The sequence below is a fragment of the Patella vulgata genome, chromosome 8, assembly GCF_932274485.2.
Source record: "Patella vulgata chromosome 8, xgPatVulg1.2, whole genome shotgun sequence".
Classification (NCBI taxonomy): domain Eukaryota; kingdom Metazoa; phylum Mollusca; class Gastropoda; family Patellidae; genus Patella; species Patella vulgata.
Genome location: NC_065886.2, coordinates 44,605,890 through 44,672,823, shown reverse-complemented (window position 1 = coordinate 44,672,823; position 66,934 = coordinate 44,605,890). Strand labels below are relative to the sequence as shown.

The window sequence follows — 66,934 nt, the reverse complement described above, 5'->3', positions numbered from 1 at the left end:
AAAAAGGATTTCGATTTTATGCCTCACATGTGTATTATTTGAAGATATAAGATATAATGTCGTTCACTCTGTGATATTTAACTAGAATATTATTACAATTCCATATTTTCTACTTGGTAAATTTCAGGAAAAAAACCGATTCCGGTTAACAAAGTGAAGAAGTCGAGCAATCCCTAGGAAAAATTGGACTTGTTTTTAATGCAAATATGAAGATTTTAAGATCAATAATATACTGTTTTTTCTTGTCGGGATAAGACAAAGGGGAATACTTCACACTGTACTCGGATACGTTTACAATTCTACCAGACGGTAGATCATTATTTAAATTTCATTTCAGTAGTTTTATATATATACTTGATAATGAAATACAACAAAACAATGCTATCCTAAGAAGTTCGGATTGATCTCTCCCAGCGAGATTGTAATCTTTTGTTCAGAATACCGTGCGTATAGTTCGACCTACGTGTTCGATCTCTGTATGGGCCGAGAAAGTTCATCGCCATTTTCCTGCGTTGTTCACCATTGTCAGTGATGTAGGGCAGAGATCCTGACAGGGGACAGCGTATAGTTCGCCGGATGGCACGAAAACCAGGATCACGTGTACACCTTGACGTGTACGTTAAAGGTGCGCTATACGGGCAAGAATTTCCCTTTTGACACACTGTATGGCGTATTTTTATCATCTTAGCAGGGGTCTTTCCTTTGGGAGGAAACCGGAGTACCCGGAGTAAACCCACGAGCTTGAGAAGGCGCCCCATGCATATCTCCACGCCACATACTCTCGCACCAGGGATCGAAACCACGACCGCAAGCCAGTGGTGACCGGAAAGCTAGGGACCGAAGCGCGACAATCTAGACCACTAGGCCATCCCAACTCCCCTTTTAAAGTGTAGTAATTTGCTCCAAAGATTGAAGAGGGAAACTGAATATTGTCAGCTGTGTCTAAAGATTAAAGTGGTATCATTCAATGGAGTCTCGCGTGTTCTGACCCGTACCTTGTTCCTTTAGGCTCTTAAGACCATCTTATCTAATGATTTAACACTCACTCATTATGTATAAAACTATGGTAAATAAAACAAAACATAAAAAAACCTTTTCTCCGCGGTGTAAACCTTGTGTAAATCTTTTCTCCGTGGTGCAAAGCTTCTCCCCGCATTGCAACCCTTTTCACAGTGGTGAAAACGTTTTTCGTGTTTGTTTTGTTTATTTAGCATATGAGGTAAATTAGTAGAAAATGAATTAACGAATGGCACCAATAGGCCACCGTACACTCCAGCTAAACACTACTTTTGAAACAATAAATAACACACAGTAAATCGGATATCGTCGACTAGAACACAGGATATAAAGTCTATTATTTGATAATAGCCACATGAACAAAGCCATTCCTTTAGTATGACGTATTTTACATATCGTGTAATGCTAGGTTCCCACTGCCGTGCAATACGGCACGAACTGGTACGTGAAGATACGTTCGGATACTCTTCGAAACGATGAACACGATTGCTGCAACTAACCACAAGATATGATAAGATCACCACGATTACTCTACGATTAAAACCACGATTTCAATCGTAGCGCGAATCGTGGTAGTGGGGACCTAGCATTATATATATAGAAAGCCAACCACACATCAAACAATCAAATGACCTCGCTCGCTTTAATTGATCGACTTACATCTGATCAAGTGAACGAGCACATACAGTTTAGAGAAAATAGAATCCAACCTGGTCTCTTCAGTATGACAAAACCTTAAAGATGTATTAAGTAAGAGCTAAATCTGCAGTTTGCCGGTCTTTATTTTGTCTTCAAACATACATTTATTTACATGCCAAGCCTATAGTCAATTCGCTCGACCGCCGAATGTCTGAGATTTCAATGGATTAAAACACGCGCGAGATTTAAAAATTGAAAGATAAAATGGACAATTGAGACTTACTATAGCGCTCAGAATAAAGTAATTTGAATGAAATCTTCAATAAATTATTCATTTTTCATTATCTATTTTTAAAATATTACAGACAGAACAACTAGCTCTTTTTCTAAATCGTGCATACTACATCTTTGATTTTGTTAATCAAATTATTTAGCTCAATCTTTTAAATTAATTGTGAACAAAAATTGCAGTTGTTTACAGCAAGTGACTATATTGATGGTAAGTATTTAAAATGATATACCGTTTTCTTTAGCTAGAAAAAGGTGCACAATTGTGATAGATGAAGACCTCCGGATTGTCAGATCAGGTGGGCTAAAAGGAAATTTATTGAAACAGCATTGCCCCCTCGAGGTAATAGAAGTGGGGATAAATAAGGCTTTGGCAATTGATATCCAAATATTGAGGGCTACTAAAATAAAAGACAGTTCGGATAATATTATTACTTTTGTCGCTACCCATAGCCCCCAATATCCCAACTTCTTTACTATAAAACAATGCACGAGAGCAGGAAACCCCTGCATTAAACGACAACCATAGAACGAAATTTGACAATGTTTTTAAATGAATTAAAATTCATTAAATCACAAAGATAACCACCTAATCTGAAACGTCTCTTAAGCAAAGCAAAATTCAATTCATCTATCACAAGGACCGATTTTTATGTATCTAAATACCCCGAACTTTGATGTAAACTTTACTTTTAGCGTCAACGACAACATGAATTGTGTCACAAAAAATATCATATATAATGTCTTGACTTGCAATGATTGTTAACAATTTTACATCGGGGAAACGGGCACAAATCTACGGGATAGAGTACATGTGTAAAACACCTACAAGTCAAATTTCAAATTTTCTCGTTTTATAATATGAAAGTCGATGACTGTCGAAAAGAAAATTAATAGAAAACCATTTATTAAAAAATACGTTCCCCGACTTAATAGTCAATAAGTAACAGTTCTGTCTCTTTATTATCTTCCATTCCTATACAACAGATTAACACAAGTGTATACATGTTTTCTAGTAGTAACTATGTAATTATAGACAATGGTAACTATAGCCAATTAAAACGACAGTGTTACTATGTAAATATGTATGAATATACTTTGGTATACATACATATACAATTATTCGAGGGCTTTGCGCGTACTTAAAATTGTCCCGGGAAATTTTGCCCTTTTCGTACTCAAAATATATACATTTGATTGTGTCAGTACAGATCCGGGACTGTACAGCACAGTGGACGCTTACGACCAGCCCCTGGATCCTTTCACTTGATCTGTGTGTACGCTTGTGTTTATATTGTAGGTCTGTCTTATGTAATTGTTTGTGCCCCCCCCCCTCCGCCCTGCACTTACTTTTAACATAAACAACATTTCAGTTACAGAGAGACTATATATCACTTTCAAAAAGAATTCGAATTCGATTAAACATGTTAAGAATGCGTTTGCGAGAGAACCATGCAGGGACCGGCACATGGAGGGTGACCGATTTTCACCATTTTTTTTTTATGTATGATGGGTAACCCCTCCAAACACCACTGCCACAATTTTAGATCAATCGAACCATTTTTAGAGTGTATATACTTTCATCAAATAATTCACGTTTAAAAAATGTTCCATTATCAAAACTACAAATACTTATTACCAATAAATATTTCAAATTAAAAGAAATATCGCTATACTTTGCTATCTACTATCTATCTATCTATCTGTCTAATAAGTATCTAATCATGAAAACTGAGCTCACAATTACACCGTTAAAATTTTTAAACGATGAAGTTTGAAAAGCTTCATTTACTGTAAATGCCAAAAGAACTGTTCTTGGTAAATATAATTACTTTGTCGAGGCTAATTTTCAACATTTTATTAATTCGGCATAGTAGAAGGATGATGAATTTTTGAACAAATCGTAAAAACTAAATAGTGTATTTTATACTAGCATAGTAGTCCTATACATATGTCCATAGTTGACAAACGAATCAAGTGATATTTCAAAAAGACAAAAACAAATAGTATATGAGCGTAAGGTCACTGTAGCATACTCCTCGCAGTGTTTCGTTTAATCACACTCAACACTGTCGTAATGAAAGCAAATTTCAGTTCCAAATTATGACTGGTCAATATTCCGTTTAACAATTAATACCTAACTGCGTAACAATATCATTCTGGTTTAAACTGAGCTCCGAATATGTTTATATGATTCACGAAATTTATTACGCCCAATTAACCAGTACATAGCAAAATATTGCAGAATAAATAATCACGTGACAAACGAGGCTATAAAACGGTTACAATGTAAACAATACTGTTTGGAGACTAACAATACTTTCATCGTTTTTAATATCTTAAATTACTGTCCAAAGGTTAAGGGAAGATTCCAGATTAAACTAGGGAAGAATAGACACACTCCCTCAAAAACTCAAGTATCAGAAGTCAATCCAGCAATGGCCACAGAGGTATTTTTCAGGCCATTGTTTCAGGAATATGCTATTGTAGTTCCTTTCGGGTAACTGGCTAGTAAACCGCATTTTATTTGTGGAAAAAGACGGGAAAATGAACAGCCGATTTCAACCGCCATCTTGGATGCTGGAGTAAAAACCTAACTTCGATCTGACGAATAATAATAATATGTACATTTATATAGCGCACGTACTCCGTGCACAGAGGCATGTTCGCTGCGCATACAATTAAATTAATTTAATTAATCCTGATAACAAGATGGTTTTAATTCTTGATTTAAAACAAGAAATAGTTTGAGATGATTTAATATTCTCTAGAAGAGATCCGTATCCAAATGATTTTAATTTCCACCTTGAGCAACACAACAGATGGAGGTGTGTTTGGCCGGAGGTTCGGGAACTTGTATTTGCATAAGAGTAGATACGTATATTTGAGGTAAGCCATTTACACACTGATACGTCAAAGACGGGCTTTTGAAGATGGTTCTTTCATTTATTGGCGGCCAATCGAATGATTTCAGAACAGGAGTAATATGGGAGTATTTTGATGATCTGGTAACAATTCGAGCTGCGAAGTTTTTTTTTTAATATTGGCACTAGACTAGATGTTTCTACTAACAAGCTGTTACAGTAGTCAATCCCGAGTGTAGCAGCTGCTTCCTTGCTATTTAAGTGTCTTATATGGCCAGTGTTCCTGGACTGAAGATAACAGTTTCGATAAATTCACTAATGTGACTGTCAATGCTTAAATTGGGCCCTAAGAGGACACCTAATTTCTGCACAGTGTCGCATGGTACAAGTATGCATCTCGTACAACCCCACCATTTGAACTTGTATTTTTCTGATGTGTATTTGGACCAAATAAAATACATTCAGATTTACTTCATTCAATTACATTTAATTTCAACATATTTCTTGTCATCCTATCTTTAATGTCATGTGTACACAAATTGATGTCAGAATAATTAGAGGATGGAACAGTTTTTGAAAGGGAGTAATTTGCAATCAGCTGTATATCATCTGTATAAGTTTGTCATCCTAGAAACCATGATTATCGATAAGTTGTCCTAAATTTTTAGTATACATTGCATAAAGGACAGGTCCAAGGAATCGTCCTTGTGGAACTCCTGAATGATCTGTACCGGCCCTACACAGGGTTGCTGGAAGGCGGTTGCATGGAGCATTATCGGGCCTAATAATCCAGGCAATGAATGATTTTATTGGAATAATGATGTCAGAAATGAAGTCATTTCCTTCAAGTTCGACCATAAAATTTGATATGAAAGAAATCCGAGCCAGTCATTTTGTCAAAACAAAATATTAGATTAGTAGTCCTCAACTTCCATTATTAATAGAATTGTCCTCAGCCCCGGAGTGGGTGAGATATAGCATCATGAAATTTATATGATTTAGCATATAGAAAAAACTACGTCTCAAAATGAATTCCTCATAGCCTCAAATGGTTTCTGAAAAATTTAATAGTCATATATATTGAAGCAGTAGACAAGATCATTGATAAAAAAATAATTTAAAAAAATAAATAATTAATAGACAATTTATGGGAAATATTTGAATTTAGGGATTTTTTTCTTAAAAATGACCCTCATATTTCATGTGGGGTATACGGGGTACCCAATGACCGAATCTGCAAATTTTGGTCAAAATCGTCCCGCACAGCTTATGCCGGTCTTTTTTAAATTTTGCATGGTCCTCTCGCGAACTCATTCTTTTAAGAATGAGTTCGCGAGATTAAAATGATTTATTGATATAGGTGATCTATTTATGCCAACCACCTTTCTGACCTGGTCATAGGAGATTGACCAATATGAATACCGTCTCGTCTTATTAATATAATACCACGTTGGCTACTTGCGCTATTATTGAAGCAGTGACACGGTTATATTCCCTTTTCTTATACAGCCTTTTATATCTTTTTTTTCTATCATTATTGCTATCGATAAATGGCACGTAATAAATCACTTGCAGAATGCAAAGACGTCAAGGGCTAATGTCCTTAGGAAACTGTTGTATTTTGCACTTTAAGACTGTTGTTTTTCTAAAGTGAAATGGGGTTTAACGTCCCACATTTCAGTATTTGGCTCATGAAGACGGGCATACGCCATGCAGTGTGCTACGAGGAAAATTTTGCCCGGACAGCGGCTTTTCCGTCTGCTCTTTATCGAATTCCGACTGTAAAAAAGTGGGCCCAGGTTTCTTTACATCATCCGAATAACTAGACGACTTTTTATTGCCAGGCCACGCCCTCCGCATTGTTCCGCTGACAAGGGGATGTCAGGTTTGAAAATCCTGAACAAATTAATCGGCAAACCTGCTCCCCCCCCCCTACCCCCTGCTTAGAGAGCCAGCGCCATACTCACTGAGCCACCGTGGCTCTTTTAATTGAGAGAAAAATGAGGTATTCAGTTGTTCTTCAAGATGATGAATATTTGTTTATTTTAAAAATGTTACGTTCGTAGATTAATCAAAATGTAGAGATTTACTTTAGCAGCAGCTATGGCGTCCATATTGGTCAGTTTCATTTTAACAATCAAAAACGAACCCAATTTTACAAATAAACCGGCCGCTGTTTACAGAGATGAATATTAACGGCATTGGGGTTATTACATCACTAACCCACATCAGATTAACCCAATTCGATATGTTATGTTGACTTACAATCAAAGAGGTCACACTTAACCTATAGCGGATCTTTGTAAAGATACAAAATGGAGTATAACCAAACTATACAAAGAACAGGATACAGATTATGGTTTGTTTGTTGCACTGTAAGAATATATTGACTGGATAACCTATTATAATAAATAGGTCTATTACATTTTACTTTCGCTTATATTTTTTCCCTTTATAATATCTATTGATCTGTCCATTATGTTAAACTGTGGTCGTCAACTTTTACGTCAACTAGCCACAGATTTAGCAGCTCCAACAAAGGTTAATCAATTTGCCAGCATAAAACGGCGTTTACACGATCCATACAACCGTCGAATGCAACATATTGGACGACTGTTTACACGATACAATGGTTCTATTCGTTGTATGGCAACATTTTGTTCCTTCTTAGTAACTCACTAAACTGGCATTGCGGCGACACTTCTCATCCCAGTCTTCGTATAATTTTGATGCCGCAGGGTCCACAAAGTCCGTAAACAAAGTTATTAGATATTCTAATTCAATCGTTTATTGGTTTGAATCCATTTTACATGATGCCAAAGTACTCGAAACGACAGTACAAAACATCTTTAATCAGGAATTCAGGTTACAACGTCAGATGCGACGTCATACACCATATGGCGGTGTCTAATATAACGCAATTTGATTGGCTATTGGCTATTGCATCAGTTGGTCGGATGAGAATAGAACTGGTCCTGTCCATCTGACCATTTGTCTGATGAGTTGATCGGATGCGACCGTTGCATCCGACGGTACAGATGTTATTGGTATATTAAAATATTTATAAGCTAACCATTTAAGAGACGAATTAACTTGTTAGAAAAAAATATCCGCTGACTCACTATAACCAGGGGTTCGGGAGGTCCAGGGATCCATCTGGTTTTACTTTGTCGGTGCTACAGGGTGGAAGGAAGGCACGAGAATAAAAATGAAAAACGGAGGTTTAGTGTATTAACTGATAGCGCATTAAAGATCCCCTGGCAGTTGGACATCGAAATAAAAGCAGACCGTAACGCCGCTGACCGGGCACAGTTTTCACCATGGCACACGTATAAATGTCTCTCGTATTAACCCGGTTTGTACAAAAAAAAGTGCGACGTCAACCTCTTTCATTTCATTCTTAAGCCATGACTCATAAGTCGTGACAACGAGAACATTTCTCCAATTCAACATTCTTAGACTGAAGTTTATCAGTACAGGGCAAACTGCCCTACCAAAACACGACGTGCTTTATATGAGTTCCCTTTTTTCTTCTTATAAGCTACTGAATAATTTGGTAGCTAAGGTGGTTACAGATTTGGGTTATATCGATCTAGTTGCTGCTCCCGGTCTGTTCTTTGTCTTCCCATTCTTATGGACATGTTATTTGTCACCGGAATCAACCTTTTATATCCGGATTGAGATTGTTCAGAACATTTTGATAAATTACTATCTCATATTGGGCTGCATAAACCGGAATGATTAATAAAAAAATAATTCATACAATTAAATTGGTGGTCTGATTTATTCAGCCCTGTAGTGTATTATTATCGCCATTTTCATTTTCCTTAAAAACAATTTGCGTGTACGTAAATGCGCTGTTGGCAGTCTTGGAAATAAGAGTAGGGCGTAGCGCCGTTTTCATGATCCGGTTGTGGCATAAAAGTAGGACGTTAAACTCCGTGTCATTTCGTTTATTTATTAATACTCTATTTTTACTCTCACCTCTAATTCATCTAGACCCTGTTGTCGGTAGCAGGTGCTGCTATATCGTTTCCGATTTTGTCATCTACTGAAAGGTAGCAGACTGACAACAAAGGAATATGGCTTTAAAAACATGTCCGTTAATATTTGCGATGACATTTCGCTGTATATACCTGTCTACCATTTCAACTAATCACCAATGGTTGAACCTTTAAATACGTCAACCAGTTATTGTCGCAGCTTTTACTTAGATTAATCATAAAGACGGGGAACAGGTGGCTGCATAGTGAGGGTGCAGGCGAGGAGCAATGAATCCTATATGTTTTTTGAAAATGTCATTGGCAAATAATCAAGGCTTGGAGTTAATCTGAACAAAGGAACCACTTTAACTGCATAGAACAATTCGGCAAACCTCGGCAGATTCTATGATGTAGGATACCGGAATCTGCCGAGGTTTGCCGACCGTGCATAGAAGTGACTCTGACACAGTCAGTAGCCATATTACCCCTACCACGTGATCAAAACATCACAAGTCGTGAGGTCAAAGCACTACTTTTTCTACCCAAGACATACTTCGGAATCACATAAACCAAAGTAAAATGGCGTCGACACCCAGAAAATCTGCGTAGTTTCGGTGCTCTCTATGTAATAACACATATTCAACTAATTCAATTCAAAACTTTGAAAAGTTGTCAGCGTCCCGACCAAAACTCATCGTTCATGGGGGCCGCCATCTTAGAAATATTTTGTGATAATTTTAAACGTGGAACCTTGAAGATTTTACTTGAATGCATTTAAAGATAGTTAGGCGAATATTGGAAACATCCAAATTCCTGACCCAAATCATCGTCTGTTGCAAAAGCGTTTAATTTTCGAGCGGTAGTTTTGGGTCCAAAGAAAATGCCATATTGCCGGGCCTAGGGCACATTCAATGCTACAGTATCCACGGTGGCTACGGTCTGTGTTAATTAGGTTTCACAATCAGGCGTCAGGAATTTTAAGCCTGGCGTTCATTTAACAGCAATGGCACGACGAGACTGAAAATTAAAGTGTCTATTCGTTCGGATAGAAGGAGAACCGATTTCAAGAAAACAAATTGGCAATGTACCTACAACAAGGAGTCCGGGCAGAATTGGTGCCTTTTACTCATTTTACGCCTTTATGTACTATTTTATGTGCCCATTTACACTAAATAGGAAATATACATTGCAGAAGAAAAAAAAAGATAATATTGAGCGCTAAGTAACTTGCCCCGATGTCACCTTCTCAGTGATAGTAGCCGCCAAACGAATTATTTACTGCTGATCAGTTTGACTCTATCCCACCAAGAGTGTGCCTAAAAGCCTACCCCACAAACAACACTACGGGCAGCCTTCGGGGGAAAATTTGAGTAAACCTGTGGGACTTACGCGTCTGTTACAGCCTGGCTGTAGAGAGTTTTGATGCTGCATATACAGAATTTTTACCCGATTTCTTGCGGCTGGTCCGCGAGCTACCAAACATATACGGTGGGTTGTGAGCTAGGTTTAAGCCACCATAACATTACCCTTTTTTTATTCTTGACCGAATATTTGCCTATGGGAATGGAAAGTGACCCGGTTTAGGGGTGTTTACAACAACCGAAAGGAACGTAGTTGAGATTATAATAGACCCAACCGCACCTCTACTAACAAAGAATATCACACGCTCGTGTTGACTATAAATTCCACGAATTTATATAACAATCCCGAAAAATATTGACTGCTCAGTCTGTGGTAAACAATTTTATTGAATTGTAAATTGTAAGATTTATAAGCAGTAAATTGATTGTCCATTGACAGAAGTGACACGCTTTATTGTGTAAAATATTTATAAAGTTGTGCGATTTGAGCGATTTTGATCATTGGCACGGGCCACCCGTTCAACAACTACAGGTAAGCAATTCTGTGTAAAATGCGCACTTTTAGATGTTGTTTTGCAATTTTTCTGATTTTTGTAATGCTATTTAATCAAATTATTTAAGAAGATATTTAATGCGAGAATATTTAGTTGTCATTTTGAAATAGCCTTTGCGATGCAATGAATAGGGTTTTAACGCCCTATTTTTTCTGTGCCGACTGGGTTAATGAAATGAACTGGGGTTAAACATTATTTTTCTGTATCGACTGGGCTAATGAAGACGGCATACGCAATACAGTTTGCTATGAGGGAAATTTGTTATTGAACAGCGCAGGGTTTTAAATAAGTCTTTATCCAAAAGAAATAACAAGTAGTTTTTTAACTGGTGTTCCCGACAACTGAACTGAAAATTAATCAAATTGGTGTGTATCTGAAAGTCTGTTTTAATCTCTTAATTTAAAATAAAGAGATTTCTTACAAAGTTCCCGACATTTCAGAATAGATGTAAAAGATAAGAATGGTTTGAAATATTAAAATCATAAAAAAACACCCAAGAAAAGAAAATTTATTTCTTAAGAAATAATTTGATATATTTTAAATTGTTTAAAATTCGATTTGGAAAAGTAAAGATAACGTGCCTTGCTTTAAAAAAGTTTAAAAACGAAATTATTGATACGTGTTTCGGATATTATTCGTAAGCGTATTAAGGATGTATGATATAATTATGCATTTACACTCCTTGCATTAAAACGTCTCGCGAAAAACAGTTTCGAGTTTTATTTGAAAACGCATTACAATGCTTCAAATAAAATTCTTGTGATAAACAGCCCGTAAATCAATAACAGTTTCTGGAGTTTTTTCTTCTTTAATGTTAATATTCAATACCACATGCTCCGTAAATCACGGAAATAAATAACAGTTTCTGGAGTTTTTTCTTCTTTAATGTTAATATTCAATACCACATGCTCCGTAAATCACGGAAATAAAGCCAAGTTATCTCGATTAAGAACCATATTGCGCTTAATGTATTGCATTTTTGTAAATTGAGCTATTTATTCTGGGATTTGATTTATTCAAAAGCACAGCTGTCATAAAAGTTCAAGTACATTTCGGTATACTGGAACGAGTACATTTTGCTGAAATTGTAATGGAAATGATGTCTCTAACAGGCTCACCAATTTATAAAACGAAATGAAATGGGGTTTAACTTCCTATACTCAGGGGCGTAAATGTCGGTCGCAAAATCAGTGCAGTCGGTCGCGAAATAAGAGCAGTCGGTATCAAAATAAGTGCTCACTGCATATGTCACGCTACTCACGCAAAACTTTAGTATAAAATAACCTTGTCAACTTATCATGTTTGAAAAAATGTTGTGTTTCACTCTTATTCTGTTGTGAGTATGTTTGTCTATGAACAAAATTTCCCCCAGGGAGAAAAATAGTCGGTCTCAAAATAAGTGCAGTCACTGCAGTCGGTCTCAAAATTATGCATTAATGAGGTAAACAAACAATGCCAGAATAGATCCCATGTATTTGTGTGAATCCGTGAGCCTAAATTGCATACGTCAAACTATAGTATACTATAGTATAAAATAACCATGTCTGCTTGTCATGTTTGAAAAAATGTTTGTCACTCTTATTCTGTTGTGAGTATGTTGTTCTATGAAATGTTTTTCCCTCATGGCAAAAAAATAGTCGGTCTCAAAAAAAGTACTCACGGCAGTCGGTCTCAGACTAAATGAATTAATGAGACAAACAAACAATTACAAAACAGGCGAAACTGACAGATAGGCCACAGATTCTGTCTAATTTCTTATCCTCTTGTTAGCGAGAATTTGGTTCCATTTTCCATGACAAGGACTAAAATTTTCAGGCCCAGTTCCGAAAAATTAAAAGCTCGGTTACATATCTGAATTTTTTTCGCGCCTGCGGCGCTCGATTCCGTTATAACATTATTCTTCTATTCCTCTTTTTCTTATACTGTCTCATCACTATCATATTCACGATTATAGTGACCTCCCCGTTATACTGGTGTGTGGGTCGTGGGGCGTCAGACTATACAAATATATGTCAACTCTTGTGAAACAGGCGGAATTGACAGGGGCAGATCTCGAGATTCTGTCCCATTGGCTCACATTTTTTGGTCCTCTCGTCCTCAAGACTTTCTCCCAGCAATGACCTCAAATGCTAAGATATTGACTTAATTTTTCAAAATTTTCTCAGGTTGCTCAGTGTTATATCAGGTTGCACAATCATCATATATGACATAAACTTTATGTCAACTTAAATAAAACTGCTTTCCGGCGAGAAAACGATCGGCGAACAACTATATAATTATACAATACTGTCTATGTTCTAATGGGACGCTTAATGTTTTAGCCAGTATTTTGTTGACATTCATTGTTGACATTCATTCCCAGCTTCTAGATCCGCTCTGTACATGGCCCCTAGAAAACTCGCACCTGTCCTTCCCACTGAGCCACCGTGGCTCTCAATTGCTAACACAGCTATAAGACAAAACCTCATGGAAAACAGCTACTGATGTATTTGGGCGAGGTTTCGAAGAGTATTCCCTAAACTTTAAGAAGCTTATACAATTATACAAAATGTACAGGGAAATACAGACGTTCATCGAAGAAACGACGGATTTCGCCCTACCGATGTGTGAATACACAATTTGGGCGAAACCATATATGACAACAAGACCCAAAATACTGTTCATAATGCGGGGTAACTCATTTTGTAGGAATGGCAATTTCTGTATTAAAGGGCATATGACCCTATTTTTTGGAACCTTTAGATATACAACCAGCGGCTGCCAGGCAGGATACGCCCACATTTTCGAGAGATGGATAGAGAACAAGCTAAAAAGAAAGTGATTTTTCGTACAATCAGGGGCCATAATTCAGGAAGTTACTGTCCGATATGCGTGAATATCGAAATGAACCGAGATCTTTGGGTCATAATAGTACATTTCAAGTTTCAACAAAATCGGATACAAATTGTGACCTCTATAGGGTCCTAAACCTTGATATACCATATTTTTTACGCTATTTAAGAACGAAGGCCGGCCATTTTGTCTGTCAGTTTTGGGCCGTTTTTCACGAAATTTGAACTCAGCTGTCCTTAGGGTGTAACGGTGATACACTAATACGTTTTTTTAAATCGGATAAAAATTATGACCTCTATGGGGTCCACAAGCTAAAATCGCAATTTTTCGTACAATCAAGGGCCATAATTCAGGAAGTTACGTTCCGATATGCGCAAATATCGAAAGGAACCAGGATCTTTGGGTTATAAACATACATTTCAAGTTTCAACAAAATTGTGACCTCTATATGGTCCACAACCTTGATATACCATATTTTACGCTATTTGAGAATGAGGGGCGGCCATTTTGTCTGTCAGTTTTGGGCCGATTTTCACGAAATTCGAACTCAGCCGCCCTTAGGGTGTAACGGTGATATAATAATACGTTTTTTTAAATCAGATCAAAATTATGACCTCTATAGGGTCCACAAGCTAAAAACGCAATTTTTCGTACAATCAGGGGCCATAATTCAGGAAGTTACGGTCCGATCTTTGGGTTATAAACTTACATTTCAAGTTTCAACAAAATCGGATAAAAATTGTGACCTCTATAGGGTCCACAACCTTGATATACCATATTTCTACGCTATTTGAGAACGAAGGGCGGCCATTTTGTCTGTCAATTTTGGGCCGATTTTCACGAAATATGAACTCAGCCGTCCATAGGGTGTAACGGGGATAAAATAATACGTTTTTTTAAATCGGATAAAAATTATGACCTCTATAGGGTCCACAAGCTAAAAACGCAATTTTTCGTCCAATCAGGGGCCATAATTCAGGAAGGTACGGTCCGATATGCGCGAATATCGAAAGGAACCGAGATCTTTGGGTTATAAACTTACATTTCAAGTTTCAACAAAATCGGATAAAAATTGTGACCTCTATAGGGTCCACAACCGTGATATACCATATTTTTACGCTATTTGAGAACGAACGGCGGCCATTTTGTCTGTCAATTTTGGGCCGATTTTCACGAAATTCGAACTCAGCCGTCCTAAGGGTTTAACGGTGATATAATAATACGGTTTTTTAAATCGGATAAAAATTATGACCTCTATAGGGTCCACAAGCTAAAAACGCGATTTTTCGTTCAATCAGGGGCCATAATTCAGGAAGTTATGTTCCGATATGCGCGAATATCGAAAGGAACCGAGATCTTTGGGTTATAATCATACATTTTAAGTTTAAACTAAATAGGATAAACATTGTGACCTCTACAATGTTCACAAGCTAAAAACGTGATTTTTCGTACAATCATGGGCCATAATCCATGAAGTTACAGTCCTATACATGCCAGTATCGAAATGAACCGAGATCTTAGGGTGATAAACCTATATTTCAAGTTTCATTGAAATCGGATAAAAATTGTGACCTATAGACTGTTCACAAACAATTGTGGACGGACGGACGGACAGGGGCGACGACAATATACGTCCACGTGAAAATGTGGGCGTATAAAAATGGTTCTAAAAGCGCATATTAATGTAATATGAATGTATGTAATGTGATGTATATTCAATTTTTGAAAAAAATATTGTAATTTCTAATCAATTATGTTCGGTGAAATACGCGAACAGTTCAAATTGAATGGCAGTCGTTTACGCCTGCTTAGTGCACTCTACACGTAATTTAAAATTATTATTTTGTCGTTTGTGAATCAGCCTTTTACTTCCACATTGTGTTGTAGGATATGTTTTTATTTATTCATTACAAAATGGCACCCGAAACCACAGGTTACACGACTCTTGTGCTGATTATAAAATGTTAATATGTCTTAAATATTGGATATTAGGATCCTATAGTTTCACGGCAAGATAACAACATCAATATTGATTGAAATTCATCAATATTTAATTCTTATTCGTGTTTTTAATTTCGAATATTATGGAAAATATTAAGTTGGAGACTTAGCTCCTTTAAAGTATTTGATTTATTTAATCCTATTTGAATCATTGCAACTCGAGTAAATAAACACATGGCACTAAAAAGGTGCAGCTGTTTTTGACATTGATATCAATATCGATAATTGTACATTTGATTTATTACCTATGCTTATTATAATTGTGATATGAATAGTTATTCCCACGTGAAGTTATTAAATACCACCAAATTCTGAGCACCATTCCTGAAGATATTCTATACAATTTTTTAACACGGTGTCTCAGTGAGTAAGACGTTGCCTCGCTAACCTGGGGTTTCCGTGTTCGATGAGAAAGATCATCGTGATTTTCCGGTTTGGTACCCTCTTGTCAGCGGTGCAGGACAGAGGGCCTGGTAAACAGATCCCTTGACAGTTGGAATTCGATATAAGTGTATGCCGTAGCGCAACTGTCCAAGCAAAATTTTGATCATAACACACTTCTATACAATTTCAAGTCAGATATATGTTTACTGCAGTAAAATAACTTACTCTACCGATTTTCTTTTTCATTTTATTATATCTACTCTTGTACATAGCTTTAAAACGTTTCTTAGCGATGACATTTGTGTTCATAAAGACCGCAATAAGGCGGTATCGAATAATAAGTATGTTCGATGATTTTATTTTTCAAATTTCAGAATGGCGAGTAATTGGAAAGTTTTTCTTTCAATCTTAGCCTCTGCGCTAAGCTATTGTCTGTAAGTATATTTGAATGAGTTTTATTTGATAAGCTAACACAGTTAAAACGTTTTAAAACGTTCATATATTCATACTCGTATTATAACGATGTATAACATCTTGGTTTTGTTTTGTTGGTTTTTTTTGGTTTTTTGGGGGTTTTTTTGTGATTGTTATTTCCATTGTGGCAAAAAAAAACCCAAAGATTCTCCGCAATGCTTTGTCAGTACACGTATTGATAAAAAAAAGAGGTAGCAACTTTAAAAATAATAATGAAGAAATTCGGCATAGTGTATTATGAAATGGGAACAGTGAAAGAGCCATTGCCACGAACCTTTTGTACCATGATGTACCGCCAAACTATTTTCATTACTATTTTCTCAGATGTGCAGAACAGGGAACATATATGGTGCTTTTACCTAAAACTATTCGCCCATGTGTTGATTATACCTTCACGGCACAAGTTCTAGGAAGTCAGCATTACAACCTTACAACTACATTAGTGAATAGAGCAGGGACGGTATTCGCAGAGTACGGCCCAACGTTGATACGTAAGTTTTTATTAATATGGATATGACGAAAATAATTTATATAATATGTTTACGCATGTTTCTTGAATGTGTAAATTAAATTCATTCAATCATTTTGTTTTAAAGGTAAACAACAAAAACATTTATTCAAACGTTATTAGCATCTTAATTCATTTCAATTGTTTGCTATAGGTACAACCCGAACGATTAATTTGAAGGTTAGTAGCTATTCTATTTTTAGTGTGTAAAAGGTATGGTGTGCTACAAGGATGTATATTATTAGGACTATGGCTATTCAGTGTATACATTAATGTAATTAATAGAGGGGTCAATTATAATGGGGTGTTCCCACTTAGCCGGCAGGCTTTGATGTCAAATTTTGCCGCTAATCCAGAGTTAATCCTAGAACAATGGTGTTATAAACTATAGTCCATATCTTTTTTACGACTAAAACTATATTGATTTTAACAAATTTAACTTTTATTAAATAACATTAAATAGCTTACACATATAAAAATATATTGATTTTAACAAATTTAATATTTATTAAATAACATTAAATGATTTACACATATAAAAATGCATTACAATTTACACATTTAACTTTTATTAAATAGCATTATATAATTTATAAATAAATGCCTTACAACATAACAATCATTTTACAGATCGACCATCTATTTATATTAATATAGTGAATTGAATTCATGTTTGAAATCATAACGCCGACATGAACTATGTTCAAAATGTCATTAATAAGTTGGTTAATAAATTTTATTAAGAGGGATTAAGAGCTCATTAACGCTGAACACTAGTGAACAGTTCTTGAGTGACTACTTTTAAACAGACTATAGTTTTAAGATCAATCAAAGGATTAACAGTCTGCCGGCTAAGTGGGAACACACCATTATAATATAAAGGAAATTAATAAGTAATCCTATGATAATCGGGAAACTGCATGTAATATTATTTATAGACACCTTTTATATATTATGTACATTACGCAAGATTTCTTGCGTTAATGAATCTGCTAGTGTCCATAAGCAATCTTCTAGCCAGTGCTTGTGACTACTGATATCTTGCTCAAGCACTGACCGATATCATGCTCGAGACAGGGTATGATATTCACTCCTAATCTGATGGGTATACAAAGCCAAAACGTGTTATTGAAATGAAGAGAGCAGATTATAACAAAATAGCGCTGGCATACAGCCATTGCCCCGTGTTCCTCCAATTCAGGATCGAAGCTGTCCAGACAAAGTTTCAATCATAGCAGACTGCGTGGCGTATACGACGTTAAACTCAATTTTATTTCTATTCAGATTCCGTGCGATTTAGTACAATCATTTTACAGCATTAAAGTTGTGGGAACTGGTGGCGTAGAATTTGAAAAGACGAATTATGTTACCTTTAATAGCAATAATTTGGAGATTGTAATACAAACAGATAAAAAGGTTTATAAACCTGGGCAAATAGGTAAATATCATTATCAATTCCCTTCAAAATACATCTTGGCGACGTCACCTCTCACTTTCTCTGCTTTCGTATTTGAAATTTAATGTTTTCTTGAATGAAAATCCTCCAGGGCATTTGGTCATATTCAATGAGCGGACGGTAAGATCTTGTGTTCAGATAAAACACACATTTCTTACATTTGAAACAATGGATCATTATTCGATGCGTTTAGTAATTGGAGTCACTGATTCGCTTTCCGGACCCTTTATTCGTCACGAAAATCAACATTACTTTCTTTTTTTTTTTACTTAAGCCTTAAACAATAATATGTTCATGCTTTATGCAATACAATAGAAAGAAAATACAATATATTATTGCAGTGGTTCCCAACCTGTTGTTGGTTGCAACCCAATTCTAGAAACCAGCATCTGATCGCTACCCCCTCAAAGGACAAATCGAAATATTTAGCGCTAGAATCCCCTAAAATTAGTTTCAGTTTCCAGATCAAAATGAGAGACAGGGATATCAAAACCCTTACTATATGGGGGCCGTTTAACAGAGAAAACAAAAAGACATTTATATTTTTCCCATCCATCTTTAACTTTATCACCGAATATAACTGTTTTATATTTTAAATACAGGCAGAATTGGTTTATTTTTTTCTAAGCCTTTGTTTATATATGTGTAACTTTGCTAATATTAAATGTTACTTGGAAATATTTAAACATTATTGTAATGTCTAAAACATTTTTATTTAAGTGAAATACCGTATTTTTGGTGTAAAGCCCAACCTTACCCCTGAACGGGGCAGTTTTGAAGTAACAGTTACGGTAAGCATTCGCATTTACTTATATATTCATCCTATCCAGTAAGTATTAAAGTCAATGTTAAATTTACAGAATCATTTTTTTTTAAATAATCAAACGAGACATTTATTAAGGCGGTATTACAGTCTTTGTAAAGAAATAATCTCCTGTTTCCTGTGGTTTCTAGCCATACGTCATTATTCTATGGAATACAATACTGCTTATTCCATAGAATTGTGACTTGTATATTCCAGTTCAATCAGTAAATGTCATTGAAATAATTCTGCACAGTAGTTTCTGTTTCTAAAAGCATATCAGACCCTATTCATCTACTAAAACATAGGCAATGACGTATGTCATACCCTAGATTGCATATGCTTACCATTTAGAACAAATTTTTGTGCCACTTTTTTTTAGTAATTCATTTGTCCTATTTGTCCTATTTATCTGATTTTATAGTTGTGATAACTGACACCACTTTGATAGTTTCTCCATTTAGAAAATTCCATATTCCATATCATGGACTCTTTTTATTTGATTAGTCATAAGGATTTCTTAAATGTGTACTTTATTTTTATTACACAGGATCCACGACGAAATAAGATTCAATATTACAACAAAGAAGGGGATGGGTATGGTGTTGTCGAACATTCCCTTCAGCTATCAAGTGAACCCATCTTCGGAACCTGGTCTATAAGCGTAGTTGTCAGTGTAGGTTTCAATTCAGCCTACCAGTGTAGGTTTCAATTCAGTCTACATACAATTTTTTTTCAATCAACCTTTTTGGTTCATTTTGTACATGTTTCTGAAAAAAAGACTTAAAATTGAGGTTTATAATTCTGTACTGTAACTAGGCCTTTGCTTGGATAAGTGAATCTTGGTTTATTCTTGAAATTCTATTCAAAATTGATTACACTGATTTTCTTGGAGAGAACGATAATGTCTCTTTAAGGGAAAAATCCATATTAAAACTCAAATCTGAAACTAGTGAAACACACAGAAGCCATTCCAAACTTTAAATGGCAATAATTTAAATTAGAATTGAATTGAATGATCTGATTGATATTTGGATAAAATATTTTTTTACAAAAAAACTTGTGATTGTTTACTGCCATGGACGGTATATTTAACCTTTGTTCTAGCAGTTGGGGGCGGGGGGGAATGGTTGGATGATAAGGTCTGTCACTGGGTCAAGTGGTGTGATTTCAATTTCTCCTGTACGTGAGAAGGAGTAGAATCGCCTCGTGGGATTAGTACGAAACGATTAGAATAGTACATATTTTGTTTTACTTGTGGGGGTTGGGTGCACGTGAAATCATAAGATCTGTCATTGAGTCAAGTGGCGTGGATTCGATTCCCAGCTTGTACATGACAATGAGAAGGGACGCCTATCCAACCTCCTCCGGTTTCCTCCCACGGCTAAAGACCCTACGCGCAAGAGAATTATTGCTATAAAATTAAACCATAAAATTGACCTAGTTTGTGCCGAGTGGGCACTAAACCCCATTCCTCGATCTCTCTCTTTTAACTATAACATATCAAATTTTAAAATTAATGATTAGAATTCTTTATAGTCTTTAATTATAAAAAATTATTCCTAATGTATAAAAGTTTAGAAATTGAGGATTCCAGTTTCGTTATTGAGACAACGATGTCATTCTCCAATTAAGATACAAAATAATGAACTCTTTTGATTTTCTCAGGGTACCAAACACACAGTAACCTTCACCATTGAAAAATACGGTAAGTATTTCACTTAAAGTCAGGTACACATGTATAACTAGGTTATTTTAAAATCTTAGTTTTGAAGAAGTCGTCCCAGATGTCTTATGCTCGCCCGCCTCGCCGTCGATAAAGTGGGGTTAAGTGTGTGCAAATCAAAAGAGAAAAAAAGAGAAGAAATTGCCCAATTACCTTCTCTGACACTTTCAAATAAAATATCGAGCCGTTCGCATTTAATGATCGCTAGATTCATGTATAGCGTTATGTGACACGTCCGTCCTCTTTAACCTAGTCGGCCCTTAACAGTAGGACGATAATCCCCATTTCATTTCATATTTTGGCGTCATGTGGAACACTTCCGGAATAACTTTTTTGATAATTGCAACGATTGGTAAATATATATAGACACGGTTATCCAGGAATTTGTATAAGGTGGAAATTGGTAATCTCGGTTACCCAGAACCTCCTAGTCTTCAACTTAGAATATTATTTTCTGAATGATAGAGAGTAGGAAATTGGGGACTTCATCGAAAAGGTATTACACAGCTTTTGGCAGTTGCGCAGGACTAGCTAAAATATCTCTTAAGCGTGTTTCGCGTTAAAGGTGAAATCCAAGATATGTTAAAACAATAAAACTTGATTAATTATTAACTTGTATTTATGTTGTTGTTTATTACAAATTTTAACATCCGATATAATACATATAAATACATGATATTATGGACAGTTCGATTTAATTAAGATTATTTAAATATGAAGGAATAATTACAAAAAAAAGTAAAACAAAGTTCTTGTATGGACACAAAAAGGTCACTTTAAAAATACGCTGTTATAGTTCAATGACGTGAGAAGAGAGTGCGAGGCATCTTCTTCCGTCGTCATAATAAGGTTTTACATATTTGCCGAAGTTATAGTATTCGGGGATCGTCGCAATTATCAAGTCATTCATATAATTGAAGAATGGACGATTTACACACAAGCGTAGGTTATATTAATCGTCACATTTTGTCTTATAAGTTATGTCTTTTATTCAGTAAAATATAACTTCATGTAGATATTCAGATATTAATATTTTAGAATTGAGTATTTGAAATTCAGTATTTTTTGCTAATCAGTATTTTTTGCTAATCAGTATTTTTTGCTAATCAGTTATATTATTTGATAATTAAAGGACAATATTGGTGTCAGTCATTATAAAATATGTGATAGAGCTCGTTAAATACATCCCAAATATAATTTTAACACAGAGATCATTGCTAGGGGAGTTGTGTCACACTGATCAGCAGTGAATTTTCGCTAGGCCGATACAATCACTGATAAGGATGACATCGATGCGACTTAATGAGCCAGGAATATTAACTTTTTTGACCACTTTCCGAGTTTTCCCAGTTTTGTGTTTTCGTATAGGCCAAAATACAAAACTCGGAAAACTCGGATATTCGATTATAACTGCCATATTGCATTATTTTGGTTAAAATATAACTGAAAAGTTACAGATTATGTTCAACTTATTAAATAGATGTATAACTACAACTACTTCCGCCAATTTAAAAAAAATAATATTTTTGATAATTTTCCGACTTTTCCCCTCTCCGAGTTTTGTACCTGACCATACTTAAACCCGTCAGTCTTCATCTGAAAATGGAAACTGGTGTCCCAAGCTGTAATATACAGTGTGTCCGGATAGAACCACACTTTTATTTTATAAAAATAACGTGCAGGTGAAATTTACCTTTCGTTATCAAGAACAGCACGTGGGTCATGCATTGTATAAACCTCTAAAGGAACAGCAATAGATTATCATGTCACCCAACGAAAAAATTGACGCGAAATCTTAAAAGGGTTACGTGTCCGGATAAGCGGTTTTGACGTTCACGCCCAAACGACTCAATATTTTGAGCTGAAATTTCGAGACAAGGTAAATACACCATTCCTCTATATTTTGGCTTTAAATTTCATACGTACATGGATTTTTATTTCTGGTCCGTTTAAAGATTTCTATTTTGTTGACAGTTTTACCTAAGGCTGAAGCCAAAGTTTCACTTCCCTCATTTGTTGCTGAAAAAGATGAAGAAGTCATTGTTAAAGTTTCATCAATGTAAGTATGCAATAGACTCACTGTGTATAAAAGAAATTAATTAAAACGTCTTTTGGGTATCTCGTATTTTAGCTTCATGCATTAGATGTAGATAACACGCCGTCTATATAATCTTCATCTGTGTTACCTTAATTTAGCAAACAGATTTCCACTCTTCGAATTCAAACCTCGGTTTTCTTACTATCCATACTACGAGACACGCTTTCCTTGTTAGCTTCGCTGCCGTGAACTTGTTTCCGAGGCAACCAATGCTTGCTACTCCAAGCATAACCCAAATTTTGGCTATGTTTACAGGTACACATTCGGAAAGCCTGTGAGAGGATCTGTAGTATTGCGAGTAACGGTGGACTATTACAATACAAGAAAATATGTACGAAATCCAGAAACAGGAAAATATGAAGTGCAGATCAGCAAACAACCTGAACTTATGTATGATTTGCAGGTAAGTAAATAATAATTAGTTCATTTTGCAACTTAATGCTATTTGTTGGTCCATCGAAAAACAATGATGGTCCATTAAAGGAAGAAAAAAACTTCCAGAAACGAAGGTAGCGATGGCTGCTGGCATAAAGTGGAGATGTCTCCGTGGTTTTAATATATTTTAGGTCGAAGCATACGAAAGTTACGCTGATTGCAATTAGCTCTGCTTGAGATCAGATACGAAATTAGACCAATATTTAAATTTCAACGTCTAGAATTTTAAGACTTATTTATTCTGATTACATTTAATGAAATTGAAAATGTTTATTTAGCCCTTGTGTATAAGAAAAATGTGAAACTGATAGTTCTCTGTGTGGAGAATGCGGTCGAAACTTCAGTAACTGTAATAAAAGGAGCAAGATGGCGATTGAAGTAATAATGAAACATCAATGATGTCGTGGATTGGCGTAAACTTTGGACCCAGACCATTACGTACTGTATTGGTCCAGATAGTAACGTATTCAACCATGGGGCGAAGGGGGATGGGCGCCTCCAGAAGATACTCTACACAATCCATTCAATCAACCGTTTACCGTGAACATTTATTTTCAGGAAATGTGTTATTGGGGTTAGCTGGGTTTCTTTAATAAAGTAAAAGTTCGTCGTGTTAACTTTCAGAACAAAATCGAATCAGGAACATATAAACACATAATGAGGGAGTTGGATGCTGATTGATCTGTTATTGAGTCAACTGGCGTAGTTTCAATTCGGCACTTGCACTTGACAAGGAGTAATGTCTTCTGTCTAACCTCGAAAATTTTCTTTGGGTCCTCCGCCCACCCACCCACCCATCATCTGCTACACACTACTACGTGCAAACGATTTATTGATATGAAATTAGACCTGGTTTCAGGTTTATTCTACAGATTATTATATCGACGTTAATCTCTAATATAAGTCGACCCTTGTCAGGCCCTCCTCGCTGCACCACTGAACTGCCTCGGCCAATACCAGGATCGAACGTGGAACGTCCTGCTTAGCGAGCCAACGTCTTCGTCACTAAGCCAGTGCGGCTCACTGGGGGTATTATTATGCCATATACCACGATTCTGTTAGACCCTCTAAAAACAATATCTTATAAGAAGCCGAAATATTTTAAACAGTATCTTTACATTGCAGCTGAATGATAATGGTGATGCTGATGTTCGAATAACTTTAAAGGAATTGTCGACTATCGCTAGCTACAACAGTATATCCTATAAAACTATTGTAGCTCAAGCCAATGTTACAGATAGTGAAACAGGAATTATGTATGTCTCAAAGCCTTCCAAAACATCCGTGAAGAACACCCGAGAAAAAATTAGCTTTGCTCTGAATCCAACAAACTACAAACCTGGTCTGACAAATCATCTTTTTGTAAGTATGAAACTTTATTATTTTTTATAAAAAAAATATGTCTTCCATTAAAAAAAAAGAAATCTCTTCATTTGATAAAACAAAATGTTTTCCTTTGAAAGAAAATGTGATAAAAAAATTCTTCCTTTGAAAGAAACATCCTTCCTTTGAAGGAAAAATTCTTCCTTTGAAAGAAAAATCCTTCCTTTGAAAGACAAATCCTTCATTTGAAAACATAGGTCACCATTTCAAAAATAAATGTTATAAAATCTGTACAGTTATTTGATTAAACTCGTCCCAAGACCAGTAAAAATGTTCCTTATATAACAAAAATTAGGCATGGAAAATGTTCACACGATTAGATTAACAAGACTAAAAATGTTCTAGCTTAAATGCAGCTTTCAGGTCTATTTAAAATGGTAGAACTGAATTATCCTTTAGGCGTTGACTAATAAAATGACCGCGAGAAATGAAAAGGTAATTTGGACTTAATATATAGCATACTATAGGATTGATCTAATTTGAAATGTTTTGGGTCTAAGAAATGTTTTGTATATATGATCTGAAAGTCTGTATAATAATCTCAGGGATATTGCGGTTTTTAAATAACTTAAAAAAATAATTTTTGCCTATAGACCGGATTAATTGTTCAGTATTACCCCATTCAGATTGCTTTCAGAGTTATTTGGTAATTGATTTTGCTTAATTCTTATTAAATGTTGGGTCTTTTGAAATATGAATCAATATATTGATTTGAAAGTATTATAGTTATTGATATATGGTTATATACAGCTAGTAAATATTTTATGAAAAGGTCGCATATTATATATTCCACTCATTATTTAATGAAAATGTCACATATAAATAGATATATTCCAGTTCTTATTTTATGAAAAGGGCACACATATTATATTTTCCATTTCACATATAAATAAATAAATTTCAGTTGTTATTTTATGAAAATTCGCATATAAATATATTATTTTATGAAAAGGTCACATATAAATAAACATATTCCAGTTTAGACTTAGACAGTCAGAAGTACCTATATTTCATCCAAAAATTATCAAATCGATTAATCATAATTCAGTTACAAGTTTTGTTGGTTACATTATTTCTATTTTTTCTTACATTATGTCTTAAACAAATAATGTAATGATAATTCTTCTATATTTTTGTATAAGTCTGTTTGGTATTCATGGATTTAGTTATTATCAGTCTCAAAGGCCTGCATAGCATGATGTATCGTACGCGATAAATTTAATAATTTCATAAGTTATGGACCTCCCTTGTCGGTGATTAGTAGGAAATCATTAAAATGGTACATTTTTTTTTTACTTTGGGGGGGGGGGGGTCTAGTTGGTTAACGCGTGCGCATGAAATCATAAAGTCTATCATTGAGTCAAGTGGTGTGGTTTCGATTCCCAGTCTGTACATGGAAGTGAAAATGAAATGAAGTGGGGTTTAACGCGTTACAGTTCTGTTCCGACTGGGCTAATCCAGACCGGCATAAAGGAAATTTCTTATTCTTTTATGTGTTTTCGTCCCATCCGAACGACTAGATTCTGTCCTTGTCAAGCCCCCCGTCCTGACCACTGACAGGAGGAAACCATGCCGGAAAATCCAGATGAACTTTCTCGGCCAACACCGTAAGCGAACCCGCGACCTCCAGACTAGCGAGCCAGCGTCGAACTCACATAGCCACCGTGGCTGCCCTACATGACAATGAGAAGGATCGCTCCCTCCTCCGGGTTTCTCCCACTGCTAAAGATTGAAATAAAATTGAACCACATTATGTTAGTGGCGAAATGACCTAGTTTGTGTCGAGTGGAAGTTAAACATCATGTCTTTCTCTTTTTTTTACTTTTAAGATATACGTAAACGACCTGGCTCGGTGAATCTCTCTCGATCATTACGATCATTGAACGCCTTGACAATAGAAACGCCTGCGTTATTTAGGGGCGTTGAATGTCTGGACCAGTTTTTGATTGACAAACATAATATTCTAACTTGAAGAAATCTACATGCTGTGAAAAAAGTGTATCCTACGAAATACTTCACTATTTTCGTCTAATTTGCAATCCACCGTAAGCATCATAAAGATGATGAATAGGTCAAAAGTGGAGTTGGCTGATTATGTAATTTTGGTGTACAGTTATACTAGTCTGGGGGCTCAGTGCGGAGGGGTGTCCAGCAAATGGGCACAAAACCAGACTCAACCTTTCTAGAGTAAAATTTTGCGTAGAATACGATACCGAGTGGTAATCAGTCCGCCGTTGGGTCGTTTTCGAGATATTCGGGGTCAAACGTCAAATGAGGTCATTTGCACTGAAAGTGAATGCGCAGCCATTCTTGTATCACGAAAACATGCTGAAAATGATTGAAAGTAACCAGCCTTTCAATAAAAATGTTAACTTGCTAAATTCACCTTCGTTCTTTGTGACCTCGGAGACCAAAAAGGTCAAATTGTCAGTTTTTGCACTAGGAAGATTTTAAGCAATAAAATATCAGCGTAAAATATAAAAACTAAAGCGAAACCTGTTCTAATTAATAAAAGGGACATTTAAAACTTATCTTTAGGTGGTCTTAGCACCGTACATTTACTTTAGAACGTCGAAATAGATCTTGCATAACCAAACCAAAACACTTCGAAACTTGTTTCAAAAGTACGTAAAAACTGTCAAATCAAAATCTCTCTGATTTAGTTTCACAACGATTGCTATACATATACATAGACATTGCTATACGCACTGAGCCTCCGGTCGATTTTGTGGGCCGATTTAATGACTTAACTGTGTTCGAATGAACCCATCTTTAAGTATGTCCAAACATATTTAATAACATTTATTTTTGTTGCTGTATTTATGAAATAGATCGACTTGAAACAACAAGATGATCGACCAGTCCTCAACCCTAAAACTATTAAGGTTACTGGAACAGTCCAATTTGAAGTCCCTAAAACCACGACTACAACTACCACTACCACTACGACAACTACTACTCCGAGCCCAAACGGAGCATTAGTCGAAGAGCCTATGCTAGTGAAAGAAGTTATTGCTCGTCCATACTATCCTATTTGCGGAGGTCCAAGTTATGAATATCGCAATCTTGAAGAACAGATACTGGAAGTGCCAAGTAATGGATTGGTTCCGTATGATCTGCTGGTTACTGATTTAAATGCTTTGACCGTCTCATTAACGGTAAGTACACATTGAGGGTACTTTGATTTGGACGTTAATTCCTTCATCAATTTAATTCCAACTGTTAAGGGATTTTTTTACGTGCACGCCAAGTTGCACACAGAACCTCTTTTGTTTTATTTTTTGCCCCATGGGGACGACTAACTCATGTTCCATGCCAGACTATTCATATGGGGAAACCACGCTGGAGAATCCAGGGGAACTGTTTTAGCCAACACTTGGATTGAACCCCGGACTCCCTGGCTAGTGAACCATCTCCTTACTCACTAAGGATCAGAACACGACAGTTTAGTCATCGATTTGATATTAATGGATCAATCAGCCAATTACATTTTATCAATTTAGCCAGTGACATATAGCCAATTAGCCAATTCTGTCGAAGTTATAAACATAAAGAGATGACTTGTGAATAAATTGCAATGTTTAAATGTTTAAACTTTTATTACTGTGTACTGTGTACTTTTAGGCGACATATACCGGTGATACCCAAGTTACCAGAACCCAAAGTTTATCTGTAACAAGATCACCCAGCAAAACCTTTATATCAGTGACGCTGAGAACTTCTAAACCAAAAACTAATTCCAACATATTTTTTGATATAAAATCCACTGCTTCGTTTAAAAAGGTTTACTATACGGTGAGTAAAGCTATCCGTGGGATATTAAAATATCTTAACAGGGGTGTCTTCTCAGAAATCATGCCAATCACTTTCTTCTTTGTGGTCATATTGCAACAAAAAGAAATGCTAGAAAGTGCAATGTTTCTAAATATATCATTAATTGCGCCAACTATCAGGAAATATATATATGTTACCAATTTGCAAATTTTAACGGAACTCTCATGTTACCACAAAATTCACGATAACGCGCTGAAAAAAAACTGAAATCGTTAAATTTGAATTTTACTGCTCACGCTTTCAGATAAAAACATGTCTAGATAGTCAAAACAGTTGAACAAATTTTACCTGAGAAAGTCCTATACAGAAACAAATAAAAATTATAAATCTTTTATTCGTTCATTCAAGATCCTATCGAGGGGTGTGGTGGTATTTAATAGGTACCGGTCCTACAGATCAGCCAGTAAAGAACAAGAATTAAGAGTTGCTGTACGATACAATATGGCACCCAAATTAAGAATAATTGTCTTCATTCGAGGTGAAAATGATGAAATCGTCGCTGATGCTATATCATTTAACGTGGATGGACTCTTCAGAAATAAGGTAGGTTCTAGGTATTTTATAAAATAATAGAAGACATTTGATGACTATAATGTATAGTTGAAAATCCAAGATAAACAGAATTTAAAATTCAAGGCGGATGTTAAGATTAATTTTATCTAAATAATGTCGGAGATGCTCATACCGGACTTGACACTCAGCATGGAACACCAATCCAGAATGTTTGTGCACAGAAGAAATTTGAGTGTAAAATAATTTACTTGTTTATATTTTATGTGCATATTGCCGGTAACATATTTTAAGACCTTTAAATCGCAAGCTGTGCAAATCATGGGACACCCTTGTCTATATACTTGTCGAAGTTTAACTGACCATCACGATTATCAAGTCACTCATAAAGCTGAACAAGTTACGTGAAACCTTGAGGAAATTACGCCATGATTTTCAAACTGTTCAATATTTTGATGTGAAACATTGGGATACGGTAACTTGGGTATCGCTTCTCAACACATCGATATTAAGGTATACCTCCTTTACAAAATATCAATAGCTTAAAGTACAAATTATTCAATATAGATAAAAAAAAAATCAAGATTTGGATATACTGTTCGATCAAAAGAATTATATTTTTATTGGATTAAAATAAAGATGCATTATATAAGAGCGAAATCTGCCTTCTTCAGCTTTTATTATGGCTTTGGATGATATATAAACTATTATTGAGACATTTATTAACATGACAAGCCCATAATCAACTCCCCGGACCACCGGATGACAGGTATTTAAATGGATTAGAACTCCCTGTAACAGTGCTACTATAATAAACAATCTAGGTAGATCTCCCAACACTCATAACTTCGCTCAGAATGAAGTAATTTGAAGGATATTTTCAACATATTCATTTTTCATTATCTATTTTTGAACTAGTATAGCAAGAACGGTCAGTTCTTTATCTAAATCTCAATGACGTGTATTTGTTATAACCATTTGCAGGTTTCCTTGAGTTTCAATAAAGACAAAGTAGAGACCGGTGAAGAGGTAACCCTTGGAGTCAATGCTTATAGATATTCACAAGTATATGCTCTGGCTGTTGATAAAAGTACAACTCTGCTGGGAGCGCCTGCTGAAGATCATATTTCCAATGTAAGTAATATTCTAAATATTTTTTTTATTTTGCGACAACAAGTGTTAAACATAAATCTTGCTTTATAATTGATTAGTACTAAAGTAAAGTAAAAAAAAATGTTGTGTGTGGACCGACTTCCGCTAATGTCAACAATGGTTTCGAAAACGTAGCATGGTTCCCAAGCACAACCGTAGCCACCCGAAAAAAAAGTATCCGACCATATTTCTAAAATACCTACTGTTTCTACTGTCGTGTGGGCCCCTGTCTTCTATGTTCATTGTTCAGAGTTAGCTAGAGAATGATTTTCTGGGCTGGAAAACGTGTTGGCTGTCGTCCAATTTTCAAAATTTTCCGGGGGGAAAAAACTGGTACCCCACCCCTCCCATGCTTATGACTGAAATAAATTGCATGACCATGAACTATAAAACGATAAGGACTGGGCATTTATTAAATTATAAGTCAACTTTCTTTTCACAAGGTTCAAGATTTCCTGAATCAACTGGATACAGGATATACACCATATTATTACGGTGGTGGTGGAGGTGGTTTTGAAAGACCCATGATAGCGTTCAGAAAGAAACGAGCAGCTGAACTTAGGAAGAAGAGGCAAGCCGAACTATTGAGTCGTCATCGCCGACTATCAATATACTGGCCATATCCTTACTTTACATCTGGTGTTGATGCCGAGGATATGTTTAGGGTAAGTGTAACAATTAACCAAGTTTGCAAAACAGAGGCGGGTCCTTGAATAACAGTATAATCAACTTATTACTTACATTTGAAATTTTTGTCGGTTGGCATGATGTAGCTGTTGAAATTTAATTTTATATTCGAGTCAGGATACGCGGCACCAATAACCATTGACACCCCGATTTTTCATACTTTTCATGGAGGTGCCCCCCCCCCCCAATCCCTACCTACACACACCCAACATCCCGCGTCCGCTAATGCAAATACTATTTCGGGTGAACGTTCCCTCCACTCAAATATCAGATATCCTTCGCTGTCCAATGTTCCCAAGATGTACATTTTGCTGCAAATCAGGCGCCACGATGTAAAGAAAAATGAAAAGGCATGTGTATTATCAGAATAAACATTAAATCATCTATATCCCAGTCATGGATTGTCAGATTTCTTCTCAAATTTTTCAATAATCTTATTTGTACAAAAAGAATATCATTGACTGGTGAAGATCACCAAAGCACTCAATACGACCTCCTTCGCCTTAGATAGGAAGGTTATCTTGCCCCAGAACATGTTATATGAAAGGGCGCACTATGCTGTAATAATAAATATGTTGTAATAATATGCTGTAATAACATTTTTCTTTGATATTTCAGAATACGGGAGTTTACGTAGTAACCGATGCTTTCATTTACAACTATGTAGCACCTAGATCTACTTGTTTATATCCCAGCTATTACCTCAGACGCGGTATTTAATGTTTCTTTAATACGGGAGGGGGTTGTGTGGCCGAATGTATCATAAGGTCTGTCATTGAGATAACTGGTGTGGTTTCGATTCCCCTGTTGTATGTGACAAAGAGTAGGGTCACCTATCCACCGTGTGGGTTTTCTCCGGATACTCCGTTTTCCTCCCACTGCTAAAGACCCCTACGCGCAAGCGAATTATTGAAATAAAATTAAAAAACCATATGTTAGTCCCGAAATTACCTAGTTTGTGTCGAGTGGACGTTAAACTCTCTCTCTCTCTCTCTCTCTCGTTTCAAGAAATACCAATCTTGTTTTCTTTATAGATAAAAGGAGTAATAGTTTTGACGTGGACGATACTATAATTAACTATGTAAATTTCCATATTAAATGACAAAATGATACCAGATGTGTAACCGATGCTCTTGTGGATAATTTTTTTTTTAAATTTTATTTGACCTTTACCTCCAGATAGTTTCAGCTGGAAATACAATGACAAACGATCAGATAATAAAATATTTTATTGAAGACCCAATAACCCGGGAGGCCCGTTTTCTTTGCGCAAATTTACGTTGAAACAAGACGTTGGCTGTAGCCTTCATGTTAGTTAAAATATGCTTTTGAATTATGATTATGTATTGGTCGTAGCGAATGTTATTATAAATTGTCATCATTTCCGTTAGTATTGATCTGGACCAATATGGTGTTTATGTAAAGGAGCCACGGTGGCTAAGTGGGTAAAACGCTGACTCGCCAGCCTGGAGGTCGCGGGTTCGCTCCCGGTGTTGGCCGAGAGAGTTCCTCGGGATTTTCCGACGTGGTTTCCCCTTGTCAGTGGTGCAGGACTGAGGGTCTAACAAGTACAACTGTCTAGTCGTTCGGATGGGACGAAAAACCGAGGTCCCGTGTATACATAGGCCATAGTGCCGCTGTCCAGGCAAAATTTCCCTTATAGCACACAGTATAGCAGAACAGTAGGACCTTAACACCATTTCATTTTATGTAAAACTAATTTATTCATATTATAATATACGTTTCCATACTAGATATTAATTTCATTTATGCGTTTCCAACAGCTGTCTTTGTAATGTTGTCATACCCATGTTCAGTATAATTGAATGCAAAATTCAATAAGCCCCGGTGTCACAAAACATTCTCAGACTTATTTGTTCGCCTTATTTTAACTAAAGTATAGCCCTTTATAAAATGTTCGTTGTTTTATTGTATCAAATACATCTATAAGAAACTATGTGAAATTTTTTGTGTTTCTAATACACAGTGATTGAAAGTTGAGAACTTAAGTCTGAGAATGCTTTGTGAGCCGGTCAAATGGTCAAACAGAGAGTAAATGAGTGATGAACGAAAAGTTCATTCAGGTATTTTGCATGTACAGCTTGCGATTCACTATAACTGTCTTTTCAAGGTATACTCGCATTCATGCATGTTAATACATTTTTTTATATATATAAACTCTTCTATCTATGTCAGAGCCACAGATGGCAGAAATGTCAATGGAAAGTGCTGTACAGGCTCCACCGCTTGCAGTAGAAACATTAGATGTTGATACACCTGTGCGATCTTTTTTCCCAGAAACATGGATCTGGGATTCACAAAATGCTGGGTAAGTCTATAACACAACAATCCCTAACCTTAATATAGGTTATTTATCTAATGCAGCTATAATAATATACACAATAGTGCATGGAAAATAACATGTTGGAAACCAGTCTGTCGGTGAATCTTACTTAATGGTAGAATCACTGCAAGACATGACAATAGGGAATTCGTAACTGTATGCATATTCATTGTCTAATATTTTAGGTTGGTAGATATGATTTCAATCATCTCTTCTAGACTAGCTGACACTCTACACGGTCTGACGTCAATAAATAAAATGTTGATTGTGTGACAGTAGCAGACGTCGAAGCTAGGATGTACGCGAGCGCGTTGGATGGTTATTGTTGACCCCGGATACATCCCTTTAATCTGATATATTATACGTATACGTTCATTGTTTATTTCTTGCAATGTCTGTGTGGTTTATGTGTCGTGTCAGCTGGTTTGTCTTGTGGGTTTTGTTTGCGTGCACTGACAATACGAGGAAGCCTAACATGTTATACTGCCTTCTCATAGATCCAGGTGACGGGTGCCATATCTATGCGTTTTGATCATAGTCTAATGTTGATATATTAATTCAGTCCCAATGCAATTTATTTTTTACTTCTACTCTCAAAACCCTGGCGATCCTTTAACGAGTTTAACTTTATCGTCAGAACGGAAAGGTAATAGGGAGGTGTGTGAGTGTGTGTGTGTGTGTGTGTGGGTGTGTGAGTGTGAGGTGTGTGTGTGTGGGGGGGGGGGGTACCAGTCTTCGAGAAGATTTTTCTGAAAGCTTGTTTATCTTGGCAGTCTGCAAGGGTTGGTTTTAAAAACGTCGGCTGTGGCTAGTTTTGGGCACGTGCAGTAAGTTATCTATATTGCAAAATGACCACATGTGGCCATGCGTTATTAACTCTAACCTTTAACCGACGTCATCAAAATAGTTAAACTGGTTTGGGTGAACTTAACAACCTCCTGTCTTAAAAAACCGGCATTTTTAAATTAGTTTAAAAGTAAGCGCCTGAGCGGCCTATAATGTTAAGAGAATAACAGCGCAAACAATATAATGTGAGTTTTGCAACATCTAGATGTTGCTAGATTAGTCTGAAATTCTCAAACATTTAGGTACGTTATCTCCATTTACCAAAGACATGTGATATAAACACAACGGAATAGATTCGTTTACAGCTATTGAAAGCTTTTTTTTTAGTTAAAAACCAAAGAAAAGCAACCATACCAGCACAATGGAAGAACAGAAAGATAAATTAGATAGGTGGATCAAGGCATTATCGTAGTGGAAAAGTGACCTAGAGACTGAACGAACCTTGAACTTGATTATCACAGCTAGACATTTCAGTTGGAAAGCGCGAGACTTGGTATTCGCGATGATATTTTCTATCGAGGAATCTGAGAGGTTAAAGTGAGATGAAGCCATGTATTGAAATCGGGCATGGCTAACAATAACTCCCTTCCAACCTTTCTCTTACTGAAAAGATGGCTTACATAAACTATTTAATTTGTTTTTAAGTGTCACTGGTGAAGCTAATTTTACACTGAACGTACCAGACACAATAACAACATGGACTGCCAGCGCATTTGCTATAAGTAGATATTCCAGTATTGGTGTGGGATTAACCTCTGACATAGCGTCGGTGAGTGGACATTATAAACGAAGTGTTTGAATTTTTGGAGATAATTGCTCCATTCATTTAGTTATTATCGCAAAAAACTTTTTCAATTTCGGATGTGGATTCACATATTTTGTTTAAAAAATAACTCTTGGTTTGTAAATTTGACATTCTTGTAATTAACGTTTTGATTAATTCGACATACACGTACTTTTATTCTTGACGACATTTCAACGTGCATTTCCTTGTAAAATTCAACATATCTGAGATTATTTTTATTTTGTTATTTACAGATTACAGTTCTTAGACAATTCTTTGCTAGTTTAAATCTTCCATATTCTGTTATCCGAGGTGAGGAAGTGAGAATCCAGGTGACAATATTCAACTACCTTGGAGATGACACTGAGGTGAGATAATTTAGCTCTGAGCTGAGTAGGACGTTGAACTCCATCCAATTTCATTCGTGGCCGTATTTAAAGATACAATTTTACTTCAAAGGCATAGAAAAGTCTAGGAGACTTGGACCTTAAACCCCATTTCATTTCATTAGTGGGGGTTGGGTGACTGAATGGTTAATACGTTGGATCATAAGGTACGTCATTGAGTCACGTGGCGTGGTATCGATTCCCCTCTCTCTCTCTCTTTACTTCAAACTCAAAGCCAACTCGACCATAAAATGTTCATGACTTTAGTCTAGATTACGGTGCCTTTTGTAACATAATTCATTTAACAATTCTCAATTTTCCAGGCTCAAGTTGTCTTAGAAAAAGCCTCTGGTTATATAGTTCTAGAACTGGACAGTGAGGGGTTCCAGTATGAAACACAAAACGCTAAAATTCAAACCATAAAGGTAACTAAAATAAACACAACAGTTCTATGGATTACAATTACTGTATTTCTATTAAAGCCACGTTTCAACAATGATTCTCTTGTTCTCTTCTTGTTCACATAACTAATACATTTCAGATGGTTACACGGGACAAGCTCTTTCCTATGGGTTGTTCACTAAGTTATACATTATCACAGATGGTTACAAGGGACATGCTCTTCCCCACGGTTATTCACTAAGTTATACATTATTACAGATGGTCTAGCTCGCCCGCAGATTATTCACCAAGTTATTCATTATCACAGATGGTTACAAAGGTCTAGCTCTGTTCCACGGGTTTTTCAACAAGTTATACATTATCACAGATGGTTACAAAGGTCTAGCTCTGTCGCTCTGGTTTATTCACTAAACTATACCTGAGTTGCAGCATTATTTAAGTTCTTGCATTTTAATTGTAATCCGTTATATTTTACATATTTCAAATATGTCTCTTAATAATGTTTTTAGGTAGCTGCTGATGGAACTGCGTCTGCCTACTTCACAATTAGGTGTACCCAAGTTGGAACAATAAACATTCAAGTTGCTGCCAAAGCTTCTGGTAACCAAGCCGGTGATAGGGTTTCCAGACAACTTTTGGTCGAGGTAATTTTTTTAGTATTGCGCTTGCTTAGTTTTCGGATCTCTTGTGTGGTCTGTGTCCATTATCTTTTAATTTGCACGACTCGGAACAATTTCGTTATCCAATCGTTATCCAAAAGATGACGTTACCACAGATAATGGAAAGTGAACTGTACTGTACCTGAAATATTACCTGAACCGCACAACGATATTTATATATTCAAGTACATGTACTTCCAAGTTTATGGCAGACTAGAAGAATGCCCGGCTTCGCTCGGGGGTCATAACCCCGAAACCGGAAGTGGTAGACTAACGCCACCTGGCCTATGTTACTCCCCGGTCCGAGCTACCCCTATACCCCAAGTTTCAGTCTCGGGGCAGACCTAGTGTAGCCGCCAACCCCGAACAGACAGTCACAAATATTAGTATAGATAAATACATCAATAAATAAAAATACGCCCAGGTAAAAAATACATAGGACTGCTCGTGCTGTCAACTTATAGTCTTCTGCATATAAATAGTTTGATTTAATAGAAATCATGTTGTTAATTTATTTATGGACTATGATTTTCACTGGGTCTCTGATTTAATTTCAGCCCGAGGGTATACCAGCTGAATATAATGCAGTGGTTTTAGTCGACTTAGAAGAGAAGAACCCGTTTGAAGCAAGCATTCCTATTACTTTTCCACCAAATGTGGTTCCTGACTCTCATAGAATTATCATTACCGCTTTCGGTAAGTCCAATATAGTTGAAAGAAATAACAGACTCGTTGGACGACATAAAGCATGCGCGGATTTAGGGACGGGTAGAGGCGCCAAGTAAGAGCCTCTAAGGTTCATGGGAAAATAATAATAATATCACTAACAATCATAATAATGTCAACTTGAATAAAACTGCTTTCCTACGAGATAACGATCGCTGAACAACTATATCAACTATATAGGCAATGCGATCTATGTTATACCGAAGCGCCCAGTGTTATTTGCATTTTTATAACTCATTTTGTTGACATTATAATAATGTCCAAACGTAAAGAATATAATAATTGTAATTTTCTTTGAATTGTACATTTTTGGGGATAGAATAGGTACGGGAGTGATGCAAGAGAATTTGAATTATCAAACATATTTATTCCGTTTTGTAAATCAATTATATAATTACTACGTGTGGAAAGTCAAATAGCATTACTACTTTGTGTAAGTCAGTTGTGTAATGTTTGATACGTCAATTAGCACTACCACTTTCTGGAAGTCAATTACATTGTTTGCTAAGTCAGTTAACATTACTACCTTTTTGAAGTCAATTATATAAATATAATATTTTAGTAAGTCAATTAGCATTACCACCTTTTGTAAGTCAATTATATAATTACAATGTTTGGTTAGTCCATTAACATAATTGTATAATTGCAATGTTTGGCAAGTTAATTAGCTTTACCAGCTGTTGTAAGTCACTTATATAATTACAATGTTTGGTAAGACAATTAGCATTACGAACTTTTGTAAGTCAATTATATAATTACAATGTTTGGTAAGACAATTAGCATTACCAACCTACTGCAAGTCAATTATATATTTATAAATGTTTGGCAAGTCAATAAGTATGTTAAAACACATTTGGTGAGATACATGTATATTATTTCGTTAAAGTTTTGCCTTTTGGAACAAAGTAATGGAGCCTAAAATCACTTGTTACAATTCATGTTTGTTGATTACTGAAAATGATTTCCTACATGGAACATCTACATTATCTTAGGAAAATGTCTTTTGTATTTTAGAAAGTTGTTGTGTACATTTCGATGCTTATTATCTTTACCTTTTATTTCATTTATTTGAAAGATAATAAAAATCAACTCTCTATTTTTTTAATTTTAGGAGACCCACTTGGCTCTGCCCTCAATAATCTTGAAAACTTGATCGGAATGCCTAGTGGTTGTGGTGAACAAAATATGTTGCGATTCGTCCCTAATATTTATGTTCGAATTTATCTGGATGCCACAGGTCAGCTGACAACCGCCCTGAAAACCAAAATATCCGGTTATTTAGAATCAGGTAGTTATTGTTTTAACTTTTTAGAAGAACAATGATGGAGATAGAGATAGTTCGCATTAATTATTATCCTTTCAGATTCCTGGTTCTGGACTAAATCAGTGGGATTTAACGTCCAGTCCACACGAACTAGATCACTTTGGGACTGACATATGGTTTAATTTTATTTTAATAAATCGACTGTGGGTCTTTCTCGGTAGTTGGAATCCCACGACGTTAGGTACATGTAGATGATACTACTCCTTGCCACGAACAAGCTTGGGATCAAAACCACATAATTTTACTCAATGCGGGCTTTATGACCTAAAGCGCACGCGTTAGACCACTAGACCCCTTTCAACAAAATACAAATCTTAATTGGGTGCTGTTCAGTTAATAAAAACAGATCAGCATTTATATCATACCGAGCTTGGTGTTGTATCTTTGCCGACCAGAACAGCCATTTTGATAGTTTCTAAATGACTAAAGTAAATTGCTGTTAAATCACAAATCTATCGCTTACATATGGAACAATTAAAGGGGATTAACCTTTATGTTACAGGTTATACCAATCAGTTGAGGTATATGAGATTGGATTCTTCCTTTAGTGCTTTTGGAGATAGAGACAGCTCTGGTAGTCAATGGTAGGTTTTCGTCATTTTTTTTTCTATTTGTGGTATCAAACTAAATAATTTGTAACTCTTAATTCAGAAATATGAAATGCTTTTTGGCAATGCTTACACAGGGTAGTCTTGTCCATTCCAGACGAAAATGTAAATTTTTGGATTTCCTTAAGCATGATGAGAAAACCTTGTGATATTTTCTCCACAGAGGAGTTTGCTTTCCAGAGCTCCAACACCTTTATCTATGAGTTCTTTGTCAAGATTCACAAAGCACATGTAAGACTTACACTAAAACCAAGCATTTTGCATTTTACTGTACAGTTCTACTGAACCTGGATGTACGTAACTTTCCTTACCTTTCGTTATCTACACTGATCTCTGCGTATCTCCTTTACTGGACCAGGAACGAGACCTAAAGCTACTCACCCTTTTGTTCTTTTTCTTCTTGGGGGCGACGATTCTAATCAGAGACGATTCTAACAGTATCGCTCGATCGCTCGAATAAAAAAGCGAGCGAGCAGTTCTCGTGGTGTAAACAAAGCGGGGATCACGTGGCTAAGTGGGTAAGACGCTGGCTCGCTAGCCTGGAGGTCGGGTGTTCGATCCTTGCATTGGCCGAGAAAGTTCATCCAGATTTTCCGGCGTGGTTTCCCCTTTTCAGTGATGCAGGACGGAGGGCCTGACAAGGACAGCTGTCTAGTCGTTCGGATGGGACGAAATACCGAGGTCCCATGTACATATTGGCGTGCACGTAAAAGATCCCTTGGCAGTTGGAATTCGATATAAGAGTAGGCCGTAGCGCCGCTGCGCGGGTAAAAATTTCCCTCATAGCACACTGTATGGCGTATGCCCGTCTTCATTAGCCCAGTTTAGGAGCAGAACAGTAGGACGTTAAACTCAATTTCATTTCATTTGTAGTGGTTTTTGCTAACTTCATTATTAAACAATAAAATATGGAAAATAACATGAAAAGATAAATATTTTTTCCATATTTGGCAAGCTTGTTCCTTGGACAATAATTGTGCACCTATTGACGGATTTTTGATATGCTTTCATAATTCCAAGATGGCTGCGATGACGTCATACTCACTTCCTGGTCGACACTCGTTCTTATTGAGCTTTATGGACAAGTAGGTTTTACTGTGCCATTATAAGCACGATAAGTTCTGCCTTATGACATCAATTGTTATAAATTAAGTCGTATAGACATGCGTCTAACGCCTTTGAACATTCACGATTTACTGGGTATTATCAAATCATTTTTTTTTTCTACGATCGATCCACGAATTGATAATATATCTTTGCAATGTATGTTTATTTTTCTTCAGGTTAACCGCCTATGTACTGAGAACATTTGCTGAAGCCAGTGAATATGTATATATTGACGAGAATATATTAGGTAGAGCAGCACGTTACTTGATCAGTAATCAACAAGAAGATGGTTCCTTTATAGAACCCGGTCGTGTTATACATAAAGAATTAAGGGTATGATATATGTTTTATCCATTTTGTACATAGATCACCTCAAGATTCATTGCGGTGCGACACACTGCGCTACTATCGGCGTATTCCTCATTCAATTTCTTGTAACCTATTACTGTTTAGCAATGACGGGGTTATTTGAATTTAAAAGTATCGCTGTTAACGTCGTTTTTCAAGCTGATCTACAGTACCCATACCCCCACCCCCCACCCTGAGATGGTGTGAATGGGAATCCGTTTTTTAAAACGCGACAGTAGAGAATCTGTACAAAATGGAAGAGATGAGTTTTCTGGCAGTAGATCTCCATATGGATACCAAACTTAATTAACTATATTTGGTTTGAATAAAAAGTTCAATATTGTAATTGTCTTCCTTTCTTGTATTGCTCGGTACATTAGGCCCTTTATTGGTTCTTCATGGGAGCATAAAATCGAGAACCTGTAGCCTTGGGGCATACGTTCAAGGGGTTGTTGCTCCGGGGCATCCCCAAACTCCTGCACGTCATTGTCCTTTAGCAACAAAATAAACGAAAACCAAACCATGACCTAAATTAGTAACATACACAAAAATTGAAATTCTACGTCAAATAATTAAAAACATGTATTTTGCCATGTTGGAATACCATGAAGTGATGCGTTGCGTCTTGACTATTTTCAGGGAAGTTCTTTCCAAGGAGTAGGTTTGACAGCTTTCTCCTTACTAGCTCTGTTGGAAGTGAAAGACAAAAGTTCCGTAAGTACTAATTCCTTAATTTGGAAACCATATTTCAGAACAGATATCGCCAACAATTTGCTTTATAGGTCTGCAGATTGTCAATAGCTATTGTTCAAGAAATATTTAAGAAAGAGGTCGGATTAGGTTTTTGCCGTTTGTCACTTTAATTGGATTTCTATGAACCTAAAATAACTATCACTTGGAACGCCAGTCAGTCGAGTTAGATTATATACCATACTACAGCCGTCTGTCTACAATTAGCACCACACGAGAACAGACACTAACATAGTTGACCGACATTTTAATTCCTAAATCGACAATTTTAGTCAAAAACACTAAGCATACTTCGCGAATTTTGGAAAGTGTTTATTCCGCTTCCATTTAACAAGAGTGAGGATTATTCAGTCTTTGTATGTATGACATATGTGAAAACGGGTAGAACCTCAATTACAGAATAGTAAACAAAATTTGATATGGCGGCTATTCAGAGCAGAGGTATATTCTCAAAGTAAAGAATGATTTTATATCTAAAATGACTAAAGTGTGTTCTTATTTTTATTAATTATAGATTCAGAACAACATTGACTTGACTATCAGTTATTTGGTGACAGCCTCTGCTACAATGACTAATGCTTACGAACTAGCCATCACTGCTTATGCTTTATCCAAAGCCAAAAGTCCTTCTGCTGACGCTGTTATAAGTAAATTAGAAGCTGCACAAGTAACCAAAGGTGAGATTTCACGAATACTGTAATAGCAGCCCGGGAAAACCACCGAATTCTTTAAGAAATAGTTATAAGAAATTGGTGTGTGAAACGTCCAATCCAAAATTAGGTTGATGCGATCATTATCTCCTATCGAGGTCGAATAGAGAGAGAGAGAGAGAGTGAGAGAGAGAAAGAGATAGAGAGAGAGGATTTAACGTCCACTCGACACAAACTAGGTCATTTCGGGACAAACATATGTTTTTTAAATTTTATTTCAATAATTCGCTTGCGCGTAGGGGTCTTTAGCAGTGGGAGGAAACCGGAGGACCCGGGGAAAACCCACGGGGTTGGACAGGCGACCCTACTCCTTGTCACGTACAACCGGGGAATCGAAACCCCGCCAGTTGACAGATCGAGTAGAAAGTAAGCTTATAGAGTTTGTTGTATGGAAAGACATGTATGCCAAAACATGTAATATTCTTACATAACAGTACGATACCTGGTTTCTATTTGACTCGCACGGCACACAATATCTGGTAAGTAGCAGCGGTCGCAGGTCGAATTTTTGGGAGAGCTGAAAATTAATAGATGATTCAATAACTACCAGTGGATTCTTTCCAAGATCCTGGTTTATCTTTTCCAAATAATATCCGATAACATATGAATAGGAAGCTCTTTAGCACACTTGAGAGAATAATCACGAAATATAGCTCTTTGTTTAACTTTATTAATAAAAGCTAAGCAATTAAATGCTACCATACACAATTTCCGGTAATCAAATATAGCAATGTAAAATATTTATTATTTATGTTATAGACGGTCACGTGTACTGGAATGTTGTCCTGGACGAAGATCGTGTGAAACATTTCTGGAACCCACCAAGGAAACAGAGCAGTGCCGTGAATATTGAAGCTACAGCTTATGCTCTGTTAGTCTATGGACTAAAAAAAGATACACTCAAAGGTCTTCCAGTTATGTCATGGCTCATTTCGCAACAGAATGGTAATGGTGGATACTCTTCCTCTCAGGTATTACCCGTTGTCTAAAGACATTCCGTTGTTCATTTTGCGGGCGGGCTTGGTGGGTGTTCTTACGGTATAATAGAAGATGCAGACCTAGAACATCTCGATTAGAATATCTAACTGATGACGAAATACACAAATGCAGACCTAGAACATCTCGATTAGAATATCTGATTGATGACGAAATACACAAATGCAGACCTAGAACATCTCGATTAGAATATCTAACTGATGACGAAACACACAAATACCAAGTAGTTTATATCTTGCAAATTCTCCATCACTGACAACGGAACAGGGGTTACACAGCACAATTTGTTGAACAGGCGATTGCATTTTTGCTTTTCTAAGTGTTATTCGCATGGTTGTAATTAAATAAAAATGTGCTAGCTATGTCAACTCCGCTGTTTTATAAAGAATTAGTGTAACCTGCCACGTGCAAGACACTCGCCACTGTTTTTAGCTAAACAGAGAAAAGGGTTTGGAGTGGAATGTCAGAAGCCGGCAGTTACTGATTTTACAGACATAATTTAGATATCAAAAGCCAATATAATACAGAAAAAATTGATGACTTTGTGAACTTCTCAAAAAGAGTAAGCATGCCTTATCCAAAGCAAACAATTGTTGCAGATGAATAATGACTAAACATTTTTTTTTACAGGATACTGTTGTAGCCCTGTGGGCCATGTCTCAGTTTGCCCAGCTCATCTACGCTGATACATGGGATGTGAATCTCAACATACATGCTTGTAGACAATTCAAGAACTGGCGCATCTCTAAGACATCAGCAACCGTACTGAGAAAATGGGTGGTAAGTAGTCTACTTTGTAGTAGATATTTGGTCCTATGCATAGGTCTTATGTGCAGCTAAAAATTGTTACAAACGATGTTCCATCTTACTGGTTTGTCACGTAAATAGCTTTGTCATGTAGAATAAAACGCAATATAATAAAACTAATGTCAGTGCTACAGAAATGAAATGAAATGCGGTTTAACGCCTTACTGTTGTACTCCAGTGGAGCTAGTGAAGATAAGCATACGCCATACAAAGTGCTTTGAGAGAACGTTTGTACGGACATCGTCTCTACGGCGTACTCTTATAAAGACTTCCGACTGCCAAGGGTTCTTTTACTTGGACGACAATGTGTACATAGGATCTCGGTATAACGTCCCATCCGAACCGCTATATTATGTTGTACCTGCACCACTGACACGGTTAACCATGGTGGAAACGCCTTAGGAACTATCTCGGTTAAAATCATTGTAAGTAATTATTAAAGAACCACACCCGCTGTATATAGAAAGAGGATATCCGTAATTGCATTTGAAATATTCTTTTTACAAAAGAGTATTAATCATTATTTTATTTTCAGACAAATGAAACAACAGATTCCATTGATATAAAGGCAACTGGTAGAAGTGGACGAGCTGTTGTCATGGTAAGATTTTTCTCAATTATACCTTTTTAGTATTAATTGGTGAGAATTAAGTAAATTTTGCAGGTTAGAGGGCCTGGCAAGGGACAGGGTATAGTCGTTCCGATAGAAGGATAAACCGACGTCCCGTGTTGGCAGTTTTAATTCGATATCACTGTAGGCCGGAACGCCACTGTCCTGTCACAATCTCACCCATAGCAGGCGGTATGCCGTATGCTCATCTTCACTATTCCAGTCCGCGCAAAACAGTAAGACCTTCAGCCCACTGTGGGTTTCATTTCCGGTAACCGCCTGCGATAAAACTACGGATAGCTTGATTCGTCAATTGGTTCACATGATCAGAACGCCGACATTAAGGGACATATGCCAGGTGTATAATAAAAATAAAACGAAACGAAATAGAGAAAGCAGTTTCTCAGTAATGTTTTATCGTCTAATGTTATAATAATGAAACAATGTGTTTATAACTTTGAATATATGACAGCAGTATTTCATTTTTATCGTTGCTAGGCAACAGTAAAATACAATGTAATGGAAATAGATGTTCAGTCATCATTCGGTTTGAGAGTATCCATAGTGTCAGAAACTCTTACATCACTTCATGTTGAAGCATGTGCCGAGTAAGTTAGCTTATTTTTATTTCTGCTTTTAAAATAACTTCTGTAATTTATGTAAAATAAAGCATCAACATGGGTTGATTCCGTGTGTTATTTCAATTACTGACGAGTCACGTTCTGTACGATTGCATTTTGTTTCGAAAGATTAAGCGGGAACCATCTTGTTTATTAAATTTTTGGCTTACGGTGGAACACAAAACCATTTTTATCTTAACATACCACACTTGACATGTCTTAAATTGTTCAACAAATTATATAAAATGGAATCTTGTATTTTTTGCTCTGGTTATTTTAAGATATGTCATTGTAAATGGTAAGTGGAAGTAGTTAACGCATAGCCAGATGCATATTTGTTTACCCCTGGACCATTAACATTCCCCATTTAACCAGTTAGGAATCAATATGTAAACCCGCTTTCTCCAATCTAGACGAGATCTGAATCAAAAATGGCCACGCGAAGAAGGAAAAATAACTCGCAATATCATGAACTTCAGATTTAATCAGTGGGCTGAATCTTGTTATCGTGTCCTTTGTTCTGCAGTTCGCATACACTGTCGTTGTTGTTGTTCGCGGTGTTTAACGTCCGCTTCCGGTGATATCACAGACAAGTTGTCTTATTTTATCTTTTTAGCACACGTGCAAGGGTCTTGTCTGTAGGAGGAAATTTCGGGTACAGGGCTGAGAAGGCACCCCAATGGCCAAGCCACATACGCTCACACCAGGAATCGAAACCACGACCGCAAGTCCGATGCGCCACGGTCTAGATCACTAGGCCATCCCAACCCTTCACGGACCTTTACTGCCACCTTTTATATATGCGTGGGTCACTGCTGAATCTCGCTTTTGTTACCTATCCCAAAGGTGAAAGATGGTACTCCGGGAAACATTCAGCATCTGTCTGGGGTTCGCCTACTCGTAACCAACAGATAGCGTTATTGCGTTGATCTTCTTTCAGACGTGGCATCACTTGGCTCGTTGACTGTCTACATGTGCAACTGATTTTAAAACCGAGAATCATCGGATTTTAATGGTCTTAGATTCGGGTTTCATACGAAAAGCCTGCAAAGTTGATAAACTTCTGTGTCATGGTGCAATCAAGCGAAAACAAATTTCGGCAAAAAGTATGACCAGTTACAATTAGTGACCCTACATTTAAAAGCAATAATGAATTTATTTTATCCTTACATAATGACATTAAAAACAAGTAAGATTTATGAATACAACTATCCCGTTCAAATAAAAAAAAAATGATCAAAAATGGGCTATGCGTTTCTTTCTTTGAAGCGTACCATAGAGTCAATCTAAATTATTATATTACAGATGGCGTATCGAAGGTGCTTCCAGTGGAATGACTTTGATGGAAGTTGGCCTACCCAGTGGTTTCACTGTAGATGAGTCTAATCTAGTCGATAATAAACTTATCAAAAGAACTGAGACACTTTACAGAAAATTTGTACTATATTTTGATGGGGTTAGTAATTATTTCCCGCTTTATGAAATTTTCTAAATAGACAGACTAAACTTACAATTTCGGAAACATCATTCACATTGACCAGCTCTCGAGGTAGCGCTCCCATATTATGATGTAGCCACGAAAATTCGAGATAAAATGTGCAATATTAATATGAGGTCCTTAAAATAAATAAGTAGTTACAACTAACTAACCATAAACAAAAGTAAGTTTGGACTTTATGGTTGCTCTTTGACGTGGATAAGAGAGCCACGGTCGCTCACTGACAAAGGTGCTGGTTTACTAACCAGGTGTCCGGGGGTGCGTTTTTTTGATATAAGTGTTGATCGAGAAAGATCCCCGGAATTTTCGTATTCGTAGTTACCATCGACAGGTGAAATTCGAAATAAGAGCAAGCCGTACCACCGATGTCCAGGTACAATTTCCGTCATGGCACGGTATGGCACACGTCCGTCTTCATTATCCCCGTCAGTGAAGAAGACGTTAATCCCCATTTTATAGGATTGGTGACGCTTAAAAAATTCGCATAACTTACAAACGTTTGCTGTACTTTTGTATTTAAACCACCCAAAGAGATTTTCTATCTGGTACCCCCCCCCCCCCCCCACATACATGTATAACCCACCCGATAATAAGTGACGAGAGGCTTTATGGTGTGGAACACCTGATATCGTGTTATCCGTTTATCTATATCTTATTTGGTAGAGATTTACTATAAGGTAAAATCAAAGGGTATATTTCCGAAATTTGTCTTTATTCGATGTTAATATTTTTAAAGAAATAATATGTTTTTAAGTTGTTTTACATTTAAATGACTACTGATTTTTAGATTGAGAATGAACCCATGTGTATAAAACTGAGATTAACAAAGACTGAAGTTGTTGGTAAATTGAAGGGTGCTTTTATAACCCTAGTAGATTATTATAACCCAGGTAATGTGCGCCAATCTTTTAGTCTTTTAGAATATTTCATTGCAATCTAAAGCTACCATTGCTGTAGTCTCGGTCACCCAGAACCTTCTAGTCTTCAATGTACGGAGGGCCTGGGACCGTTGTCAATATGACCCATGAATAAAGAAAGACATTTTACAATTTAACAAGCCAACAGTGAGGCTGATGTCCCCCGCCGAAATAGGAAAATAATTAGAGGACACATATAAAAATCAAATTGCGTATCGCTCTGCTTACCCTGAGCAGAAAATGCTAATTATCAAACTTAGTCAAGGTATTACTGTAATGAAACTATACACCAAGTTTCATCAATCTCACTTAATTAGAACTAAAGTTATCGTGTCCCAAAGCATCAACCAATCAAATTGCTTATCTCTGCTTACCCTAAGCGGAAAATGCTCATCTTCGAACTCCATCAAGGCATTGACCTAATCAACACATACACCAAGTTTAAACATTCTAGCTCAATTAGGAAGAGAGTTATCGTGCCCCAAAGTATCAACCAATCAAATTGCTTATCTCTGCTTACCCTAAGCGGAAAATGCTCATCTTCGAACTCCATCAAGGCATTGACCTAATCAACACATACACCAAGTTTAAACATTCTAGCCCAATTAGGAAGAGAGTTATCGTGTCCCAAAGCATCAACCAATCAAATTGCTTATCTCTGCTTACCCTAAGCGGAAAATGCTCATCTTCGAACTCCATCAAGGCATTGACCTAATAAACACATACACCAAGTTTGAACATTCTAGCTCAATTAGGAAGAGAGTTATTGTGTCCCAAAAAGTGTGACGGACAGACAGACGGACGGACAGACGGACGGACAGACGGACAGACAGACGGACGAACCCATTTTAATAGTCCCCTGCTTTCTTCGAAAGGCGGGGGACAAAAAAAGTTAAGACTGTTGGGTATTGAACTGACAATGCAATCAAATGACTTTTCTGAAATGGCATTCTCATGGTCGTCAACATCTTGTTTTAGGACTAGTTACCTCCCTTAGACTTAGACTAGGTCATTTCGGGACTAACATATGGTTTAATTTTATTTACATAATTCGCTTGCGCGTAGGGGTCTTTAGCAGTGGGAGGAAACCGGAGGACCCGGAGAAAACCCACGAGGTTGGACAGGCGACCCTACTCCTTGCCACGTACAACCGGGGATTCGAAACCACGCGAGTCGACTCAATGACAGACTTTATGATACAGCGCGCGCACGCTAACCATTCAGCCATCCAACCCCCCCTGACTACCATAGCTGTTTCGTACAAAAAACAACAGGTTCCGATTTGCTTTTATTTGACTAAACAGTTAAATTAAGGCAGATTTCTTGATCCATCACTGAGATAAGATCCAATACTATTCGTACACACGTCATGGTTTTGAAGCATACTTTTCTCTTGTCATTGATTCGATTTTCGAAAATTAGGAGATTCCAGGACTATATTTAATATGCTGTTTTTTTATATTATAACAATTCCATTTGACGCAAGATCACATTAAAAAGATTGCCGTCAGCATTTAGGGTAGCTAAATAAATGTATATAATATCTGTAATTCGTTTCGTTTATTAATTTAAAAACATATGGGAAATATGAATTGAAATAAACAAAAATAAATTTCAATGAGATTTTAATTATATATTATTTTTTGAAAAAAGAAAATATCTTAGTATACATGTATATTGAATTTATATCTATTTTTAGTTTCGTTTCGTTTGAATTACATATTTCATTTCATCTTTTATTGTAGAAAATTCCTTATCGGTACCCTACTCATCATCAATGGCAGAACATTCTGAAGTCTGTGAACTTTGTGCACCGAATTGTGAAAACTGTCCGGTAATTATACATTAATTATAAGTTTGAATATTGTCGTTGGGAGTCGCTTGCTAGCTAGCCTGGAGGTCCCATGTTCTATCCCTGCGTTGACCGAGGAGGTTCATCGGGATTTTCCGGCGTGGTTTACCCTTGTAGGTGATGCAGAATGGAGGGTCTGGCAAGGGACAACGTATAGTCGTTCGGATGGGACGAGGTCCCGCGTACACATTGGTGTGCAAGTAAAAGAACCCATGGCAGTAGGAATTTGAAATAAGAGTAGGCCTTAGTGCCGCTGTCTGGGCAAAATTCCCCTCATAGCACACTGCATGAGCATTACAGTCGGACGTTAAACACCATTCCATTGTGTCTAGTTGTAGGTACGACAGATGCCCCGTGCTAGGTATCTGACTTTAGGAAGTGGAACTGAATTACCACGGACTGGGTGGTCGAATCTATTGTTTATTAGTAATTAGTTCCTGACGTCCTTATGTTGTAGTATTTTTATTTGAAAAATTGAGCCGGTGACTCGCTGTCAGCCAATTCGTCCAAAGAAGTTTAGCTTCTAAAAGAAGTTTCTTTAAGACAAGAAAAACTAACCATGGTGGTTTGCTCATCTGAATTATTAACGGGCGTAGAGCTCTATTCTTTGGAACCTTTAAATAGATGAACATGGTACTAAAAGCATATAATAGTGTAATATAAATTATATAAAGTCATTTATATTTACACCATATTTTTAAAAATTGTTATAGTAATTACTTATCAATTATGTTTGGTGAAATACGTGAAAACTCCAATCGAGATGGGGTTTTTTTGGTTTTTTGGGGTTTTTTTTTAAATTATTATTTTGCCGTTTGTGAATCAGTTATTTTTAACTACTTCTGTGTTGTCTTCTGGGACTCGTTTTCCTTTGTTCATTACAAAAGGCGTTGGAAACAATTCTATCCCTCGTGTACTGATTTTAAATGTGCATTGGGTCTTAAATATTATAATCCTATAGTTTCACGGCAAGATAACAACATCAATATTGATTGAAATGTACCAAAGTTCGTGTTTTTAAATTCGAATATTAGGTAGAATGTTGAGATAAAGATTTAGCTCCATCAGCAATCAGGACAAAGGTCCCTTTGTCGATTCGACTGTGGTCTGTATCGGTGGCATAATACTGAGTGTTGGCAGATAAATGTAGGTACGGTACCTAATTATACCAAAATAATAGCCACGTTGCGATTTCATGGACCATTTAATACGTAATATATATCTGATATTGTGGGCTATTTACTTTAGGTTTGTTTTTGTTTTTTATTTTGCAGATCGCCAAGAAACGATAAATAAAAATATATCCTCGTTGTGCCTTGTTTACTAATAAACAATATTTAATTATGTTTACCAGTTGTTCGATTTTGTTTTGTTTGCTTTTATTATTGAGGTATAAATTGACGTGTCTTTCCCACATTCATTGAGTGAAAGATTGCATAACCATTTACTTTCCTAAACATGTATACCATGGGCCTTATTCACGAACATTTAAACAGAAATATTTTCAGGATGCGACCTTGTCATTGGTTGGCAGTTAAGATTCTTGTACAAATTTTAGCTCTTATCAGTGTAAAGGTAGCATTCAGTTTCCTGGAAAAAGCCCTGGCCCCGAGTTCACAAAACATTCTCAGACTTAAGTTAAGAATTTACTCAAAATTGTTCGCCTTATTTGAACTCAAATATAGCCCTTTATAAAACTTTTGTTGTTTTAATGTATCAAATACAACAATAAGAAACTATGTTCAAAGTTTTGTGTTTCTAGAGCAAAGATATTTCTCATAAACAGTGATTGAAAGTTGAGTAAATTCTTAACTTAAGTCTGAGAATGCTTTGTGAACTTGGGGCCAGATCTTTTGGCAACTTGGATGTCTTCTGAATCTTGGATATCGAAACATAAATGATCTCTTAATGCTATGAGGGGTTGGGTTGCTGAGTGGTCAAACGCGTTGGGTGGCCGAATTGTCTAACGCCTGTGTTTTAGATCATATGGTCTGTTATTGAGTAAAGTGGCGTGGTGTGGATTCCCAGCTTGTACATGACAATATTAAGGGTCGTCTATCCAACGTCGTGGGTGTTCTCCGTATCCTTATGTTTTCTCCCGCTGCTACAGACCCTTACGTGCAAGCGAATTGTTGATATAAGGTCAAAATATATGTTAGTGCCGAATTGACCTTGTTAGTGCCGAATTGACCTTGTTAGTGTCGAGTGAAAGTTAAACCCCATGTGTCTATTTAACCACCGTTCCAGTTCAATTGTCATATTATCTATTGGACGTCAGTGTATTTCCTCTTAATTAGTAGCAGTTAGATGGCGAAATCTCGATTTGTTTTAGAAAAACACCCATCTTATAATACCAATTATTAATCATATTGGTAAATATTTACATGTCTGGAATATAAGAATATAAGAAAGAATTTGTTTGAAGTTTAAACGCAATCAGACGAAACAAAAATTTTAGAATGCTTTAAGGGCAAGGTAAAGTGACAAAAATTGTCACAACACTTGAAATGAGGGGTCCTCAAAAAACATTCACGGACGTGGAAATCTCACACTACATGGAAACAGAAAAGCAACTCGAAAATCTAAGACACTACTATTGTACTACATAGATCAGAGTATCAATAGAGAGATAATAGCTGTCCCCAACATTTATAGTTTTGTCTTTAGGTGTAGCCGCGATTGGGCAAAAACGTGATGAATTTGAAATGTTCGTTTACATGATAAAACGCGGGTGTACGATTTAAAGAGAGAGAGAGATGGGGTTTAACGTCCACTCGACACAAACTAGGTCATTTCGGGACTAACATATGGTTCAATTTTATTTCCATAATTCGCTTGCGCGCAGGGGTCTTTAGCAGTGGGAGGAAACCGGAGGACCCGGAGAAAACCCACGAGGTTGGACAGGCGACCCTACTCCTTGTCACGTACAATCGGGGATTCGAAACCACGTCAGTTGACTCAATGACAGACTGAATGATACAGCGCGCACGTGCTTACCACTAAGCCATCCAACCCCCCACGATTTAAAGAGATAATGAAAGTGAAATAGTGTATTGTGAGTAATATAGTTTATTTTGGTCTTTTGTATCCAAGGGTCACTATTCTGTGTTGGAAAATAATACGTTCAGTCTTGTTGGTGTCGAGATTGGTTTGCAACAAGATGGTGTCACTCTACCATGCCCTTAACTGAAGGGTCGATATACACTAGAAAATACGATGCAAAACGTGAAAATAGAAAATGAAGAATTTAGACTGATTTAATTGAAGGGCCGATGTACAGTATATAGAATAGATTTGTCTACACAATTTGGCGTAGCAATACGAGCTTGAATGAGAATATTCCCCATTTAGCTTACTTACTTACGAGATGACCCCAAATTAATATATTCGCCGTGTGCACGGTTTACAGTGTCCTTGCCAGTTGTTTTTAAGGATCTGTTCGGATTTTATCTGTCAAGGGTTGTTTTACGTGCGGGCCCACGTGTACATGGGACCTCGGTTTGACGTCCCACCCAAAAGATTATACGTTGTTCTTTGTTGGGAAACATATCCTGCACCACTGACGATGGAAAACTACGCCGGAAAATCCCGAGCAACTTTCTATATGTCAACTACGGGACAATTGTGTCTGGCGAGCCAGTGTCTCACTCAATGCGCTACTGGGGGATCCTAAAAATATTTATGAGTGACAAAATAATGAAAATCTCAAAAATTAGAGGTTTGTATCGCTGAGGGGGTGGGGCATGCACAAGAATTCTACAACATATTTGTAGTCCGTGGCGTTTCCCGTCTTCATTTCTGGTTGGTGCAAAAACGTGGGACGTTAAACACCAATTCCATTAAGTCGCGTTTTTTAGCTTAAAAGTTGCAGAGGACTGAAATATTGACATCCATGCGAGCCTGCATCACACAACTCTTTAATTAATCGAATATTTTCTTGAGGGCAATATTTCGAATCAAAGAGAGAGTCAATTGAGAAAGCAATCAATCGAGATCAAAAAGCTAATTATTTGCAGACATTTATTAAAATAACCAAATCCCTCGCCACAAATATAATCATTATTGATTTGTTAAATTAATCATAACTGTTAAAACCCCCATCTTACAATGTACCTATATGAATACAAAAAGTAATTTGAGAGGTGGTCCCGGAACATATTTTCTCAATATCCTGGCATTTGCTTTTGAAGGTGCTTATTATGAGAATATGCGTAGAATTACCTGCAAATGAATACATTCAAAGACTCAAGTTCGCGCAATACAATTCCTGATATACAAAATACACCATATGGTATTTCAAAAAAGAACTTGTTAAGTGTCGCAACATCCACGGTGGCTTAGTGCGTAGGGACGTTAGCTCGCTAACTTGCAAGTCCCGTGTTCGATCTTGGTGTAGGGCTAGAAAGTTCATCAGGATTTTCAGGCATGGGTCCGGCAATGGCCAGCGTATAATCGTTCGGATCTGACGAAAATCCAAGGTCCAGTTCATATTGGCGGCCACGACAACCATCCAAGCTAAATGAAAGGTCCGGTATGATTAAACTATAAATTAGGATTGACCAAATATGTCAGCGCAGGTAAAAACCTGTTACTACCATCAACAATGTAGTGATGACGACTGTAAAACTTTAATAATGCAGTAAATATTGCCGTTTCAGAATATTGATTGCCCCGGGTCAAAATGTCATCATCAGTGAGCATTCTCTGGTATATCTCACCAGCTGAACAATAAACCATCCAAAATAGGCGCATTCATGGAAATGACTCAGTTTTTTTTTTGGCTCACTCCACTGTAATCCTATACATGTATGCACCTAAAGGAGCAGAAATATTCGTCCCAAAGCTTTTGATTTTGCGCGGGTAGCCCCCCCCCCCTTCGGCCTAATGCCAAGCTTGACGATATCTACACCTTTTACACCCCGCTGCTCCAATTCTAGGGCACGTTCCTGCAAAATCTCTATTTGTTTTGAGTATCAAATAATATATTTAGTTTATTGAATTCCAAGATATAAAGAAATAAGATACATCAATATCATCATGTTAACTTAGTACGTCTCAGTTATCTAAAGATAGATAAGATTCAGTCACTGTAATTATTTCAGTTTAACCGCTATACCGATCGGAGATTTCTGGCTTCTAAATACCGTGAAATAAATTTTATTTTTCAGTTCGTTCGAAGCATTATACGTCCTAATAAATAATGTAAATTAGAGAAGCATTTATTACACAGATATGTGCGGTATAAAATGTAAAAGGACACACATGGAACAGAAATTTGCGATTTCCATTCGAATAATTCTTGTGTGTTTAAGCCGATGAACGATTTCAAGCGAATTTGAAAACCAGTTTCAGGACCATCGGACAACGGATCAAGGTGATCGCGATCTTGTATTTTAAAACAATCTGATTAAAAAACAGATCCTATTTTCTTTCGTTTTTTTTATAATTCAAAATTTCGTTTTACTTGTCTTTACTACACTCAGATTGTATTTTAAAACTATTGTCGTTTTCTCTGCCACAGTGGAACCCCAGACGAATCATCTGTAAAGCACACATTACCATATAATCTACAAACAGAATCATTTTTTGTATATTGGTAACATTCCTGGCTCTTGCTACATTCCATAGCACATTCCGTCTTCTTTATATAGGCAAATTCCTTTAGATAGATTTCCATAACCGGTACCATATTATACACGCGGCTGTAATAGTTATTCAGGTTGTAGGTGCCACTTCCTGATTCTGTAAAACAAAAAGAAGACAGATTAAATTGTAGCCAACTGCTTTACTTTCATTTGACTCTTGTTAATATTATCAAAACGTATAAAAAACACTGAATGGTTAGCACGTGCGCGCTATATCATAAGGTCTGTCATTAAGTCATCTGGCGTGGTTTCAACTCCCCGGTTGTACTAGTAGAGTCGCCTGTCCAACCTCGTGGGTTTTCTCCGGGTCCCCCGTTTCCTCCGGTTTATGTCCACTACTAAAGACCCCTACGCGTAAGCGAAATATTGAAATAAAATTAAACCATATGTCAGTCCCCAAATTACCTAGTTTGTGTCGAGTGACGTTAAACCCTCTCTCTCTCTCTCCAGCAAGAATATGCATACCCGTTGCATACACAAGACCCGTTACAATTAAACACCGAGCCTAGGATCACGAACAAAGTAACCAACACAGAGGTTTAAATACCAAAACAGCATTAGCTTTGTGGACTCCTCAGAAGCATTATGTGCTGTTTACACAAAGCAAGACTTTAAAAACAGTGGACGAATAAAGCGATGGTTTGGACCAGAATTTCAGAACCGGGGCTATTTGGTACCACCACATGCACCAACAGGGCTACTGAAATGAAATGGGGTTTAACGTCTAAAAATGCTACACCGACTGGGCTAATAACTAAGGGAGATCACCACCCATTCTCGTAAATACGTGAAATATAATTGAATGCCTTTTTTTAGAATTGCAAGTACTATACATGTATGTTATGTTACCTTGGCTTGTGTTTCTTGTCTGACAAGCAAATGGCAATCTGTCGCTATATATATGGATCACTGTATCGTCTTCAATGTGTGCGTCATCCAGATGGTTATCTCCGTCCATCAACGAAAGAGGTGGCGGGAGTTCAACTCCAGTCAACCATTTAAAAATATTCTTACATTTGTAAATACCTAACCAGACATCATTATTTCTAGAAAAGAATCAATTGTAAATATATATATAATTTATTCGTACAAATAGCTCCAGACTAGTAAATATAAAACAGGACCTGTTCTTATAATTAATTTAACTGTATCATTATTTTCATGGAACAAAATATATTTTGTCTAGTCAACAATGATTAAACAAAATTAATGTAAACACTCATCTGTAATTGAATGTACAGATCGGAAGTTTGTCCTCGGGTCATCGTTATTGCAATATATCTTGAGTGCATTAGTAAATCGTGCTTGGTTTTATATTTGTTTTGTTTTGAGGGTTTTTTTCGGTCTTTTTTTCAAACTATATTTAGGATATCTGAATGGGATCGGGATATCCCTAAATAATATATATACATAATACTAATGATGCATTATTCAAGAGCTAAATCTGCCTCATGCCAAGATAATAATCAATTCGCTAGAACACGATTTGCAGTTAATGATTTAATTAACAAGCCAACAGTGAGGCTGATGTCCTCCACCGAAATCCCAAAATAAATAGATGACACATATTAATTAATAGCGCATTTATTTTTTTCAAAAGTATCGAGCAATCAAACTATACACTCATTTTCATCACTCTCTATCAAATAGAATCAAGATTATCTTGTCCCAAAGCATCGACCAACGAAATTGATTAGCTCTGCTTAGCTCCACCTCGAAATGTTAATCATTGAACCCAGTCAAGACATTCACCTAATGAACATCTACATCAAGTTTAAACATTCTACCTCAATTAAAAGCCGAGTTGTTATGTCCAAAGCCTTGACCAATCAAATTGCTTATCGCTCCTTAGCCTAAGCAGAAAATTCTCACCGTCGAACTTAGTCATAGTCAAGGTAATGATACAATGAATCTATATTCGGAGTTTCATCGCTCTCACTTCATTATAACCAAAGTTATTGTGCCCTAAAGCATCAGCCAATCAGATTGCTTATCTCTGCTTACCGTAAGCATACAATGTTCATCATCGAACTCCATCAAGGGATTCACCTAATGAAAGCCTACACCAAGTTTGAACATTCTACATCAATTAGAAGGAGAGTTATTGAGTTCCAAAGTCTCGGCCAATCAAATTGCTTATCGCTCTGCTTACCCAGAGCAGAAAATGCTCATTATCGAACTTAGTCAAGGTAATGATGTAATGAAACTATACACCAAGTTTCATCACTCTCACTTAATTAGAACTAAAGTTATCGTGTCCAAAATATCAAACAATCAAATTGCTTATCTCTGCTTACCCTAAGCAGAAAATGTTCATCTTCGAACTCCATCAAGGCATTGACCTAATGAACACCTATACCAAGTTTGAACATTCTAGTTCAATTAGAAAGAGAGTTATTGTGTCCCAAAAAGTGTGACGGACAGACAGACAGACGGACGAACTTATTTTAATAGCCCCCTGGTTTCATCGAAAGGCGGGGGACAAAAATGGATAATCGGGACTGTGTTTATTATCGTTACCACGGTAGCAATGACAATCGAGATACACTGTTCTTCCAATGACGATAACTGCGCTTACAATGAAGACATAAATTTGACAGGAATGTTGTCGAGGAATATAGGTTAAGTTAGAGCTGGGTCTTGGGTTAGAGTTAAGAGTTAGCGCTAGCACTGTTTACATCTCGTGACCTTGACGAATCTGCCGATGCAACCTACCTACTACTATAGCCCATGATAATTACTAGAGTAACAGGCCTTATCTGCCACCATGGCCCATATCATTTCCACATCTCATCATGCTAAATCAAGTCACGGTGTTCGTGTTTTTGTTATTTTGAAGGGGGGTGGGGGGTAATGAACCGATAGTTTGTTTCATACAATAAGATCGGTATAATAAAACAGCCTTGGTTCTAAAATTAATTGGTGATAACTATTCTTATTCAGCTGATGTAAAAATGCTATCAATCCCTAATTCTTTTCTTAGTTGGTTTTCTTTTTGGTGGGGGCGTGGGGTAGGGTAGCGGCATTGTTGACCAAAAGTAAAGAACACAATTGTTAGCTATGTGATCTCCCTAAACAAAAAGTGATTTCACTAAAATAGCCACCGTGATAATCCATTAAAATAGTCTTGTGTGTTGAGGGGTGATTTTCTTTTTGCGAAGGGGGTATAGTGAGATAATCGATAAACTAACGACAGACTTGACCTATTCAAAATGCCTACGCATGTTAAATGAAATAAAACTTAATGTAATAAATTTTGAATGTACAGAAAGGGAATAACGTTCTGGGAATTCGAAGCTAAATTATAATAATACTTTCGGTTTTCGAAGTTACAATAATACTTCCGGATTTAAGAAAACTGAGTATTCCGACACTCTACATAATCCGACATATTGTAACGATCCCGTACGATGTCGGATTTGACAGAGTCCACTGTACTTACAACACAAAAAAAACAAACAGATTTGTTAACTATGTGATCTTCTCAAACTAAAAGTGGTTTCACATATTCTAGAAATAAAATACCCACCGTGGTAATCCATTAAAATAGTCTTGTTGTGTTTGTGTAATGAGGACTGGTAAACTTTGCTGTAACTGTGCACAACGTCGATAGGCTGTATACAAATTTAAAGCATCAGTACTTTCACTAGGAGTTGGTTCTAGTAAACAATTAAAACAAAGTTGACATAAATACGGGAAGTATGAATTGTAATATACAGCTGACTTAGACAGAACACAATGTTGGTCCGGTGTCGGATAGGCCAAACCTAGGCAGTAAATTTCCGGGGCGTGGTGAGGTCATACATTTCCTGGGTATTTACTTTAGAAGTATCCTCATTGGACAGATACTTAAAAGATAAAAGATGGCTTGAAGCATAATACATGTGTATTATACTTTTCTAAAGTGGCCTTTGCTAACATTATTGGTGGGGTGTGGAAAGATGATACTGGGAAGAGGGAGGGGTGGGGGGTATCTGTGTGGTGTTATTGAGGGAGGGGTGGGAGCTAATCATTATCAGAAGAAATACACTATTGATGTCCCAATGACGTCTCCAGCAGTAAAAGGATACTCACTGTCTGTTCTTATGATTTCACAGAAACAGTAATCACCGAATTGGTGATGAGGCCACATTGAAAGGATAACCACAACAGCCCCTATGTTTCGAGGTGCGGGTGACTAGACGACGATTTTGAGAATGTATTTTTTTTATGACACTCATTTTGTCGAGTGCATTGGATTTTATATGTCCATTCGTTTTGTGGGAAGACAATCTGTTTTCACTTACTAGATACACGTGTGTTAATATATCCCGATTTTTTCAGTCAGCCGAAAATGAAATAGAAAGTTGTTTAACGTCCAACTTTTCTGCACCAACCGGGCTAATGAAGACAAAAACTATTAGACATGCGACTTCCGCTTAATCGTGTTCCAACTCTAATCAAAATAAAATATCAAATCAACCAATTTCAATATTATGCATATTATGTTATATTAATACGATGCCTAACCTGTTGATAGCTGTGGTGACTCGGTTAGTAAGGCGCAGACTCGCTAACCTGTCCTAATTCCACCTTATCAGTGGTGCAAGACGGGGTGGGGGTGCTCGAAATGAACAGAGTCTGGTCGTTTAAATGGGAAGTACAACCACGGTCCCGTGCACATGGTGACACGTAAGAAACAAGATGACTAGTCATCACCACCCCGTGCCCTTGCACTTGTTTGGACGGCATAATGAAAAACAACTTCTTGGTATATCAATGGGACTAGTCAGAAGATTCATGCTCTGACCACAGTAGCTCCGCAAGGCACGATCGTCACTTCCTGTAAGGTTTGCACAACAACCTTTGCCCACCTCAAATCAGCTCCTGTATTTTAAACATTAAGCTTATACATCAGAAATAAAATATTATAATAGTTTGATGTTTGTACAAAGTTTCAAAAAGATTTCGTGAGGGTGGATAATGAAATATGCTCCGGAAATGAAAGCGGGACGGACGGACGGTCATTAGAAAATAAAATAATAGGTTGATGAATGTAAAAGTATTATAAAGGTATCTTGAACAATTTCTGAGATATGCTCTAGAATAATAATTATATACCAAAACCTAATTTAAATGTGTAGTAAAAATTCAAAAATAATTCAACAGAGAATATTGCTTCCAGGGAAAATTCCATGGGAACACAAATATTAATAAAAGTGACAAATTTCTAATTAGCAAAAGGCACAACTATTGTAATGGGATGATGTGTGTGCAAAGTTTCAAAAAGCTATTTTGACCGGTTTATGAGAAATGCTCCGGAAACAAACTTGTACATAAAAAATAAGTCAGATTTGTTTCCATGGAAACACAATAATGATTAAATCCGAGAAATTCCAAATTAGCAAAAGGCGTAACTACTGTAATAGGCTAATGTTTGTACAAAGTTTCCTGAAGATATTTTGAATGGTTTATGAGATATACCCCGGAAACAAAATTATACACCAAAAACTAAGTCAAATCGGGACGGAAGTCCGGACCCTATTTCAATATCCCTCCCTAACTTCGTTCAACGCGGGATAAAAACCTAGATAGTTGGAATTCGATATAAGAGTAGGCTGTAGCGGAAGATTTCCCTCATAGGACACTGCATGGCGTATGCCCGTGTTCATTAGCCCGGGTGGAGTAGAACGTTAAGCTCCCATTTCATTTCATTTCCTAACCTGTGTCATTTCCTGTACTGCAGATATAGTGGTTAGCTTCTGCACATGGTGCTGTATACCATTTACCATCTGTTTTCATTACAACACAAGTATCTCCAATCTGAACTTGGGGCTCACTGCTTCCCCAGTTGACAACATCCAGTAGTTTACCATTATTCCACTGATAACGTTGTAAGGTTTCATTCCATTTTAAACCAACTAGTGCCTTGTCTCTATAATAAAATAATAACACCTACAAAAAAATATCGAGTACGACCAGAACCAATGAATTTGTCATCTTGAATTCAGATGATAGTAAATATATCATAATGACGATACAACATTAAACAATTATTAATTGTATTTACACTATCAAACATCCGTAAAAACTGACCGATCTCCAAATTTTAGACTTACATTCTAATGTTTACATTTTCTTTATAGACACAATATTGGAGACCAATAGTATCCAAATGGGTCAATCCTAGACGACGTTATGTTCATCTAAAGTTGCCATTGCTTACTATTGATTCATACCGCCATCTTCATTTCTCTAAGATGGTTAGTCGATACCTGGACGATAACATGTTTTTATACATGAATACATATTATACCACAAGTGGTTGCCATGCAAGAGACGCCCAAATTTTACAAGAGATGGAAAGAGAACAGGTTATCTACAGGAACCTAGACCTTTGGGTTATAAACATTCATTTCAAGTTTCATCAAAATCAGATGAAAATTGTGGCCTATAGAGTGCCCACAAGCTATAAACCTGATTTTTTGGACAATCAGGGGCTACAATCCATGAAATTATGGTCCGATGCATGTCATTATCGAAAGGAATCGAGATCTTTGGGAGATAGACCTATATTTCAAGTTTCGTCAAATTCGGATAAAAATTGTGACCTGTAGAGTGTCCACAGACAAATGGTGGCCGGACGGGCGTCAGGACGGACGTGGGCGACGGCATAATACGTCCAAATGAAAATGTGGCCTTATAAAAATAGTATTCATTGATGTTGTTTTCTTTCAATCATAAACATTACTATCTGCCCTTTTCTGTTAAACGTAGGCCTCCTTTCCATGTACGAGTTTTTTCAAGCGGGAACACACCGCCATTTTCGAACGCGATTATTCGAATTTCCATGCGTACGAGCAACTTTTCTTTCCGCGCCCGTTTTATTGCTTTGTATTAGAACGATTTACTTTTGGCGGTGGAAACGCGTGCATAGCAATCCGGTCTAAAACAAAGTTGGCCGGCTGGTGAGTGAGGCACAAATTCAGTACTTATAAGACATAAATATATCACGCGTTTCTAGCAATATCACACATACGTAAAGATGCATTATGTAAGATTTAGATTAAAAAGCTGTCCGTTCATTCTATTATAGTTAAAATGAATATGTGGTAAAATTATTCAAATTACTTTATTCTGAGCGAAGTTATCACAATTTGTAGTTTTGACAAGATGTGTGCATTGATTGTTTATTAACGTAACCAATAACCATTTTATTCAAGATCAAATGCCTTACAGCATATAGATACAGAAAATGTACATAACACTGATGACACAATTATACAGAGTTATTGAGAAAAATAATAATTAAACAATCAACTACCGAACCGTAATTAAACTTTCTCTTAAACACATAGCCCGTTTTAAAAATTTACTTAGATTATTCCATGAACCTTATGATTATTCAACACCTTTACATTGTTTGATGCGAACAACTGTGTGAGTTTAAATACCGAAGGTCTTACAAAATAATACCGTTTAAGATATTGTTCTCTGATCGATTTATAAATACGGTACTGGTTATTCGTGGCATAGCCTAGCTTCTTCATTTTTAAATTAATGCATTAAATGGCTGAGCTATTCTATTCTAATCTACTGAAAATCGGAGCCATTCAATGGCCCAGAGAGTTGATTATGGTCTTGTCATGTTCATAAATGTCTAATTAATAATTTATATAACATTCTTCAAGTCCTAAAGAAAGGTCTGAACTAGGCAGATCTAGCTCTTGAATAATGCATCTTTAATCTTATAGTTGATATTATAGTTGATAGACGCAATAGTTGGCATGAAGGTAACCTCAAGGGTAAGGACATTGGCATAGTTACTAGGTCCATTAATTATGTGAATACCCAACATAACTAAGAAGTACCATCTGTTGTAAGGGTGCAGGGGGTGGGGGGTAACTTAAGGTCTACATACATTCCTTCACTCTGTAAGAAATCCATAGCATCAGCATATTCTTGTTGAGTAGACATCATCATTAAATCCATGCCCATAGTGTCACATAATATCTCCGCATCATCTCTGTACTTCTGTCCATTTCCTACCTTAAATGTACTTTCTGAAAAACACAAGAGTTGATTTTAATACTACAAGCTCGACTTGCTCTGTCATCAAATGGCGGTCATGAAAACATAAAATGAAATAAAATTGAGTTTAGCGTCCTTCATTTCTGCATCGACTTAGCTAATGCTTCACGTTATGATTGTCTGAGAACTGGGGGTGTGATTGGCCCCAATACAGCCGAGAAATAAAACCTAAAGTAATATGTCCATAGGAGAAAAAGAGGTGGGTCGAGTCAACGCAATAGGCGCTTAGATCCCGCGGAGTACCCCTGCACCACGGAGTAAAACGCAGGACATGAGCTAAGATCAGAAAACGCAAACAGCAAATTAGAACTATATCTGACACGAACATAATCATTTAATATACATTCGACCCATTGGCCGAGTCTAACCTGAACTTCGTATTGTTACCCTTGTTTCTTAACCCTGTGTGTTTTGTAGCTTTTTAACCATATATATATTTTTATTGTTAAAGCAATGGTTATAGAAGGGATTGTAGAAGGGATTATCCCGTGGAAACGTTGCATAGTACTAAATCCAGTATTTGTATATCCATTTGTGCTTATATGTTCAATTACTAAATATCAAAGACATTATAGGTATATTAGTACTTGGTTTATTTTATTAGTCGTGATTATTATTATTTAAAATTTCAAAAGTTATTGTTAAAATTAATTATAAAAATACACACGAATACTTACCACATTGACAGAAGATGGAAAAGACAATCCACCATTCGAATAAATACATCATTGACCAAGATTCTAGTTAGGAAAATATTTCATGGTCAGTAAATGCAACGCCAGTCAGCTAAAGAGATTTGAAATTACACAGCCGTGGTGTTGCAGTCTTGCTTTAATGGACTGTCATAGCCTTATAAGGATCGGGGGCAGGCCACTCCACTCAAATCTTGCGCAACAGAAACAATCTGCAAAATCAATGCTCATTAAAGATTTGATGGGTAAACAGATGAATAGAAATAGATGGATTTCTAGACTATAAAATGAGAAATAAAAAAATCTAGGGCTTTTTTTTTTTTTTTTTTTTTGCAGACGGGCATACATTATCAGGTTATAACTGCTTTTAGTTATCTTTAGTCACGTGTATCAGGTCATCTAATGAGAAATTTGAAGACATTCTCTAGCTCAGTGGTTCTCAACCTTTGTTTTCCAACGGCACACCTTGGAACACATAAATAATAGCGGCACACCTGGCTAAATATATATGAAAATACTGGAATGTTGCAAAATAAAAACATGGCAAGTCATAGACGGCATACAACCGTAGACACATAGAATGACTCAAACTAAATAAAGAAAAACACAACTATGAACTTACCAATCAGTGAATACTTAATTGGGATCAGGTGGTTTTTCGCATTGTTTTTAGCGTGCCGTTCAAAATTTCGTGGCAAACCCACGGCACACTGGTTGAGAATCACTGCTCTAGCTCTAGGCCCCCATTTTAACTCCTGGTTGTTTCATTTGATGAGGCCCCTTTTACTTTCGACTTTGGCTTGAACTCCGCTGATAGACATGTTTATACGGCCGTCAGTTAGTCAGGAAATGTGGGATGATCCATACATTAAAACGGATATAATAGGTTTGCACTGAAATTCGGTCCCACCCCTATTAACTTGTCCCGGGCCACCCATAAGATTAATCTGGTGCTGTCAAAACTATTTACCATTCAATTATGCGAGGTGCGTGCATGCTTTTAACTTTTCAACAAAACATTGGTTACGTTTAGTTGACTTTTGCAATGAGTGTGCGTCAAATCAATGCGTTTAGTTTTGGAAATTCACTGTAAGTCTGACTCTCTGGAAATTATTAGGCTACTCGGGACATTACGGACAACGCGATAGATCTAGATGCTGACAGAAACAAACAAATTTCAATTAGTGATTACACATCCTACACAAAGTTACATGCATTATCATTATTCATCAAAATTTTTTTTAGCACAACCGATTTCAACACTGGTTTAATAACATTTTATAAACAGAATGTTAAATTACTTAATTGTTGTGCCGCCTGATACCCATCGCTATACCAATGATTAGTTTGTAATTTGTTTTGCGGAATGTAATTATTCATAAATCGGCTATGACTCTTCTGTTAAACACAATATTTCTGGTAAAATCTTCAAGACTTTAAATTTAAATCACCCAGGTGTTAACAGTGTTGAAAACACGACTGATGCCCTGTTCAATCGCCAGTTCCTTCGACACTCTTAACGTTCGTCATTATCCAAATCATCTGGTAAGGTCACGAATTGAAATTATCTGCCCTTGGTGATTTCCTTGGCCACGTACGTTGATTCAACGAACCAATCAAACAAGAGGTTACCATGCAAGACACGCCAACATTTTGCAAGATATGGACAGAGAACAAGCTTTAAAAAGCATCAGGATCATAATCCATGAAGTTACGGTCCGATAGGCGCGAATATCGAAAGAAACCGAGATGTCGTGGATAAAAAAAAATATATTTTATGTTTCTGCAAAATCGGATAAAAACCCTGACCTCTGGAATTATATACCTCTACACGATTTGCGTACAAGAAGCGGCCATTTTGTCGGTTGTCAGGCAGTTCCATTCTGATTTTCACGATATTAGTCCTCGGCCACCATTATGGTGTAACAGTGATATATTTAAACGGTTTTAAAATCGGATAAAAAAAATTATGATCTCTAGAGGTTCCACAAGCCAAAAATGCAATTTTTCGCAGAACCCGCGGCCATAATCCAGGAAGTTACGGTCTGATATACGCGAATATGGAAAGGAACCGAGTTCTTTGAAATATGAACATATATATTTAAGTTTCATCAAAATCGGATCAAAATTGTGACCTATAGAGGCTCCACAACTTTGATATTACATACTCTAACACTATTTACATTCAGGGAGGCACCATTTTATCAGACAATTCCAGTCCAAATTTCATGACATTCAACTCAACCATCATTATGGTTTAACGATATATTCGAGCGTTTTTTGTTGTTGTTTTTTTAAATTGATAAAAATGGTGACCACTAGAACCGAGACCTTTTAGAGATAAACCTATATTTCAAGTTTCGTCAAAATCGGATAAAAATTGTGACTATAGAGGGTCAACAAACAAATTGTGGACGGACAGGGTCGACGATAATATACTTTCCCATGAAAATGTGGGCCTATCAGTTTACATACCAGTCTTGGTGTCGTTTTTTACGTTCACCACAATAAAGCAGTTTGTACGCTCGATTATGAGAAAGGTTGCAAGAAATTTAATGTCAAAGAAGTGAGATGTACACAAAACGATGTTCTAATCGGCGATCTTGGTTGCAATAAAATGCGAGTTACTTCCCTCACTCGATAATTTTTTGATAGGTCGATAAAAATAGCACAATTATGAAGGTAGAATAATTTGACCGTTTCTCCCCCGTGAATGGACACAAGGGTTAGTGGAGTAGAATGGAATGATATCACGGGGGATACCTGCTATATTACTTAAACCCAGCCCCGCGCGAATCCTCTCGCATCGCCTTTAAATCCACATCCTTCTAACATGGGTTGCCTTCAATACTATAATCTAAGACCGCTGCCGGTTTAATATCGCTTGTTTCGTTGAATGGTTTGCGTTATTTCATCGGCCTAAGGGGGCTGTTTCTTTTCCGGAATGACAATGGGGAAACCACGCCGACAAATGCAAAGAAAATTCTCCGCCAACACCGGGATATAACTCATTGAACCACTGTGTTTCCCTTCTAAGTTTTGACAGGTTCAGAATATAATCAGACAATGAATATCCATACATTTTTAATTACTTTATTCATTAAGATACGTTTAATAGCACTAATAACATGTCTGGTTAGCCAAAATAATGTTATATCTTCATTGAAAGTAACAGGGAACCTTTTGGAGTTATCGTTCTTGACAATCTTCCTTCCCTAATGAGGCTCGGGATAATTCTAGGCGAT

General features: G+C 36.7%; 1 protein-coding gene across 1 annotated transcript; it reads left to right on the top strand.

The window, feature by feature from the left end:
• Positions 1 to 10,390: 10,390 nt before the first annotated feature.
• LOC126829527 (alpha-1-macroglobulin) lies at positions 10,391 to 50,632 on the top strand. The gene is made up of 36 exons (XM_050559454.1): positions 10,391 to 10,684; positions 16,298 to 16,357; positions 16,722 to 16,888; positions 17,060 to 17,085; positions 18,190 to 18,343; positions 19,082 to 19,152; positions 19,714 to 19,839; positions 20,832 to 20,871; positions 22,864 to 22,948; positions 23,243 to 23,390; positions 24,548 to 24,784; positions 27,637 to 27,963; positions 28,430 to 28,600; positions 28,988 to 29,182; positions 30,134 to 30,283; positions 30,745 to 30,966; positions 31,607 to 31,702; positions 33,184 to 33,317; positions 34,824 to 34,947; positions 35,217 to 35,330; positions 35,672 to 35,773; positions 36,260 to 36,394; positions 36,967 to 37,105; positions 38,247 to 38,423; positions 38,962 to 39,043; positions 40,351 to 40,507; positions 41,162 to 41,236; positions 41,787 to 41,949; positions 42,742 to 42,953; positions 43,609 to 43,758; positions 44,321 to 44,386; positions 44,894 to 45,003; positions 46,321 to 46,471; positions 47,301 to 47,403; positions 49,176 to 49,264; positions 50,557 to 50,632. The coding sequence occupies exons 2-36, from the start codon at positions 16,299 to 16,301 to the stop codon at positions 50,572 to 50,574; spliced, it is 4,575 nt and encodes a 1,524-aa protein (XP_050415411.1). The 5' UTR covers positions 10,391 to 10,684; position 16,298; the 3' UTR covers positions 50,575 to 50,632.
• The last annotated feature ends 16,302 nt before the right edge of the window (positions 50,633 to 66,934 follow it).

What these genes read in the sequence shown, in the direction of transcription:
- LOC126829527 (XM_050559454.1), top strand. Translation starts at nt 16,299, where the DNA reads ATGGCGAGTAATTGGAAAGTTTTTCTTTCAATCTTAGCCTCTGCGCTA. An exon ending in AATTATCATTACCGCTTTCG is followed by an intron (nt 37,106 to 38,246) that starts GTAAGTCCAATA and finishes TTTTAATTTTAG; the next exon opens with GAGACCCACTTGGCTCTGCC. An exon ending in AGCTGCACAAGTAACCAAAG is followed by an intron (nt 41,950 to 42,741) that starts GTGAGATTTCAC and finishes TTTATGTTATAG; the next exon opens with ACGGTCACGTGTACTGGAAT.